Genomic DNA, 69794 nt, shown 5'->3' on the forward strand with positions numbered 1-69794 from the left:
AGTTTGGCCTGCTGGAATTCAGTGATGTTTGTTTTAAGAAGATCAGAAGAAGAAAATTTAGAGTGAGAATAATGGAAATAAGGGCAGGCTGAGCTGTGGGATGATTTCAAAGGAAGAGTCCTGTCCCTTGGCTCGTGGTTACACAGATTGGAGCACTGGAAATGGGTTTCTCCAGCTCTCCTCTGCACTTCACAGCCAGGCATGAAAACTCCAATACCTTTCCCCTAATTTTCCCTAAACACTTCATCCTACTCCACTCTTAACAGCCTTTTCTATTACTTCTTAGACCTGGGAAAATGTAGAAGTCTATTTAAAACACGGGCAAGTTTCCAAGCAGCAGCAGCAGCTGTGCTCAGATCGGCTCTCCCTGGTGGAAATGTTCTCTTGTACCCAAACAGCATCACACCACGATCACATCAATATATTTCCTTCAAGTGTTCCAGCCAGAAGCAGAAAAGCAGCACTCATGTGAATGGGATAGAAAATGAGATTCTATCATGATTGAAATAGGGATCCTTGTGAAATAGAAGTTATGTCCTAGTACTGCCATGATTTTCCTTTCCACACCTGCAAATATTTTTCCACACTGCAAATATTTTAACAGTCCTGATGAGTGCTTCTTACAGGGGTTAATAGGAACTGAGGAAGGGGAGGAGGTTTATAAAACTCAGTGAAATTTTCTGTATTTAATATGCAATAAATAGTGATTTTAGACATGGGTTTAATTGACTTACCATAAAAATAGACATTTTGGTCTTAGTAGCAGGTTCTTGAGATAAACATCAGTCACTATTAGCATCTGATTTCAGTCTTAAAAGTCAAAAGTCCTTGACTTTTCTACCCAGATCCACCAACAGTTAAACACCTTTATGAGTTGCCAAATATGTCTGAATTAGTCTGAGTACATTTGCTCTGGAAGGACATTTTGTACCTCTCTAACATGCAGTTACAGATGCAAAGGCTTTGTATAAATAGCACAAGAATAGCTTTGGATACATAATTTTTTAAAGTTCCTCCTCTCCTCAGTTGCCCTGCTTTCTAGCAAATTTCCATGGAAAATGGAAAACTCAGCAGCATTTCTGTTTATTTGAGAAGAAACCATTCACACAACAAAGCTCATTTTGGACCTTTCCCTTCTGGCTTGTCCTTGCAAAGGAGTAACTTGGGGTAGAATTCAGAAAAGCTCTTTGGACTCCTCAGTCATTGACTGGGATTCTGTCCTCAGCAGCTCAGCCTGCAGGGATAATTTACATTTAATCAGTGCTGAGGCTCTGAACCCCAAAGTTCCCCCAACACTGATGGTGCATGTGAAGGAGCTGAATTAAAACCATTGAATTCAAGGTGCAGCCAAGCAAAGAAATTGACTCCTGGAGTGAGAAGGAGGAGCAGGAGAAAGGCACTGCTGCTGCCAGTTCAACTCGAGTGGAACCCTTGCCATCCTGTGGCCTGCACGACAGATTAAATAGCAGAGAAATCTTCCCAAAAAATTAACAAAATCATTTCTTGTAAACACGTTGGACTGCTGATTTCTTTGAACAGAAACCAAAATTTCCCTCAGATAACTGAATGCTGTGTCCAAATATTCTTCTGATACAATACAGGCAGAGTTTTCCTGTGCCAAGAGAAAATCACATTTCATAGTAAGGGTAGAGCAGGCAGCATGGTGGTGCCCCAGATATAACAGCAACCAAATGTTAATAATGATGAAGCTTTTACACTCCACAGTTCTGTCTGTTTGTTTTAAAAGCTGCCTTTTTTGATGGAAAGCCATCAGGATTCAGAGAAATAGGAAGATAAATGGGCTTTCTAGGCTTTTTCAGTTCTCTTGTTTTCTTCTGTTTAAACAACAAACAAATTTACCTCTTTAGAGTCCATAAACATGCTCAGATTTCCCTTTGCCTTGGGTTTCAGGGAGTATTTCTCTGTGATACAGAGCACCTGCTACAGTTCATACATCATCTGCTGTTGCTGTCCTTATACTGAAACTTGAAAAAATGCCTAAACCTCCATCAATTCCCAGCTTAAAGTGGTTTTGTGGAAGCAGACGCTTCTCTTCAAGGATTTCTGCTGTCTGCCGGGTACCCCCTCCACCACCACAACGGGATGCAAACCCTGCAAGTGCCACTCAGCCCCTGCTGTCAGTGAAATCTTCTCCTGCCAGCTGGAGGCAGCTCTGAACTGCAGCCAGGCTCTGCTGGAGGAAGCACACCCAGCAATGCCTCCCTCCCTCCCGGAGCTGACCCGGCTCCCAGACCTCACTGGTGGAACTGGTATTTCTCATGGTGTTGCAAATCAGCCCAGTCCCCCATGGCAGTCAAGTGAAAGCAGAGAGGACGTGGCACGTTTCACCACTCACTTCTCTGATTTCACATTCCAGCCGTGATGCATTTTTGAAGTACCACAGAAATGTGCAGTTTAAAACCTGTCTAGTAAACTTCCTTGATCCTGAGGCATAAGCTTTGAATTTGAGTAACTTTCTTTTTTTGCATTGCCCTTTGGAGCAGTTTCCTTTTCCTACTTGGCTCAAACAATTTTCAAGTCAAGACAGCAGCAACAGCTTGTTCCCTCCTGTGATGCAGATTGTGAGTCAGGGCCTTTGGGACCTCGGTGCTGACTGCATGAAATTCCACGTGCCCCCAGGGGATTGCCCCAGGGGTATTCCTGGAATGGCTGGCAATGTTTGGAGCTCTGTACAGCACCCTGGGTTTCTGCTGTTGCTGCTTTCCAGGCTAAGGGCAGAGCTGCACACCCTTCTCTAGCTACTAGAATCATTAAGGTTGGAAAAGATGATGGAATACAGCTCAGAGATTAGCCGAGCTTTTTAATAGGCTTTCTGTAATAAACAGTCCCAGAGCACTATGAAATAAGTCACTCTTAGACCCTTTTATATGTATTAGATTTTAATTCCCTAAAGAGAACAACAGATTATATGGGAGTAAACCACAGGGCTGAGCTAGGACCAGACTCAAGAACTTACAGTTTTGGGATCACTCCAGTGGCCCAATCTCTGCAGAAAATCTCCCCTCCACACTGGTTGTGTTACATGTCCCCTGGACCTGTGGAAGGAACACACAAAAGTTCTGGAAAAACAGCCTTTTCTCTGTCACTGGGCATTGAGAGCAGGCAGTGTCTCAGGTATTTGTCTGTAAGAATGAGGATAAAAGTGTCAGTCCTTCTCCCTGGGAAGGCTGTAAATAAAGGAGAAATATCCACGTGCAGGCAGGGACCTCCTTCTCCTGGGAACTGCTCCCACTGTAATCCACAGCAGAGACTCTTTGGCCTGGGTAAAATGAATTAATCCCTGTCCAGATGTCCCAGACCCCTAGTGACTCACCATGGAATCAGTTCCATACCTCATTTTCCATGCTGACCCAAACAGCCAGATTAACTCAAAAATACCTCAGCCATCACACGTAACAGAATTCCTTCTAATTAAACTTGAGCAACACTTCTGATAACCTGTTTTTCCTTAGTGTTTTTCACAGTTTGACAGATCATGTTATTTTCCAGGCCAGGTTTCCTGGGAAACAAAGCATCTTCTTACTTTTCTAATCCTTCCAGGGAAATGATGCCAAATTAAAACATTTCATGAGCGTTTATTACATTTTGTCAGAGATGGTTCATGGATAAATCAACGTCAACTGCCCAGAATGTGCTACTGATTAATGGGGAGCAGAAACAACTAAGCTTGCTTTTTCAAAGTCTACTTCGTGTCCAGAGGCAACATTAACCAGAGACAAAAGTTCCTCCCTGGCAGTTCTGTGTTTTGGTCAAGGAAACTCCACTGCTGAGAATGGGATATTGCTATGGCAAAGATGTGTGAAAGGGGCTCTTCTCATGGACAGCAACTCCAGCTCTTGCCACATCACAGAATCCCAGAATGGTTTGGGCAGGAAGGGACCTTAATGCTAACCTTGTTCAACCCCATGCCATGGGCAGAGACACCTTCCACTGTCCCAGGTTGCTCCAAGCCCCATCCAGCCTGGCCTTGGACACTGCCAGGGATCCAGGAGCAGCCACAGCTGCTCTGAGCACCTGTGCCAGGGCCTGCCCATCCTCACAGGGAAGAATTCCCTCCCAATATACCATCTATCCCTGCCCTCTGGCAGTGGGAAGCCATTCCCCCTTGTCCTGTTCCTCCAGGACTTTGTCTCTCTCCATCTTTCTTGTCCAGCCCTCCAGCTCCTGGAAGGCCACAAAATGGTCACCCCAAAGCTTCTCTTCCCCAGGCTGAACAACCCCAAACCTCAGCCTTTCCTCCCAGCAGAGCTGCTCCAGCCCTCTGATCATCCTGGAGCCTCCTCTGGACTGGCTCCAGCAGCTTCAGGTCCCTCCTGTGCTGGGCCCCCAGGGCTGGAGGCAGCTCTGCAGGTGGGGTCTCACCTGAGCAGGGCAGAGATGCTGAACTGTGATATGGAAGCTCCTTTCCCTTGGCAAGGGAAGATTTAGGGGGAATGTTTCTTTGGAACACTCACACCTTAGACGCTGTGCAGGCTGTGCCTGTTGCAAGAGCTGCAAACCAGGTCATCCTGTGTTCCTGCCCACCAAAATCACAGACACAATGATCATCTGGGTAAGTGTCAGGCACCACTCACCTGCACCTTGCAGAGGGACTCAGCAGGAAGAGCTGCTGAATCCAAGTGGGATTGTGCAGCTCACATCTACCTGAGGAGAGAGAAACCAGGCCCAAGAGCAGAAGGAATATAACTGGTAATTGGATGGACCCCTCTCATTTGTTTAGTGGAGAGCTGGGAGGGGACTCAAAACACCAAGCTGGGACTGGGAAAGGCTTGTTGGAATACAACAGAAAAGAAAACTTTGTGTTCTATCTTCCTTTCCACTTTGGCCTTTAAGGGGTGATGGTAGAAATAATACCCAGATCATGCTTGCTGTAGAAATGACAGGATTCTGGGATTTTACACCCTTGCAATGCATTTTCTGAGAAGCAGCTTTCAGAGACAGACCTGGATTTGAAGCACAGCATATTCTGAACACTCCTGAAAAAAGAAAACAAGGCCAGTGCATTTGCCAAGGCATCCAAGCAGTTCTCAGCAACCCTGTGTGAGCTTTGCAGACTGACCCAGCATGAAAGTGCCTGATGCAAAGCAAGTAAATATATTGAAAAAAAATTTAAAAGCATGGAAGGAAACAAAGGAGCAGACAATTTGCCCAGACACTTGGAGAAATACACTCCCTTCTGACCTTCTTTGTATTCCAGGGAGCAATTCCTGAGCTGTATTCAGAGACAGAGACAGAGTTGCCAGGCCCAGAATTCCGGCAATTACTCAGTGGAAATGGAAACAGCACCACAGATGCCAAAGGTATGATGCAAGTTTCATTGTCCCTGGAAGAATGGGAGTCCAGTATGGGTTTGGGGCTGTTTGCTTGGAATTTAAAATCAGTTGTAGTTCCACGTAATTAAATATTTAAGTCAGGGAATAAGATTATTTTTATTAAGGGAGCTTCTCCTCACTCCCTGGCTGATGTTAGTCTGAAGGGCTATTTTGGACCCTGAACAAGGAATTTGAGTTTATCATGCATAGAAGCAGCTGAGAAACAGGAAGCACATAGGACAAGGGGGAATGGCTTTAAACTGCCAGAGGGCAGGGTTAGGTGGGATACTGGGGATAAATCCTTTCCTGTGAGGGTAGGCAGGCCCTGGCACAGAGTGCCCAGAGAAGCTGTGCCTGCCCCTGGATCCCTGGAATTGTCCCAGGCCAGGCTGGACAGGGCTTGGAGCAACCTGGGACAGTGGGAGATGTCTCTGCCATGGCAGGGGGTGACACTGAATGAGTCTTAAGGTCCCTTTCAACCCAAACCAATCTGTAATTTTATTCTTTAATTCTGTAAAATCTGAACAATCCTCTGCAGAGCTAAGGAACACTCATAGGAGTTTTGATGTTCATAAAGCATAAAACTGGAATTGTAAACCACTCAGGAAACAGTCAAACACCGGAAAGGAAAAATAATATTGTGCTCTCCTGATATCTGAAAGGTTAATAGTTACCAGAGAACCATTTGGAAGACTGGAAAACAGAGGAAGGGTAGGTCAGATCTGGAAGGAAAATGGTAACATTCACCCCCTCCCTTTACCCAAATACATTTTTAAATATTTTAATTCTCAAGTCAGAATGATATTTGTGGGAATAATAACTCAGGCTTTCTTTTAGTAATTGAAATGAAACAGCATTTGCTCTAGCAAGGACAGTTTCTTATCCACCTGTCACTACATTCCATGTGTTTAGCAGCATCTGAACACCTAGTGCTACAGTTGGATTACACTTGGCTGAAAAGTTTCCTAGCATGGTCTGCAACCAGAAAATAACCAAAACCAAATAGTCTTTGCCTCAGGATCTATATAATTTAAATCTAACTGCAAAGAAATTGCCAGACTTGAGGCCTATTACAAATATCCACATGCTTGTTTCATCTACCTCAGGGGGAAAGGACACTTTGATAACAGAAGGGTCTTTAATATAAAAAGCAATAAAATCCATGGATTTTGAAGCTGGACATGTTCCAGATGGAAATGTCACTCTTCCCAGCAAACAGGACTAACTACAGCAGCTCATGGAATAATACTGAATTGTCTAATAAGCAAATGCCTCCTTCACAACCTGTTAATCCTACTGATAAAAATTCAATGCCTCTCTTCTTCCCTTAACGATATTGATTTGTTCCAAATAGGCTGCGAAATGAGAACACTGGCCACCTTTGTGCTTCTCCCAGAGATGCCTTGATGAGCCGGGAGCCTCGCAATTAGAGCTGCTGTGCTAATGAGCCCTGAGCGCGGGGATGAGGGACGCGCCGGCACGGCCGAGCCGCCAGGGGGCGCTGCCGCCCGCGGCACGGCCCGGCCGTGAGGGCCCGAGCGGGACCCGCGGAGCCGTCATGGAGCCGGGGAATGGCCTGGGAGCCGCAGGGATCATCAACCCCTGCCCTGCACAGACAGCCCCAAATCCCACCCTGTGCATGCCTGGAAGCGCTGTCCGAACGCCCCTGGAGCTCTGGCAGCCTCGGGGCCGTGCCCATTCCCTGGGGAGCCTGGGCAGTGCCCAGCACCCTCTGGGGGAAGAACCTTTCCCTGATCTCCACCCTGACCTGCCCTCACACCAGGGCAGGTATGAAGGCAGGTCAGGGTGGAGATCAGGGAAAGGTCCAGCCCTTCCTCGAGTCCTGTCCCTACTCACAGAGGTCGGAGCTGTCCCTCCGCTGCCCCTCGGGAGGAGCTGCAGCCCCCGATGAGCTCTGGCCTCAGACTCTTCATGTTGAACAAACCAAGCGCCCTCAGCCGCTCCTCGTGTGGCCCCTCAAGACCCTTCGCCACCCTCGTGTCCCTCCTTTGGACAGCTCCAACAACTTTCTATCCCTCTCATTTTGTGACACCCAAAAGTGACCCCAGCATTGGAGGAGAGGCTGCTCCATCCCAGAGCAGAGCAGGGCAATCCCTCCCTCACGCAGCCTGGATGTGTGCCGGGTGCCCACAGGACAGGAATGTCCCTCCTGGTTCAGGGCACACGGACTCAGATCCAGCTTGCCATCACCCGCTGCCTCTCCATGGCACTGCTTTCCAGAGCCTCATTCCCCAGTCTGCCCTTACATCCAGGGCTACCAGCTCCTGCAGCTCTTCAGGCGCAGCATTCAGCACTTGCCCTTGTTAAACTCCACATGGTTGGTGATTGCCCAGCCCTCACATTTATCAAGATCTTTCTGCCTCCGAGGGAGTCAACAGCTCTTCCCAGTTTTGTGTTGTCAGCAAAATTTCTCAGTATCGCTTTGAGTCCTGATCCGAGTAATTTATGAAGACACTGCAGCGTACTGGCCCTAAAACCAAGCCCAGCAGAGCCCCACCAGTGACTTTTTGCCAACCCTGTGCCCCTGGGCACCCAACCCTGCCTGAACCCCCCTGGGCACCCAAACCTGTGTTTTTTCCCCTGGGCAGTGCTGGAGGAAGATGTGAGGTGCCTCCGTGAGATGCTGAGAACCACGTGCTGAAAAGCAGCACCTTGGGATTAATTCATTGCAAGATTTATGTGGGAAGGAGACCTACTACTTATGAGGGCTGAATGCTCCATTCCTACACTTTGAGAGAAAATTAACATGAAAATCACTAGAGAAATAGAGAAACCTAATAAAAGACTTTTTAAAAAACTATTTATTTTTGTTGCCATCACAATCCAAGGCAAAACTGCTCCCTCATTTTTCCTCTGCTTCAAATGTATCAGAGGATAATGAAGACTTTTGCTACTGTTTGATGCATGTCATTGTCTTGAAGTTATTTTGATTATTGAAATGCATTCATGCTTTTGTTATTTTAGAAGGAATACATTGGACCTGGTCGGTCAACACCATCCAGAAGAGCATCATGGAAGCAAAAAAAAAAAAATTACTCTGAGTTAAGGTCAACACCATCCAGAAGAGCATCATAAAAGGGAAATTCTGGGTTTTACTCTGAGTTATAATGTAGATTCAATGTTTCTTTTAAAAAACCAAAGAACTAAACCAATAAAGTGTATTGCATTGCAATTCATTGCAAATGGAATAAGATATTCTTAATTAAACTCTGTCATTGCAATTCAAATAAACTGTTTGGGATTATTTTTCCAAAATAGGGACAGACTTTAATGCAACTGAAAATGCAGAGCAAAGTGAGTGAAAAAGGAAACCACCTCCAACATCCTTTGGTATTATTGCGTCATTAGAGGAGTGTAATTTGAAATAACAACACCAAACATCTTTCCCCACACATTTTTGCATGGTTTCCATACACACCTCAGGGAAAATTTATTCAAAACTTGAAAATAATCTGAAAAGGTAGAACTCTACAGTTATGACTAGAGCACAAACTAAAATAAATAGGAAATAAGTAGGTAATTCGTTAAATAAGGAGAGGAAATGTTTAAGGTAGAAACCCCTTTTCCAGAGACATAACCTTACCTCATGCTCCCCTGTCAAAACCCCACAGGCAACTTTGGACTCAAGAGTTCCTGGAGACCTCGAAGGAGCAGCTGAAAAAAATCATAAGATGAGAAAGCTTTAAGATTTTGACAGAGTCAGCAGAGTCAGCATTTTGGGTCAAATTAGAGAACAAATAAATGATTGGAAATGAACTTGAGGGGCTCTTTAGCTACGGCTATGAACCAAGACAAGTTTAACAACATCACATTCTTGATCCTGCCTGTAATTTTGTGGGCAGCATCTGCAAGACGTGAGCGTCTTTCAGAGACACCCGGGACGCCCAGAGGGATTTCACCGAGCGCTCGGGGTGCCCGGCGCCGCCCGTGCCCCGCCCGGGCAGCCGCGGCCGCGGGAACCCCCGGGCACAGCGCCGGGCACAAAGTCCGCCCCGGGGCGGGCCCAGGTCGGCCCCGGATCCGCCCGGGCAGCGCCGGCCCCGCCCGGCCCCGCACCTGCCCCCGGGGCCGCCCCGCCGGAGTCGGGCCGAGCCGCCGCGGGAGCTGCTGCCGGAGCGCCCGCCATGGGCGTGGGCTATGGGGGGATGCGCTGCGTCAAGATCCTGCTCTTCATCTTCAACCTGACCTTCTGGGTGAGCGCCGGGCGGAGCGGGGCCGGGCGGGGCCGGGCACCTGCTGCGGGTGCCGGGGGTGCCGGGGGGTGGCACGGCGCGGCTCCCTCCGGGCAGCGCTGCGGGATCGGCTGCCCGAGCTGAGGCTGCGGGAGCGCCCGGGCAGCGCTCCCGGCTTCTGCTCGCTCCCGCAGCCTGGGAAAGCACCGGCTCGGTGTAAGATGACATTGCTGAGCAGAGACAGCATGTGTCTAAACTGATCATTTAAAGTGGCGATCATTTCGCCGGCAACCACGCGGCTGCAGGAGGAGGCTGGCAGAGGTTCCACCAGTACAGTGCAGTTAGCAGAACATTTCACAGCATCACGGTGCTTTTTACTAATGTCATTTCTAATAGGGAGCCAACAGCTGCTACAAGATCATCCTAAGACAAAGTCCTCGCATCACCCCAAGAGATTTAGGGAATGCTGTGTCCATTCTCCTCAATTGCACCTTTTCAATAGTCTCACAGTTCCATGCTGTGAATTCACGCTTTCTCTTCTCTCACTTTCCCTCATGCACTGTTCTCCCTTCAGCTTTCCAGAAGACAATCAGCAATGTCATCTTCTTAAATGTCTTTTTCTTTCCCTCTGATTCACTGGGGTCTTTTTAAAAGAAGCCACAAAGTCATCCTGTTCAGCCTCTCTGGACCAAGCAGTTTTGGGCTTTTGTCTCCTTTATGCTTGAAGCACAGTTAAACCAAAGGCTGTTCCCTCGTGGTGACAGCACTGCGTGCTCCGGGGACACAGTGCTGCTGTGCTCGAGCTGGAGGGGCAGTGTGATGCTGCCCAGCTGCAGCTGCAAGGCAGCAGAAGGACAAAGCTTTGTGTTATTTGTTTCTCAAAAGTGACAAGTACTGTGTTTTGTTATCTGCCTTTTCGCTGAGATGGAAGGAACCATCTCCTCAGCTGGCTGGGATATTCATCCCGAACTGCCAGGGGCACTCCACAGCCTGGAGAGGCCCTGGCAACCCAAGGCTGCCAGCAGGGAGGTCCCCGTGCTGTGACAGGGTGGCAGGGGACCCTCACCCTCTGGTAGGACACATCTGTGAGGAAAGCCATGGTCCCGAGGTCTCCAGCTGTACAACTGCCTGCTCTCTTGGCTTGTGGAGCTGTGCCAATGGAGCAAGTGCCAGAGAATGCAGGACAGGTTAGGGGAGCACTGTGCCAGGCTGGCACCCACATGGGAAGCAGCACGTGTTTGTGAGCCTTGTCCAGGTTGTGCAGGTGCCACAGGCTGAGGCTCTGGGCCTGGACAGCAGCAGGACACTGTGCCTATTCCTGAGGGATGCTGGAGCTGCCTGCAGGACACACAGCTCAGCTCCTGAGGAGGGATGCTGGAGTTCTCTGCCAGGTCACACAGCACTGCCTGGCAGGTTGATGATCTGTCTGGCATGTGGTGAAGCTGAGACCTCTGACTGTAGATCTTTCCCCTTAAACAACATGCTGTGACACTTCTTTGTGACCTGGGTTTGTTCACATTAAAGGGAATTTTTCCTTGCACTTGACAGCATCTATCACTGGTTTGTAATTTCTGTGATCCAAGATATCTACCCAGTAACAACCCTTGTACCTCCTAGTTTTGGTGGGGGTCCCCTGCCCCACTCCATTTCTCATGAGAATTCAGGCCCAATTTTGATGATTAAATGACTGACAAGGTTTGAGAGTCTGTAGTAAGTTCAGATGCACCACTACACTGAAGAGTGAAAGAAAGAAGAACATTGCACTGTAATAGGAATTTGTTGTTATCAGACCCTGGCAAGTGCTGCATGAATTTTCTGACAGTGCAATTCTGAGCTGTGGGATTTCAAGAAAGCACAAGGTGCCAAGACACTGCTGTGATTCTTTCCAGCTGTTTGTCACTGCAGCCCTGACTGCTCTGTTTGTGTTGCAGCTGGCAGGACTGGCTGTCATTGCCTTCGGGCTGTGGCTGCGCTTTGGTGGGCCCATGGCAGAGTTTGCTACAGACAAAAAGTCCCCGGAACTTTTCTTCATGGGTAAGTGACAGTGCTGGGAGGGCAGCAGCCTCCAGCCCGGGTTGCATCCTGGGGCAGGTGACACGCCTTGGTCAACAGTTTCTGGGCTGATCTACACAAAACTGGACATTCTGGTGCTGTGTGCCATGTGTGTGATGGCTTTTGACCTTTCTCTGCTTGACAGCCACTTCCTTAGACCTAACTAATCTCTTCTCCTGGATTTGATCCAGTCCCCAGATATGCTAAGTGAATTGTGCTAATACTCTCAGAATAGAAGGTGAGACAGGTTGGAGACTTGTGGGGCTCACCAATATATCCCTCCAGAGTTTTCTGTGCAGCTGCCAGGCAACAAAACAAGTGTGCTTTCAGAATGTTCCCAGAACCAGGACAGCAGCAAAATTCTGCTCAGCAGTTCTCCCTGTGGAGGCCTCAGTGGGACCAAAGTGCCAAAGCAAATCCTTCCACAGCTGAAAAGTGGTACTGCCTGGTGTTCAGTCATCTCAGGAGCTGTTTGTCCAACCCGGGCAGGATCAGCTAGTTCTTGTGCCTACAAAACTGGTATTAGTCACATCTAATTTTAGCATTTAAGATAACTTTTGTCTCCCTGGGATTTCCAGGTGGGTTTGTGGGACCTGTGCTTCATAGTTATAGACACCCTTAAATAGCTGCTGTCTGGGACTGCCAGCAACTGCAGTTCTCTGTCCCTGGCAACTGCAACATACCTTTACACCAGAAAGGTTGGATTTTTTTCTGTTTAATACATCACCCCTAGAGATGGACCCAATAAAATCCCATTGGTGCAAACATTTTTGTCATCTAGAAATGCCAAGTGTGAGTGAATACCCAGTCCTGCCCTGGCCATCAGGCCACTCTGACAGGGTGGAAGGACTGGGAGCTGACCAGAGGTGCCTCCAGCAGTTACCTGTCGCTCCAAGATTGTGCAGTTACCTTAAATACCCCAATGCTCTCAGTGGAGGCTTTGACTCAGATCCACCACAGCCCCAGGCCCAGGTTTCTTTAACATCTGCAGCCAGGCTAGAGGCACAGAACTGGCTGTGCAGCAGTGGGAATGGATGGTGAGAATGTTATGTCCAGCAGTGTTTCCCTGGGATTTTGTGAGGCTGAATAAAAGAGTAAAACCATTCAGATGAAAATGTTGTTTGGGACCTGAGGGTAATTGTAAAACACGTTGCAGCACCTCCACTGACACAGAGAGCCAGGAAGTATGATTTACTTTTTCTCTTACATCTGAGCTGCTGTGACAGCAGCATATTAGATCACCAACTTCATTTCCAGCTCCACTTTGTACCTGCTGAATTCCCTGTGCTGTAGGTTGGAATGCTTCCCAGCCTGATCCACTTATGTTTGTCCCAGGAGAGCAAACAAGACAAAAGGATGTTCTGGCCTTCAAAATCAAGTGCTGCTGGAAGGCAGAAAGTGCTACATCCTGTGCTGTGACTAAGCACCACAGCTCCAGTGCAGCTTGGAACACACGGTGTAAACAAGATATTCTTTGGTGCATGTGTATTTAAATCTCAAAAGATGTAGTCTGCTTCTGCCCTGAATAGAAATTACAAAAGTTGTTCAAAGTTGTTAATTTTGGGAAGTCCTGAGGAATGTTCTTGTAAAAGTTTCATCAGACACCATGACATTCAGCTTTTGGGCTGCCACACGTATTTATAGAGCTGCCTGTTGAAATATGTAACTGTGAGAGGAAGTGCTGAGGAACAGGGCACAGAGATTTCAGAATTCTTTTAAACTTGCACTTTGGACTGAATTCTAAAGCAAAGTTTTGCCCTTTTTTTGTAATAGAGACTGAACAGAGCATTCTTGTGAAAGAAGACCAAAGAGTTTGCTGCTGCCCTCCCTCCCTCATTACAAAACCTGCTAAATGCTGTGACTCCTGAGCATCTGATGGCACAGCTGAGGCTGTGCTGAGGCTGTCAACAGTCTGGGACCAAGGCTGTGGTAAAAGGACAGGGAGAAGTTCAGTTACAGTGGGTTTGCAGCAGACAAAGCTGCATTTGAAGGTCATGCTGAAGAGCTTTCCCTCTCGAGATTTCAGCTCGGAGTCCCCCTTGGCAGTTGTGTATTGGGCCTTTCTCAGCGTCTCTGGGACTGTTGTTTATTTGGCTCCGTGTGTTTGCTCTCTAACATGCTTTCTGGGTGGCAGCCAGGGTTTTGCATAGGAATTCTTAATATGGAACACTGTGCAGCACAGCAGGAGCAGCTGCCCTGAGGGCTGAAAGAGAAAGCAGATCAGCAATATAACTTAAAATATCAGCATATAGCTATACATCCAAAAATAATTTCTTTATCTCAGTTCCACTGATGGCTTTTGTGGCTCTTTGTGATAACCCAAGGCCCTGGGATCACATCAACTTTGTGTCAGCACTTGGAACAACAGTGCAGGTGCATTTGGAGTTTGCTTTGTAGGCTGAAACACTCCAGAATCACCATCTTCTGAAAAACAGTTAATTTTCTTTCTTCTAAAGGGCAGCACATTCTGCTCTTTCTATACCTGGATTGAGCTGCCAGCCGAATCTAACCAGCTTCTCTCTTCTGCTTCCTTGTGATTGTTTTTTTCCTGGATCTGAAATGTTGGGTTAGTGTAAAATAATTGATAATTCTATCCTTGCATTTTCCATTAGGCCAGAGTGAGTCTCCTTAAATAGCCCTGTTCTTTACCAGCAGCCCAGCTGTCTTTTCTGCCCCTGGAATAGTTCGGGCCATGACTTGGCAACCAGGCCTGTTCATCTTTTCCAGCCACTGAGATGTTTTTGTTGGTTGGAGAACAGCTTACAGGCAGCAGTGCTGTGGGCAAGCACATATGTGTTCCTAGCTTTCTGTTGCTTGTGGTTTTGTGTTTGATGATCCATATTCCCCACTGCAGTTTGCAGTGAAAAACCTACAACAGAAAAGGTTGGAATTGGAACACTTTGACCCACGCAGCCTCCAAACATTTCACCAGACGTCTTCCACTGGAGGCCCCTTAAAATTGCACATCCTCTCCCTGAAGCTCCCCAGCTTTTGGAGTTCCCTCTACAGTGAGATATATTTTTATGTTACTCCATCTCACAGTACAGTTTTTGTGCCTGTGCTTCAAATGATGCAGCAAAACTGTGGCTATCCTGTTCAGCTCTGGTAGAGTTCATAGATCCCTCTCTTAGCTGCACTTGAGAGAGAAAAAATGAAAGAAAAAAGGATAATTTCATCAAAGGACAATAGCTGGCAAATAGCTTTTTATCTTTTTGTCTGTGACACTGCACTGATCAAATGGAGAAAAGATCTGTGGAATTAAGGGAATTCCCTTGGATTGCTCATCCTTATGGAGTCTCCTGTACCAAGACTGGGAAATTTTTTACTGGGCAGGAAGGTCTGCAAGAGTCAGAAGGAAGTAAGATGCTTGTGGGAACCCAGGGTGTCAGCATTGCTGTCTCACAATTAATTGGTCCTTTCTAATTCCTTGTAGTATTTCTGGTCTTAATTTTAAGAATAACTGAAGCACAGCAGTACAGACCGAGTGCTGCAGAGTGCAAGCAGAGCATTTGTGAAGCAAAAACTGACGTGGGGACTTTTTAAGGATCAGTTCCAGATCCCCATTCTTCCATCTCTGCTTTTGGTGGACAAAGGGCAACAAACAGGACGAACTCTGTATTCCTCAGAAATGAAGTGCAGAGGGTCCCATCCCTGCCAGCACCAATAAAAGTGAAGTGTGTGTACTCAACAAAACCCCTCAGGAATGGTAACAAAACCTGATGAATGCAAACAAATCAGTCTGGGTGGCTCTTTCTCAGCCCTGAAATGTTGCTTCTCCTGCACAGCCAGAGCTCGCACCCCTCCTATGCGCAATTCTATTCTCTTTGTTTCAGTCTCATGATCCAGTCTATGGTCCAGGCATCCATTAGGGCCAAAATAGCTGTGGACAAAAGTTCTAGGGTGATAGTGGCTTTTTCTTGGGGTCAGTGAGAGCAGGAGTGATGCTGCTGGCTTTGAAAGGTACGTGGATGGAGCGTGCCTTAGGATATGAAGTCATGTCTGGAGCTGAAGGATATTAGTAGCTTTTCTCCATAGCAGTGGATGCCCATACAAACAGGAGCTGGCTGGAGTTCCATCCATGTGAACTGCAGTTCTCTGCTCCTGCCTCTCTTCATTCAAGTTCTATTCATGTCTTCTGGAGTCAACAGGATTTTCTCTGCTATATCCACCACCTCTCAGACTCTACCAGCCTTCAAAATGAGAGCTGTTGGCAACGCAGCCCCTGTGTAGAGCAACCACAAGACCATTAAATGATCCTGCCATCATGTATTGGATAGGCTTTTAGTCTGTACTTAAGACTTAAGCAATGAAATTTCCTTTCTTCCTATCATCTATGTGCAGCTCTCTTTTTCTGTCGCTCAGGAAGAGTGGTTTAGAAAAGGCTGATAAGTGGCCCTGAGTGGAAAACGGAAGCTGCTGCCCTGGAAATTCACTTTAAAAATATGACACCACCCCTACCACCCCCTGAGAAAACCTTACTAAAAATGAAAGTTGTTCCAAAGTCTTCGGTCTCTGTTGTGCATCACAAAACCTTGCAGCAGTTCCTAAGAGTTAGCATTCCCCCTGACAGAGTAAAGGCAAGAATAAAGGCGATTCTGACCAAACGAGTGAATTTAGCCTAATGTGACAATCTCTCCATCTGCCTCAGGGTGATTGCTGCATATTTGCAAGATGCTGAGGTTCAGGAGGCTTTTTTTCTTTAATCACTTAAACATGATAATGCACTTTTTGCCCATTAAATTGTCCTCTTGGGTGGCTTCTCCCACCCTCCTCTCCCTGCTGTAGCTGTGTAAAAGTCAGCCAGTCCCACCCCACAGCCGAGCCCACAGTTACCCCATTTCCTTCTCCTCCCTCGAGGCAGCTGGAAGCCACCCTGGTTCCTGCTCCCTGCTGGCACAGCTGTGACTGCTGAGCCCTGCCAGCCCCGAGTGCCCGGGATACCCTGAGCCCCCTCGGGGAGCATCCAGGCTCCAGGAGTCCTGTTCTGGTCAGGCTGCCCAGGCCCAGCCCAGAGCTCACACAGCAACACCGGGAGCTCTCTGCAAAGAGGCGACCGGGGATAAACCTGCCACTGGTCCCGCAGGAAGGAAAAGGGCGTCAAGGTGCTTCCCATCCCTGGATGCCCCCAGAACGTGGCTGGTTACATTAATGTGTAATCAGAGGGTGCTGAGGCCCTGGCACAGGTGCCCAGAGCAGCTGTGGCTGCCCCTGGATCCCTGGAAGTGTCCAAGGCCAGGTTGGGCAGGGCTTGGAGCAGCCTGGGACAGTGAAAGGTGTCCCGTGGCAGGGGGCTGGAACTACATCATCTTTAAGGACCCTTCCAACCCAAACCATTCCATGATTCCTCTCATTGGAGCAGCACCCCACACGCCAGGGTTGCTGAGGCTCCTTTTTCACACAATCTCTTTAAGAGACCTCTACATGCTCTGAAGCAGTTTCTACATAACAAGCAGACCAGTATAACCCATCATAACTCCTGTAAGGGAAACGTCCTGTGCTGTGTTTCGCTCTGACAGAGCTGTAAATACATTTGGACCATCCACTTTGAAGCCGTTAAGAGGAAAGTGTTTTGTCCACTGGAAATAAAAACAAACCAGCAACCAAAAAGCCCTCAGCCTCCTTTTTGGGGCTTGTCAGTTCCAAAACATCTTCAGGAGGGTTTGGATTGAGCTGGTTTATGCACACACAGGATTAGCCAGAGTGTCCTAATCTAGAGAGGATTGCAGAGAATCACGAGAGGATTTCAGAATACCAAATGCCTGAGTATTACAAAGGCAGAAGAAATACGGTATCAACAAAGTGATGCAAGTGGTAACAGATAATGTAAGCAGTACAAACACTGACAGACTTGAAATTAGCTACAACCACACATCAACATGATCTTAAACTCACTATCAGTTGCTCTTGACAACAAAGTGCTTTGCTTACTGCAGCCAAACAGGCATCTAAATGTCAGGAAATATGAAGAAAGGAAATGGGAATCCAGCTGAAGAATCTTAATGTCATTGTGTACATTTGCAGTGCACTCCTGAATGCTCTGTGGTTCTAGTCAAAAAGGGTGCAGTGAAACTAGAAAAAGTACCAAGACATTTGTGCTTCTGTCACTCTGACCAGCTCCCATGTGAGGAAGTTTTCCCACACTATTCACATCATTAAATGGTAGAATCCATTGCCATGGGGGTCTGTGAGTTCAGCCAGGGTAGGACAGCTCCAGCTGGCACAGGTGTGCTGGTGACACTGAGTTCAGAGCAGCCTGTGGGGGTGGCAGACACTGACAGAGCCTTTGGGAACAGCTTTGGGAACACACTGCCTCGAGTGAATCTGGGCCATAATTATTTAGGGTTCTGGGATGCATGTGAGCAAGGTATGTAACAAGGGCTGGTGTTCTATGGGAAAGAGAGGAACTGGACTGGGATGTTACATTATAGTGAGGCTGATTTTAAATTGAAATTCAGGATTTATGCATCAGCAGTAGCCTCCAAACTGGCTGGTGCCTGTAATGCTTTTGTGCTTCCAGGAAGATTAACCACGAAATCTCTGCTGAATTCACGCCAGACACTTAATCAGGTATATCCATTATGCTCAAATTAAGGGTATGTTCCACTTCTCCAGAAATTCATGTCACTTTAGAGGCCTCTGCAGCTTTTCTCCAGTTCTGTGAATGTATTTTATAAATAAATATACAATGGAAATTTCTAGTAACAAGCCTGTTTCAGGAGCTGAGTTTGGTGCCACACACACAACCGTCCCTGTCTGGACTTTTTTTTTTCCAACTCCTACGTGTGTTTCTCATATTTTCCAGGAGTGTGTCTGTGCTAGAAGTTCCTTGGTGCTCTCCTAAGGGCTGGAAAGCCTCAGTCCTTCCGTGGAGGAGGACATCTGCCTCTGGGGCTTCAAGGAACACACAGCCTGAGGAAAATCCCTTCAAGCCCTGTCTGGGCTCTGCTGTTGCTGCTGCTGGGTCCCTCACCCCCAGAACAGAGCTGCTTGTTCTCTCCGTGGAGTAGGAACAGTTGGGGATTTGTTCAGTGTTATTTACTCAGCCCAAAAGAGAGGAAAAAAAAAAGGAGAATTATTTCAAATGGAAAGTGCCCATAGCAGCCAGGTAAACAAGAAAGCCATGTGAAATAAAGCCAGACAGAGACAGGGTGTGTTTGTCTGTTCCTGCTCTTTGGCAGGGATTTGTGCTTCAAACCTTCAGTAAGAGGGAAAAACAAACAAACAAACAATCAAAAGTAGCTGTGGGAGTGGGGTATCTTCCAGAGTCTGAAATTACATCTCTTCCAACCCAGGCTGATCCTTCCTCCACTCTTGATATACATAAACATACATTGCAGCCAGTAGCTATAAAATTCCATCCTTCTCTTCTATCTGGTCTAAAGAGATGGAATTCTGTATCCTTGCTCATCACAGAGGGTTTGTACACTCAGAAACAACACACTGAATCCCTTAATCATTTCAAGATGCTTTTTCAGACTTGCAGCTCTCCTGTCTCCAAGTGCAGCCCAAGAAGGGATGTGTCCTTATCTCCAGAGGAGACAGTGTCTGAGGGAAGAGCTGTGTGCCACGAGCACTGAGGCTGATCCAGAGATCTGCTGACTTGTGGATTTGCCATTCTTCACTACTGGGAGCCACAGGATGCTCTGAGACTGCCAGATAACATTTTCATTCCCCTTGTAATTGCAAAGCAGAGTCTGCTAGAAAATGGGAATCCCTCCTGTTGGAATTTTCATGGGGAATGCCCCCATTTGACAATTTCCTTTCAGGAAAGAATGAGTTTCCCCATGGGATGAATCAAAAAAAAATCAAATACACATAAAAGCTGCTGCTTTATGGCTTTCCTAATTTGTCTTTGCAAAATAAAACAATGGCAGAAGGGGGTTCCCCTCTTTCACTCACTACATTACAGCCAGAAGGGAAATCAGTTTGTTATCAGGTGTCCTCTCACTTGACTTACTGCTAAAAGGAGAAGTCTTCATTCCTCTTCACATCTATTAAAAAGCTTTTTTTTTTTTTTTTTTTTTTTTTTTTTGGGGGGGGGGGCGTGTTAGCACAGCAGAACAAACAAACCACACCCCAAAACCTCAATATTTCCTTACCCCCCCAAAAATAATTAAGTGAATAGATTCTGTTCAAAAACCCCCAGTCCTGTGACACGTTGTTTTTCATCCTCTTGTGGTTATAAAGAAGCCCCTCTTTCCTCCAGAACTCCCTCAGTAATCAGTGCCCTGGCTGTGTCTGCCTAAATCAACCAATCTTCTGTCAGATTTGCACGTGGATTTTTATCTCTGGAATGTGCCTCTTCATCCCCTTGCATTCAGGGGCTGGGAGTGACCTGTTTGTGAGTCCTAAATGCAGGTGGAGTAAATATTCCAAGTGTGGGCAATCACAGGTGGCAGAGCTCTCTCTGGGGCCAGCTTGGCCCTCCTCGATGCCACAGCAGCGTTCCTGCTCTCTGCACCCCCTGCTCTCAGTTTAGGTGCCAACCCTCTCTCCTCTCCATGAGCACACACAGACCAAAGAGCAGAATTGCAGGAAATGAACAGAGGCAACAAGAGGTGAGAGGAAAAAATTCACAAAGGCCACAAACCTTTGCTTCCTTTCCACCTTGTACTTTTTTTCCTTCTGCTGCACAAAAAGCTGCAGCTGGAGAGTCTTCTCATCATTTTCCACTCACCTAAACAAGCTCTCTACCCTGACCTGACTCACACACTTCTTTTCGCCATGTTGAGCTTTGTGGTGAATTGTTTGTGTCAGTTTGTAGCTCTCAAACCTGTTCCATTCTGTGGCTATAAACTGACTTTTTTTTTGTTTCCCTGCTGTGCTGTAGATGCCAAGTTGGAGGCCATGCCAAGGCTTTGTACTTTACAATGGAAGTGCTGATGAATAGAAGCTGATTAAGGCTTTCCATCCTGCTTTTTAGGAAGGGATGGGTTTTAGTGAACCTTAGTTATCCTGACACTGGATACTATTGCAAGGAAAGGTGTGATGTTAATCACCAAAAGTCTGGATTTGCACTGCTGGCCCTGACAGCTCTCAGTGCTTGATGCTTTAGGTAAGGCTGGGATTCCAAGGGCTGTGTGCCAGACGTTGCCACCCTTTGCTTTTTTTTTCTCTCTGTGGAGAGTCTCACTTTAAATTTAGGTCTGTTCTTATCAAGAATTTGAGGTGAACATGCCTACATTGCCGTGTACAGCCCTCTAGGAAAAGAAATACCAGATCCTTCTTACATACTTACACCATCCAGGATATTTCTGCATCTACAGGTTTGATATTGGTAAAAACCGGTTTAAACACAGAAGAGCAAAGAAAATGAAATCTGTGAATAAAACTGATTGAACACAGAAATGTTCAAAATCTACCCAAAAAACATTATTAAAACCAAACAATGTTAGGTGTTGGTGCCAAAAAATTGATATATTTTATTTAAAAGAGGCAAAGAGAAAGAAAGAGAAAAGAAAGAAATATAAAAAGAAAAAGCAGGGGAGGCATGGACAGGGAGAGAGTGGCAGGGGTTAGGTGGAAGCACATCACCCACCCCAGGGTCCCAAGGATGTCTCATTGCTCCCCTCCATCTGCTCCTCTGGGTGGTGAGCGTCCTCTGCCGAAGCAAAGTCTAGAATCCAGTGGATTAATAAGGTTTGGGGCAGGTGGGAACGCCCCCGTGCCTCCTGAGGGGGGCTGGGTTTGCCACTGTCCCTTGCGAGGCTCTGGATCTGTCACATCAAGTGCAGTGCAGGGTCTGGGACCCCTCTGGGGGCCTGGGACGGGCCGTGACTCCGCTGTCCGCCAGGGATGCGGCTTTTCCCGGGGTGCAGGGCACACAGCTGGGCTCCTGTGCCCAGCAGGGGATGGTGGTTCACTGCCTCTGACCACAGGGGTTTTCTCACCACACGCCCAAACCTCTCTTCCTCCCAGCCTTTGGTTCGAGGCTCTGTGTGAGCCTGGCCACTGACAGCCCTGGGCTGCAGTCTCCACCACGAAGGTGCTGAGCTGGACCCCTGCGAGTGCACCCCCAGAGCTGAGCTGAGCCACTCTGTCTTATCTCGAGTAGTGAGCAGGGCCTCGGTCAGGACGTGGTGGTCGTGTTTTGCTACAATAGGCAAAAATCCTTCCTGAAGATGTTTAAGCCATAAATTACAACACTTCCATCTCTGACAGACATTCTTCCTGGAAGTCATCTTCCACTGAGCATCCCTGGGTGCTGGGAAAACTCTCAGTGCAAGCTGAGGAGTAACTTGGCCCCTTTGACTTTTTTCAAGCTACTCTTCATAGGTCTCATGGAATATTCAGAATTGGAAGGGATCCACAAGGCCAAGTCCTGGCCTCAGGACAACCCCAAAATCACAAGTTTCATTCCTGTGTGAAAGATTACATGTGTGTATATATAGTAGAAAAGTAAAAATATAATTATTTTTGTGGAAATTTTAAGTGTCAACATTATTTTCCATCTAGAAATAGCTGGGTATCAGCAAGTGGTAGTCCCAGGCTCAGAAAGGACAAAGTGGGATGAACTCTCCTGAGCAGAAGATGGAAGAAGGTGGATTTTAACTCCTGGCTGGCTTGCTGTGGGGCTCAGCTTTGTTTAGTGAGTGGTGTGAGTTCTTCCTGTAACACGCCTTAAAAGGGAAGTTCTCACTGAGGTAGTGGTTTAGCTCTGAGTCATTCGAGTGAAATGCTCAGGCTGTTTCTCTGACAAATGCAAATCCAAATTCCTGAAAGTGGTCTCACCCCAGACTCGAAGAGCTTTGTCTTTCCTAGCTGCAAATAACAAAAATAAATGGGAAGACTCCTTTCCTGTCTCCTTACTCAAATTTATCTTTGCTAAGTGGCCTGATAAGTACAGGGACAGGAGTAGGGAGTGACACACTGAATACGTCCAGGAAACATCTTTGTAATTACACTGTGTTTGTTACCATGGAGATCCCAGGAAATGGCAGTGTTGGTGTTTGGCTGGTGAGCACCAGGTTCTGCACCTGAGGGAGGGTTTTTTGTCTTTTCCAATTCATCTAACACCAGGGCTGGCTGACCTTTCTCCCCTGAGCCATAAATATCTTTGTACAGCAGTAAAAACCAGTGCTGTGCATATGTGTACAAGTACCAGGCTGAAGAATGCTCAGTCCCAGCAAGTCACAGGTGGCTGAGTGTAAAAAATCCAGAAAACATGGAATAAGAACTGCCAACACAGACAGCAAACAGCATCCCCCCAGCACCGTGTATGTTACAATTAGTAGGCAAAGCCATATTACTTGTTTTATTGCTATTTATCAGAATGTATCTCTCAGCAGGAACTGGGCCAGAAGGAGGGAGGGAGGGGAGGACAAGGATCACAGTAACTGGGATAGACACAGAGACTGAAGTGTGGCAGTGAATGGGCAGCAGGCAGGAGTTGGCCTTCCCCGAGCAGGCTGCACCAGTGAGGCAGAGCAGCTGGATGGAAGCTCTGCACTCAAACATTGACTGGTTTTACATTTTCCTAGCAATTGCAAACTGTCATCTGTAGGATTTTCTAGTCCGGGTTACACAAGGCCTGCTAACAGCAAATGCCAGCAGCTCTGCTAACCCTGTGTCGGATGTGATAATAATGTTTACACTGGTAACTGAGCACACTAAAGGCTCTCAGTGGGAGCTTGGGTAGTCCCGGCTGGGAGCAAGGCTCGCTGTGCCCTCTAGTGCGCTCTGCCTGCAGCTCCACTGTCCCTCACCAGAAGGACACGAGGAGAAGGAAGATGAAGCTCTTTTCCCCAGCAGTGGCTCAGCACGGCAGATTTCTGTGCTTCCTGCACAGGGCTAGAATTGCACCAGCACGGTACCAGAGCCGAGGCACAGCCCCGTGGTTGTGGTCTGGTGGGAGCTGACCCGCACAGGAACCCGAGTGTTGCCTAAGCACAGATCAAAAAATGTACATTCACAAGTGAGGAAAGAAAAACTCTGTACTCTGATTTCCTTTTGTCCTAGATAAAGCCCATACAAAAAAAAAAAAAAAACAAAAAAAAAAAAAAAAAAAAAAATCAAAACACCTGTTGAATAAGTGTTTCTAGGTGTCAGCTTACAGCTGGGGTCCTAGATCTGGATGGGGCTATGCTGCCATCTCCCATATTCCTTTCAGTTCCCCCCCCTGCAGAGCATACAGAACATTTCCAGCCCCAGGTTTCCCAGGAATAAGCTCTCTAGCAAAGCTGGGCTTTTTTTGCCTTACATTGCTTATTGCAGAGGTGTAAGGGGGTTCCGGGTGGTATGGGGCTTGTTCTTTCTGCACTGAGCTGAACCTGGGACAGCAAACTAGGAAGGTGGAAGTCACAGATTCTTATCACATTTGGAAGGGATGGACCAACAAGGATCATCAGGTCCAACTCCTAAGTGAATGGCCCATCCAGGAATCAAACCTGCAAAGCTGGTGTTTTTAGCACCATGCTCTAACCAACTCAGCTAATCTCAAATTATCTTATTTAATTCTCCAAGAATTCTGAAGAAAGTATTGCTCTCCTGTGGTCAGAGAACCTTTTCTGTGTAACCAGTTTTGTGAGAGCCAGAGACCTCTTTATGCCTGCAAATGGGTGGGGCTGATGAAACAGGTAGCAGGCTTTGGGGAGAGAAACCTTCTGAAATTGTTGCCTGGCTCTGATTTCCACAGGACTCTATGTACTGGTGGGAGCAGGGGCCATCATGTCAGCAGTTGGATTTTTCGGGTGCTGTGGAGCAGCACGGGAGTCCCAGTGCTTAATTGGAACAGTGAGTAAAAGGTTTCCAGGGCCTGGGCTGTGCAGGGAAACCATCCAAAGCATTCAGGGCTTGGTGTCATTAATGTGAAGATCTTTACAGTCCTGACCTGAAAGGTCTTATGTCCTTTTCTTGGCTAATCCGGTTTCTCTGGATTCAGCAGCCACCGTGCTATTGCAGAGCTGGCATACATGCAGAGGTGCCCTTGCTTGTCCCTTGTGATGTATTCCCTGGAATTATTCTCTGATTTTCCTGAAGCTCCCTCTGAGCCACATCTTTGCCATTTCCCCTTGGTTTGAATGTGACAAGGAATCTGCCTTGGCAGCCCTGTGCAGAGCCCCCTCAGGAGTTTTGCTTCAGGGTGGGCTTTGGGGCCTGGGGAGGACGAGGGGCTGGTGGCAGCCCCCATGAACAAGCTACTCTGATGTGAGATTCTCTCCTTCCTCTGCAGTTCTTTGCTTGCCTGTTGGTGATATTTGCAGGTGAGGTCACTGCTGGAGTATTTGCCTTCATAGGCAAGAAAGTGGTAAGTAGCAAACAGCTTCTGATGTAATGATGGGGTAGTTGTGGATTGCAGTGCCCACTGACCTGGCTCTTCCATAGGAAAACTTTCCAGGAAACTTTTCCCTGCAAGACTCTCTGACATTCTTATCTGGAGCCAATGACAGCTTGTGTTATCACAAGTTTGGAATAGGATGAAGTTTTTGCCTCCTCTCTTCAAGAAAAAGTGGAGGTGTGGTTCAGCCTTGAAGGAACATCAAGGAGAGCTGTAAGAAAAAGAGGGTATTGCCTGGGAGAAGCGCAAACAAATTCAGGCACTGAACTTCCCCAACTCAGAGTGTTTAACCAAAGCACAGAGCCTATGAACACTCTGACCCTCTGAATGCCACCAGGCCACAAAATCTCCTGGCTTTTGAGTCACCATACACGTTTACCAGGCACAACTTTTTGCCCTGGAGGTTGAGGACACAAGGTGAAGGTCTTGGATCAGGGGTAAGACTGATCTGCAACTCACTTAGTGTGATTTCTGCAGGCAATACAGGAAGCCCAGAAAATCTACGAAGATGCTTATGAGGACTACATGAAAAACCCAGTGGGGAAGATGAACAGTACCATCTATCGCTACCACGTGGCTGTGAGTACTCCTCCACCTTAACACCTCCCTCCACTGCTCCACTGTCACACTGCCCATTGAATCCAGAATTCCTCTGAGGTATGGCAAAATAGAACTGAATGTACTTAAAATCCCATCAGAGGCTCACACCCTGAGGGTTTCCTGTGGGCTTGGTCAGAATTCTCGTTGTTGGATCTCGACATTTGAAAGTGCAATTAGCCAGGCTTTGAAATTTCTGATGCTTCTGGTCTTTGTGTGCAGAAGAAATTACTGTTATGGCTCTTCTGGATATTGAAATCCACAGATAAATACTTGCTAGTGCAGAGAGGGGGAAATATCTGCATCCCTCTGCATCTGTCAGAGAAAACATGACCTGTGTCCCAGGACCTACAGTGTGGCTGAACCAAGTCACTGAAAGACCAAAAGCACATATGTGACACAGTTCAGGCCACCCAAAAAGTGAATGTCTGAATGAGAGTTACAACCTGTGACTTCTTTAATCCTGTTTGTGTCCATCTTGGATCTGCACTGCCTCCCATGGAGAGCAAGCCCAAGCTTTGTTGCTCCTTACAGCAATTCCCACGTTCTTTAGAACAAACATTTCACAACCTCAGACCCTTTTGTCCTTCTCCCATAGCTCTTATTTCTGACCCAAAGAGGAATTCCAAGCATTTTGTGGGAGATAGGCAAACAGGAAAAACAAACCCTCTGAAACTCTGATTTATTACTGTCTCCAAACCCAGCACGATGTTGTGTCAGAAATAAAATTCCAGCATTCTCTGCTGTACTTTTTGTGCATTGCCCATAATTCTGTATGTGATATTTGAACTTCCTGCATTCTCCCTTTAACAACTCCTGTTTTCTTGTAAGCCAAGGATCTGCTTTTCCCAAATCCACTTGTTTGCTTTGTTATGAAATACGGTAATAAAAATCCCTTCTGGTCATTGTTGTTAATACAAATGTGGCTGTTTGCTGTGGCCTCAGACAATTGAAAGTAATTTTTGAAAATTTTGTCCCACACAGTTGGAACTCTACCAGAAGTAGCAGTTTAAATATAGAGAATATGGTTATTATTTGATCTGTACAAATTCTTTTTTTTTTTAGTTATTTATTGTCTCACTTTCAGTATGAAAGTATGTCCCTAAATCAGGACAAAATAATAACTGACTGTCATTATGAAACAGTCTGTGGTTTCCCCTCTTTGATCCTCCATCTCTCTCTGTCATTCAGCTCCAGTGCTGTGGTAAAGGTAATGTGGAGCAACAAACAGGATTACCCTGTCCAGAGAACATCCAGCTGCCAAAGGCAAGTGTCCTCTGTCCTGCTTCTTCTGATCACTTCTTCGTGTCAGTTCTTTAGTAAAATTTGAGACATTCTGTAAGTAAAAGAAAGGAAGAAGTTCTTTTTGCCTTGCAAATTCCAGCATGAAATTCCTTATGGAATGGAGCAGAGTGGAGGCAGAATTAAGCTGGAGGTCATAATGCCCTCAGTCATGACACCTGTTTGTGGCATCCCATGGTTGCTGAGACAATATTGCACCATCTGAAAGGAAAAGGGAGAAGGAGGGAACAGGACCCCAAATTCCCCATGAAGGCTGGATTTTGGCAAGTGTCCACCTTAGTCATGCATGGAGCCTTCTGACTGGAAACTTCATTGGTGTTAAGAAATATATTTCTGTACTTTCTATCTTTTCTGGAATCTGCTTGTGAGTTCAGTGTCAAAATGAAGCACCAAACCTCTTGATTTAGCATGGCCTGTTATATAAAGGAGTTTAAATTTAGGGAGAAAACTGAGTGTAAGAAAATTACTTGCATGTGTCAGCCTCTCCAGGCAAGAGGTACAGATGCCTCACCAGGAAAGGGAAGATGCTGGGAAAATTATCCAGCAAAACCCAAGGTTTAGATGCAGGAATTAGGATGGTGACTGCACTAATATTTTTGTGTTTATCTCTTGCTCAGTGAGAACAGCTGATAGAATTGATTGAAATATAGATTTCCAGGCATAAAAAAATATTTTAATTTTGTTTTTAACAGAACTGCCTGGCTGAAATTCAGAATGTAATTGATACTCAGCTGCGCTTAGTTGGAATTGTGGGAATTGCAATTGCTAGCATCACAGTGAGTAAATCCATGTTCTCCAATCTCTCCTTGAGCCCAGTACCCTGTCCCTTACTCAAAGCTTTGTGGAAGGTCTTTTGCAGCAACTGTTGAGATTCCTCAATTCTTCTTGCTTCCAGTGTGTCTTCTCCCTGGGAATTGCCCCCATCAGTGCAAGCAGAGCTGTGTGACTGTGCTTTTCAAGTTCATTTTGTGTCCTTATACAGGATCCAAAATAATGGTAATCTTTTGTTGTAAGAGTAGGAGAGCAGAGGTCACGTGAACCAAACTGAAAAGCAAAAGGCTGTAGCAGCATTTACTGTATTCCAAAACAACTGCACCCTGATGCTTTCAATCCTTTAGGATACATTCCTGAGTTTTCATGAGGAATAGAGAATACCCACTAGAGCTGTGGCCAATAGATGTCACCCTGTCCCAAGGACACAGCAGGACCGGCAGGCTGGGGCTCACCAGGCTTTAGCACAAAGCTTTTCCCAGCACGTCTGGGCCATGAATTCATTCAGACTCGGACACCAGCAGCATGAGGAGCCACAGTATTAGTAAAGAAACACTCCTTTAGCTGCTGGGAAGAGCAGGACCTTCACAGATTTATGTGGACACTGAAAAGCAGCTGGAGGGTTTCTGCAGGTAACAGAAACCATGATGTGCAAATTAAACAACCCTGGGGTTTGTATGAAACATGAAGGAACTCAAAAACACAGTGGGGGTGGGACAGAGATCAATAACATCAAGGACACACCAGAACTGGGATTGGGTCCCTTGGATCCCCACCTCAGACACAGCAAAGGTCCTGAAGTGACCACAACCTCTTCAGCAGCAGAAATGCACCTGCACCTTTTCCTGCCCTTGTTTCTGCCACTTGCTGGGCTGTGAGAGCTCAGCTGTGCCCAGCCTTAGGGACATGTGTGGGGAGGGAACATCAACCCAGTGCTTAAACTGCCCATCTCCCAGCCTTAGCAGTGCAGCCTCAGGAGGCAGCTGCTTTGCAGAACTGACCTGTGGCAAGAAAGCAGAGCCTCTGGAACACCCACTGTTCTCTGCTTTTGTCATTCCCTCTGGTGACCAAGTTCCCTGACACGAGTGGGGGTTTAGATTTCATGTACAGTCTTGCTCTTGAGCACAGGAACTATTCAGAGCTCAGCAGCAGCTCCGGGGGCTCTGCAGTCACCCTCTGCTCTGACTCTAATGTGTGTCATATTCCATGCAGAACATTCTGGAACTCAGAACACTCCAGTGCAATACCAGGATACCACCAATAGTCACAGTTATTATGTCACTTAAGTTGATGTTAGTAACATTAATATTTGGGGTAGTTGTGCTTGGATGGACATTTAGGACAAAGAAGAGTGAAACCAGTGTGAGCTGATAAAATCAGTGAAACCTCCTCCATGTTTATTGTCTGATGTTTTGGGGTTTGTAGATGGAAGCAGTCACTACTCTGCCATAGGGACCTTCAGATTGTCTGATATGCAAATTGTTTTATAACTGTTTTGTAAGTGGATCCCTAAATCACATCCCTTCTCTTCTAGATCTTTGGCATGATATTCAGCATGGTTCTGTGCTGTACGATCCGTAACATGAGAGAAATGATCTAAAACTGTCACTGCACAACTATGCCCCAGGAGTTCCAGACTAAGCTTACAAGAAGTGCTCTTCTACCCAATTTAATAACTGTAATGCATTTTAATCAGTGTTTTAACATACTGAGAGGAAAATATCCTGTTAGGTGATGAGGTAAATTGTATTAGTTACAGTAAAACTGAAGTGGACAAAAAAAGGAGTTTAAAATGTCCTTTTTAATGAAAAAAGAGCAAAGGTGCATCTAAGACTAATTTGATTTTTAATGTTTATATATGTGCAATTAAGAGTTTACACATGTATAGACTTTGTGAAAGCATATGCTTGTGTCTCCTTACAAACACCTCTGGATGTGAGCAGGTCCCTGGAGGTGCAGTACCTGTCCAGGTAAATGTCTGCAGATGGAACACGTTGTGTCTGCACATCCCCCAGGGACACAGTGCTCAGAACCCTCTCACACCGAGCCCCTGTTTCCCAAGAATTAGCAGAGGGACAAATGCCAAAAGTAAGACCTGTGATCCATTTTGTGACTTTATTTTCCAAAGCCCAAACAGAGCAGAACTAATAAAATTGTACTTTATTTAAAAAAACAATTAATGCCTTAGGGCCTGCTCCAGCAAACTTGAAGAGTAGACCCACTGACTTCACTGTCATGCAGAGACTGGGTATTTGTTTTTTGTAAGACTGGACCCTTCATGCAAATGCAGAAAGCTCTGGGGGAGAAAACACGTCCAAGGAGATCCAGGTTAAAGGAAGAGGGGGAAAGAGGTGGGAAGCTGGCAAGACCAGGCAGTCATTTGGGACCAACTGCAGTGCAAAGTGTGCTTAAGCTTCCCAAGCTAGGCTGAGATACACCTAAAAACCCAGCTGTGAGTTCAAGGGGCCACTAGAATCCACGTTCAGCAGCCTCTTTATCCCAAAAGCCTCACTGTGGCTACAAACTGGTGCAGGAGTGGAGCTAGGTCCAGAAAAGCAGCCCCTTTGTCAGATCTGTAGAGAATCTAACTGGCCTGTGGAAGCCAAACAAAGAGCAAAAGCGGTCAGAAAAAGACACACAGCACTTTAATATCCTCAGTTTCTGCTTCTGTGACTATCACAGCTTCCACGGGGCTCTTACCTCAACCTCTCGCCCCTTCCTGGGGCCAGAAGGCAGGAAAGAAAGATGGGACATTTTTACAGAGCCATGAAGTAAGTTTTCTTACTGGCACCTTTAGATTGCTTGTCAGGTATAAAAATTACACTGTGTGCTTGAAATACCTCAGGGTTTGCGTTTACATAATTTTTTTCTATATTTTAATTTTTCTATTTGTCATATTTATTCATAAGAGAATGTTCCTTTTGAACCAGCCTAGAAGGGAGAAAGTTGTCCCCAGAAAAATGTTACATCAAAGGCTCAGGATCTCTTAATATTTGGCTTACTCAAGATAATTCACCATTTCAGAGAACAACTTTTTGCTAACTATACCCCCATAGCAGCAGACCTGGTGATCACCAGTTCAGATTCCTGATGCAGTTGTTCCAGACATGCTGGGGAGAAGTTCAGTTAAACTACACATTCCAATAGACCATTGTCTAAGAGGCCTTGGAATTTACAAGTCATGGGCTCCTTGTTCCACTGAAACACAGGGGATCAACATGGGATCTCAGGAAATATGTTATGTGTGGGATACACCACCCTCTAGCTATTATTTATTTTTTATCTCGTATTCCACAAAGAAACTCAAACTCCCATCAGTTTTCTGTCACTTCAGGACTTGGGGTAGTGCTGCTGCTCCAAGTCTCTGGTTTAGTTGACACATCTTGCTGTCTCTTCCATGGATTTCTCTTTTCCAGTCATCCAACCACGAGCTGTGGCACTGCACTAAGAGCTGGGCACGGCTGGCACTGACTGAGCCATGTCTAGGCTGAGCTTTAGGCTGGCAGGGACACGTGAAATCACACACCAGAAAAGAGTGAGGCTTGTGTCACTCTGTCACAGCATCCATTAGCAATGGATGTTAATTAAAAACAGGGCCTGGGACCTCATTCTGCAAGAACCAGCACAGGAAACAGGGCCCTGATCTGCTGCTTGCTCCTAACACAGGCTCAGCTGGGAGAACAGCAGGGGCAGCAAATCCATGAGGGTCTCAAGCTGAACCTTAGAAATCAGTTTAACACAGCAGCCAGCAAAGCAATTTCCTGGCTCCCAGGTGTACCTGAGACTGTCCCTACAATGCTTGTGTCTGGAGAGATGGTGGGGTAGTGCCCAGCTGGGGTGTGCTGTCCCAAGGTAGTACTGGCAGAAAGAAGAAACTCTTGTAGAGTGTCATTTTTGCCACTCAGGACAAGCCAGCTTCCAGGAAAATCAGTAAAAATAGCACCAGAGCCAGTGGTTCAGGTTCCAAGACTCTTGTCCTACAGGGATAGAAACTGCCTGCAAATAAAGCAATTTCCTTGTGTTACATTCCCCCTCATAATGACAGTGTTCTGTTCATTTTAAACACATCTACACATTCCTCACATTCATAGCACCAGAATGTAATGACAGGACCAGAGTTTATCTTTTTATTTATTATTTCTTGAGTAAGTTGGAAGATGCCCACTCCTGCTTGGAGATGCACTGAATGCCAAGGCAGCTTGCAGAACCTGCTGTTGCTTCCCCAGCCCTCCACTCCCCCAGAAGTACAAAACCACCCCAGTGCCTCAGGAAAACGGGGAAAAGTGGTAGGAAAAAACCTTCTATAAATTCAGACTTGAGCCACCAAACTTTCTGCTGAAAGTTTTGGGTTTTGGATTTGTGATTTGTTTTTTTCTTCCTCTAAAGACAGCATTACTTTTCTGAGCATTCCTGCATAAGCTTTAGGGTTGCAGTTACTTAGGTCTAGGGGATACTTGCACTGCATACCAGAAACAGGACAGTACCTGTTACTGCTTTAGTTCTCTAAGTTATTGCTATAAATTAAGCTGGAAATCAACATGTTATTCATATACTAGTGCCTTTAACAGAATCCAGGGATAAAGGTCTTTTGTAGTTTCCTGCTGTTGTGAGGTGCTTGATATAATTGCAGTTTTCTCTGCATCTTAGTAACTGAAGGTATTTTTTCAGAGTTACTGCCACATAAGACAGCAAAAATACCCATTTATCCTGTCCCTTGCACCTGTGTCAGAGGAAAGTGACAAAAGATCAGATCCCTCCAGGTGGTATAATTTTCAAAGCACATCACACACGTTTTCTTGTTCTCCTGTCAGTTTGTTCTAAAGCATAAAGATGTAAGTTGTTGATGCCCTTACTGTGTCTCTAAACACCCTTATTCACATTTCCCTTGTCTAATTTTTCTAAGTTACTGATCTCAGTGGGAGCTTCCTTTGTCACAGGGAAACCTCAGCCAGTTTTGGTACCTCTCAGAAATCACACAGCAGCTGATGAAGCTCAGCCCTGTGACATCCCTACAACGAAGAGTAGTATTTCACTTGTCTTGATACTGATAGTTTTATAACAAAACACCGTTTCATGTGTCTTGAAACAGAAATTGAGTTGTCTTAAGCCCTCAAATGCTGTATTGCACAGCCTTTGCAGGCTATGGATTAACAGCATTGGATGCTGTCCATAGAAAATGTACATAAATAAAGCTTTTCAATCTTTTTCCTCTCTATTGGTGCTCCAGCCACAAGGTTCTCCAAAACACTAACCACTTCCTGGATAATGTGTATGGCACAGCATAAATTTTGATTTTGGACAGAACTGGCATTTCAGTTCATGCTGCCAAGTCTGTGGCAGAATTACCTCTTGCTTTGAAAGAAAACAAACTTAACTCTGTGGCTGAAATTAGCTTTCACTTCCCTATGATGTGTTCCGAAGTGGCGTTTTATCAGCTTTGTGTCTTGAATTTGAAACAACTTCCTAATAAAAATAACCTGGAACAAACGACTCTCGGAGAGAACTCGATCCGCGCGGCCAGAGCCCCCCCAGGCCCTGAGGGCACCGCGGGGCTGCCTCCGCCTCCCCTGCTGCATCCAGGGCACCGGGTGGGCTCCAGCTGACGGAGCAGGACTGGGATCGGGACCGGGACCGGGACCGGGACTGGGATCGGGACCGGGACTGGGATCACGATCCGGCTCAGGACCCGCCGGGATCCAAACCCGGCACCGCCGGAATTCCCCTCAGGGACCCGCGTGCCGGCGAGGCCCCGCCCACAGCGGGCGGTGCTCGCCCCCCATTGGCTGCTCGCACTGCGGGCGGGGCGGTGCCACAATCCCAGAATGGTTTGGGCGGGAAGGAACCCCCTAAAGCTCTTCCCATTGTCCCAGGCCGCTTCAAGCCCCAATGTCCAACTGGCCTTGGACACTTCCAGGGATCCAGGGGCAGCGACAGCTGCTCTGGGCACCCTGTGCCAGGGCCTCAGCACCCTCACAGGGAACAATTTCTTCCTAATATCCAGTCTAAACCTACTGTCTGTGCGAAGCCATTCCCCCTTGTAGTCTCCCTTCTGGTGCTGGAAGGCCTCAGTAAGGTCACCCCGAAGATTCTCTCCTCCAGGTTGGACAATTCCAATTTCCCAACAGAGCTGCTCCATCCCTCTAATCATCCTGGTACGTCCTCTGGACTGGCTCCTGCTCCTTCCTGTGCTGGGCGCGCAGGGCTGGAGGCGGCTCTGCAGGTGAGGGTCTCACCTGAGCAGGGCACAGGGGCAGAATCCCCCCCTCGAGTGCTGCCCACGCCGCTTTACACACCGGGGAGCGGCGGCGGCGGCCCCGGCGGGCACAGGGCCGGTACAGGCGGCGCCGCCCCTCAGAGCCCTCGCCACAGCGCCCCCTGGGGGCCGGGGGTGCCGCCGCAGCCCCGCGGGTGCGGAGCGCGGGCCGCTCCTTCCACCGGGGGTAGCGCGGGCTGCTTCTGCTTCTCCTTCTGTTGCTTCTCCTTCCCCTGCTTCTCCTTGTCCTTCTCCGTGCTCCACATGTGAACGCGTCCGGGTTTGTGCCTCTCTGAGCCCCTGCCGCGGGCGCGGAGCGCCGGGAGCAGCCGCGGCTCCAGCCCCGGGCCCCCCCAGCCCGCGCTGTGCCCTCCCCACCCGGGCTGAGGGACGGACACAAGGTGAGGGTGTTTGGATTGCCTGCAAATCCATGGCTGAGTTATGTGGAAACCGTCTTGGGATAAATGGAAGGTAACAAACACATGTCTGGAAGGAATCATCACCTGAACAGGGATTTATCACTGGGCCTGGGGGTCTTAAACTTGAGCACGAAAACTGCTTAACACAGTCCTCGGAGGGCATGGAAACGTATGGTTAAATAGACACGTTACCACAATGCAAACGTCTCACTTTGGGTTTTTCTGAAGTGTAAAAGAAGGCACATTAGTTATTTTTCTCTCAATGATTTTCCATAAGCATTAACTATAAAAGTAGACTTGGTTTTTGTTTGTACTGAAGACAAATCTGTCAGGCCATAAGGGACATTACAATAACTTAGCGGTGCTGCTGATACTGTGAATAGGACAAGTACCCTCTTTTTGTTTTGCTAAGTACAAGTGCTGCTTAATAGTAAACAGAATTATACTTTCCTGTGCTAAATAACATTTTTAACAGTCCAGACACCTTGAGAAAGCTCTGGCTTATCTTAAAGCTGAACACTTTGTTTCTTTGGCATTTACCAGATACCATAAGGGCTGCTTTGTTCAATAAATACCTATTTCCTATTTCCCAAGGTTTTCTACCATTCCTGTGCTCTTCACCAACAAGAGAGCAGCAGTTCATGTTGCAGCTCTTCCTTGCAGAGCTTGGGAGACCACAGCTCGTCTGTGTGATACACAGAAGGGGCTGGGAATATCACACTCTCACCACCAGACAGCATTTGTAACGTAATTGTAACTAACCTCTGCTCCGAAGAGATTTAGAAATAGTCTTGTACAATATTAGCTATAACTGGGTTGTTTAAACCACAGGTGTAAGGGATCCTTTTGTACAGAAGCAGGGCTGCTCCTGCAGATGCTCTGGATTTTCTGTAAATTTCAAACTTGTTTTTGGAGTATTTAAATTTTCAAACCTTGCCTGTGAAGGTATTTCTTTATCACCAGATAATGCACATGATAATTGCAGTTCATACCTTGTTTAGAATCCGTGACACATATTCAAACTGCCATGGGTTGGTTGAGGTTGGAAGGAACCTCTGGAGCTCATCCAGTCCGAATCCCTGCTCCAGGGAGGCACCAGCAGTTTCCCTTGGGCTTTCTCACAGGTTTTGCTGCAGATTAAATAAAACAAAGGTGTTTGGAACAGAGAATCAGATTCTAGGAACAGTCATGAAAACTGCAATCCTGCAGGCAGGATTTTTCTAAGAATGTTACATTTCATATTTGTATCCTGTGAATTCTGGTTCCTTTACTATTTCAAGCAATGTGTGCATGGAAAATCTGTAATTTCTTGGGAGCTACAATCTCAGTGGAAAGGAAACAGTTGTTAGTTTACATTAATTACATGCATTACTTTTCTTTATTCCTGGCACTGCACTCTCACCTGTGCATGTTCAGCACACAGCTCAGCTCTCCTTCCACTCCCAGGGAGGTTGTTCACCTGTGGGGAAAAATGGGATTTTTTGAGTTTTGCTTTCCATTTGATGGCAGCACACTCCCCTTGTGAGAACAGAGCAGCCAGCGTTGAAGCTGCAGTGATTCCTCAGTGCTCACAGAGACAGGTGTAGTTCAAACTGTATTTCTGCAGGGAAGGGGGGGTTATGCCATTCATGTAGAGACATTAATGTAGAGAAGCATTCCCAGTAAACACAGGTCTGGACAACAGTGGGGAGGACACAGATCTACAGTATCTAAATTAATAATACATAGATGGAAAAATACTGCTGCTAATTTGAAGGCTGTAAGTATGTGTCAAAATCTATTTTAAAAGTTCAATACCAAGAGAGTGTATGGCCTCTTTTAAAACTCTGAAATATATCAAGTGAAATAGGTGAACTCTGAAATAAATCAATATCAAATTCTCTAATATGTCAGTATAACAAATCTCTGAGTATCTCTTCAGAAAATATCTGGGATTTGTGAGCAAAGGCTGATACATCCACACAGTCCTGTCTCCTCCTTCTCCAAAGTAAATTCATGTGAGTTCCCAATACAAACATACAGCTTTTATCATCATTCTTTTCTGCCTGTCTCAGAACACCCAATTAATTGAAGCAACTAACGATACACCTTCAGAACAAATCTTTGTGCACAGCAGTTTGCAAACCAAATATGAAACAGTTTTATTTCTGTTGAGGTGTGAGCAGAGCAGTACATTTCACCCACATCCCACTGAAAGCTTTACAGGTTACAGAGCTTCTGTGGCTTAGTGCAGTAGTTTGTCCTGACCCTCTCACGGACACAGTCACTGTAGTCAGTGTTGCACTTGCCACACTTGCAGCTCACAGCCACGGGGTAGGAGTAGTAGGGGATGGTGTGGTGAGGGCAGCCCGGGATCAGCGCTGTCCGGTACAGCATCTCTTTGTACGTGCACACGTTCTGGGACAGAGCACTCTTGAGGAGCAGCTTCTTGCCATTGCTGTCCTGCAAAGAGAAGAGAAATTTGTTGTTTCACTGAGGCACACGTGTGTCAGAAATGTCCTGTGAGGTGCAGAGACCAAAACTCATACCTGAGCCCAGCTTTGGTAGTACTGAGCATTTCAGTATGCTCATGTACATGAGTGTGACTGTATTGTCTAATTGTGACTGGGGCTCCCTCCCCACACAGGCACATTCCCCTTGTTTTTCTGGTTTGACTAATCCACGTGGCTCAGAGTGTGTCCTGTGCTTTGTGATCTCTTCTGGCTCCCTGCTGCCCAAGCTGGAACTCAGAATGCTGTGTTGAACAGTGAAGTTGTGTGGAGTGGTATGGCTGCTGCAGAGCTGTCCCCACATCCAGCTGGGATAGCAGCAGTGGGAGCAGAAGTTATTTACATTAATTAAGTTATTTACATTAATTAAGAGTTACCCAATGTAATCTGCTCCTTACCTGTTCCATCCTGCCCTTACAAACTGCCCACAGACGGTCTCTGTTGTGCCACTGGTCTTATCAACCAGTGTCCCAGAGGCTTGGCATTTTTCATCCCCACGTTTTCAAAAAGCTAACTTGAAAACATGGTGACAGTGCAGTTTTTCTGCCTGTGATAAACTCTACTACAATTTGCTCATTTGCACACTATTTTATGGGAGAACAGAGCCCTGGTTTGCAGTGGTGGCTGTTACAGAAACATCTCGTACCCGAGTCATGCAGAATCCAGCGCAGATGGTGGTGTTGATGGCCAGGCAATAGGCACATTCCCGCTTCTCCACGTGGATTGTGTACTCAGCAGGAGCACAGAGTGATGCTGTTTGTCCAAAAATCAGGCCAAAGAGGAGAGACATCACAAAGAAGGGACTCATGCTGGATGGGGAAGAACAAACAAACAGAGCAAACCACAGGTAAAATGGGATGTGCCTTCCAGCCATGTCCTGGCATGAGACAGGAACAGCCAGGACAGTCACAGACTTGGAATAATCAACATTTCTAGCTACAGCCTGACAATTGCTTTCCAATCTCAGTCCTTATTGAAATAATACTCACCATTAAACAGAGAACAAAGGCAAAGAGGCCATTAACAACATAGAACAAATTCACTTTCCCCCCACTAAAGCGTATTACATGGAATTTCTCACTAGTGAGTGATAAAATCCTGAGACAGAGCAAATAAGAGGAGCTGAAAGATTTGAAAGTGTGACATGTAAGAGAACATAAGCTCTAGAATTAAGCAGAGATAATAAAATAATCTCACTGCTTTAAAACAATTTTCTAAAGAAGCATCTTATAAAATGCTAGAGACAAAAAGACAAGGGTGTGCATATCAGGCATAAAACTGGATTTTTCAATTTCCAGCGGCTTAGAGGCATGATAGATGGGAACACGGCCAAGAAATAAATAATAGATTCAAGCAAATTACAATAAAGAACATCAGCAAAGAGTTCAACTCAATGAATCCTGCTTTATCTGTCTGTTGTGCTGACCTCATTCTCAGACCGCGGGGTGGATCCTGAGAACAAAGCCTTGATTAGCTCCCAAGACAATTTCAGGAACTACTCTAGAGCCTCTAAATGATAAACTTTAAATGACAGTGTCTACCAACATCTGGACATCACCCTCTAGTCTCTTCCAGCTGCCAATTTCCCATAGCAAAGCCATCCATTACTCAGGCTGGTTTACCCTGTAGCTGCAACACCAGCCTGGAAAGACCAACCTCTTGTCAGTAGAATTCTTCCCTATTACAGGAACCTGATTCTGCCTTGAGCTGGGAGAGGCAGTGACCCAGCACAAGCTCTGTGTGTGCTTTATACTCTCCAGGCTAATTCCAGGCTGATCTTACTGTTTATATAATTGCATGTGAACTGCTGCTTTCTTATCACAAAGTCATCTATTGAAAATTCATACTGAACCACAAAGCAAATGTGATAGGAACAAACGTGTCCATAATATCCTAACCTGGAAACTGGAGCTGAAAATCTAATTATATTAACAGTCATTCTGTCTTGAGGCTGTTAAACTAACCAGTGCTTTTAAAAAGTTGTTATTATTGATTAATTTAATTGCTCCATAGGACAGCGAGACCATGGCAGGAAGGCTGGCGTGGATATGGAGTCCTCCAGGATCACAGCTGATGAGTTTTACACCTGTGTTTTGCTAAGGTTTAACGAGGTCTGGTTCATTCTGCTTGCTCCTTACCAGGCACAGCTGGGACATGCTGGCACAGGGTGCCCAGGGGACCTGGAAGTGCTCCAGGCTGGAGCAGCCTGGGAAAGTAAAGGTGTCCCTGCCCATGGCAGGGGGTGGGATGGGATGAGCTTTAATGTTCCTTCCAACCCAAACCATTCTGGGGTTCTCTGAGTCTGTGCAGTGCCCATGAAGCAACAAATCTGAAATCAAAGCCACTGCTCTCAGCCTGCTCAGGCACAGCCTGACTTACCTGCTCAAGCAAAGCACACTCAGAAATTGGCTGGCCTGGAACCTGCTCAGCAAATATTGAAGCAACAAGCAATTCACTGAACACTGATTGACAGGGAAAAAACTTACAAAACCACTCCTCAGAGCACAGTGAGAAACAAAATATTGCATCAATACCAATGAAACAATTGTCCCCAGATGAGGGAAAGCACTCACATTTGGGGGAGCAAGAGGGAGAAGAGGTTGACAAAGCCACGATTCTGTGTCAGCCCCTCCCTGAGCTCCCTGCCTGCAGCTCTGGGAACACGTGCCCTTCCTGGCCATCACCTCACTCCCATTTGGAATCTGATCTGATGGATGTCTTATGCAGGTCAGCCACATTCCTGATTTACATAGCCATCAGAAACATGGAAAACATGAGTTTGGGGTGGTAAATATGGTTACTTTGAGCTGTTGGAGGAGTGATCCAGTTGGTCCCAATTGGTGTTCAGCTAATTCCTGCACAATAGTGTCTCCTTTTCCTGTGGTTTCAGACTGCTGCACGCAGGTCTGTGTCTTGGGCTAATTTTTCAGGCATTTTTAGGATAATATAATAGAGGTCTTGTTCAATTAAGACTAGCCAAATGCTTTCTGTTTTCATGGAGTCTTTAATTCTGGGTCAATTTCTACCCTATAATTTCTCAGGAATTAAATATAATTTAATTCTGTTTAAACCTCTTTCTGGCTTAGGGACATCAGCAGAGTCTTAATTGTACTCTTTGTAACATCTGTCCATCTCACTTAGCAACAGGAGAGTAACATTCACTTTGCTACTACTGCAGTATGTTATTAACTCTGTATTTTTCTGATATATTTGGAATACAAACACTCAGGTTCTCTCAGTATACACCACACAACCCCACACAGACAATGTAAATGTGTATATATACACTGTACACACACACACACAACATAAACGTGTATGGGCTTGGTCGTTTGAAGCTTTAACCACAGAAAAGAATGTTTGTTCTTGGGAAATACAGAGAGTATTTCAAAGGACAAAAAGAACCTGAAAAAATACATAAACTAAAACATGGAGAGGACAAATAAATGCTCAAAGTAAGAATTAATACCCAGAATTCTTAAACCAAAAATATCACGTGGCTCTTGCATGCACAGCTGATTCTTTCCTCTAAAGATTCACAGCTTTAGGCAGTTGGAGCTGCATTTGTGCACCCTGGAGACCACCACAGCCACAGCCAGGTTTAAAGTGTCTCAACACCCCCTGTAAGAGCATGGGCAGAGAACAGGTCAGAGTGTGAGGACATGTACTCTTTGCTCCCTCAAAGTGCCAGTTTCTCTGAGCTGAGAAAACTGGGTGTGAGGTGGAGGGAGAAGTTAGGGTAAAAAAAAAAAAAAAACGTTTAAGAATTTGCCTTAACAAGATTTAGGGACATGTCTGCAAACATCAATAGCAAATTGTAACAAGGCTTGAAAGTCATAATAAAGATGAAAAAGAGAGTGCAACAATAAAAACTATAGCAACAAAATTAGAGGAAAACCAACAACAATATCTGTTAGAGGTGAGAAAATGCAGAAAACTTGCACAGGAAACTGAAGAGTAGGAAATAAACTTCTGGAGGCCAGAGGCCAATAATAAAGTCAGGGAACATAACAAGATGAAGACAAGCTGTTGATGCAGAGTAAGTGCAAAGACTTCAGCAAGTAGTGCCTTTGAAAACATAGTGACTAAACAATCACACACAGATCTGCAACAAAAATTATTAAATAAATCATATAAGGAATAAATACTTAGCTAGCTAATGCTCATTACAAGGAGACTGGAATACTGAGGAAATTTCAAAACATTAAAAGAAAGTGTTAATGTAATGGCAATATTTATGGAAAAAGTGTTGACCCAGGTAACTCTCCACCAGCCAGGTAAAATAACAGAAAATTGATACAGGATTTGAGCAATAAAGAATTAACGGATGAACACGTAATTACTGACGTTACATAAAATAGGTCATGCCACACAAACCCAATTTCATTGTTTGCAGTGATTACAAATTTGGTTGTTAAGAAAATTGCACAGATGCAATGTCTTTGGTTCCATGTGTGCAGAGCCCCCCTGTCAGGAAGGATCAGAGCTGTCATCCCGCTGTGGGGATCCTGAATGCTGGCAGTTATCAGCCACTGGAGCCGTTGCTTTCATCTCAGTGGTGCCTTTATTCACTGCAATGTTTTTACCCAGCCTCTGAACACTCTGCAGTGCACTAGGGAAATACCTGACCAGGTATTAAGAATGAAAATTCATTTATCTGGAAGGGCAATAAATGACTGAGTGGAGCCTGGGACCAATGTGAGTGCTGCTTATCAGCTCAGCCCCATGCTGATGGTCACAGAAGCTCCTGGCTGCTGCTTTCCCCTTGCTGGCACCATCATCCTGCCCATCAAAAGGGTGGCATTCAGGTATCTTCAGTCATTTGCACAAACTGTCAAGCTGGTAAAAAACCTCCTGGATTGTCCTTATGGCTGTGACCATGGAACATTCACTGCTGACCTCTCTGATGGGAGTGAGATCCCACGAGCTACGGGGAGCAGCAAGAAAAAAGACTGTGGTAGGACAACAAAGTCCAGTGTCACAATTTGTGAGTGCCTGAGGCTTCTCCCATACAGTTTCCTAAAATCCATCATCCCCAGTCTGGTGCTTATGGATCTGTTTCTTTGGTTGCCCTCCTGCTGACCTGCAGAGACTCAGTGATAGAAATTTTTAATGTGCTTTTATAGCCCAGCTTTGCAGCCCTGTTCTGGAACAGCCAGTTACACTGTTAATTATTTATCTTTAACCTTTCTGTTAACCAAACCAATCCATTCCCTGACATCAGTGATTTTACTCTTTCATTAAGTGAATGATGGTGTGCTGATGTTCTACAGGAAGTGCTTCAAGTGATATCTGTAAATAGAATTTAGTAATTATAAAAACCTTGGGTTCATTCCCCAGGAGTCTCTGTAATAGGCTACAGAAATTCAGTGCATACCAGAAGCTCATATGTAACAGTAATTTAATAGGATTCTCTGTCACTGACCAGTGCCAAAAACAAAAGGAGGAACAATGAGAAGTTATCAGACATTATTCCTACTCACTCTGCCCCTGGTAGTGGTACAACACAAAGAAAACTTTGTGATCTCATGAGCAGGTTACTTACAGAGCAGGACCACTCTTATTTCCACGAAATATGCAACTGTAGGTAGTAAAGTAAAAACATGTCCACACTTGCAAACAACCAATAATTTGAAGCTCTGCTGCTGAAAAACAGACAAAACCAATCAGATTCTGAAAGATGAGTATTCTGGTAGAGGAATTATTTCCAACTCTATCCAGTTGCAGCCCTCCACTGATAAAAGGAAATAAGATCTTCATATGCTGCCATAGAAACAAGTGGTTTTGCCAGGTTTTGCATTTAAACAGCCTGTGTCTGCTGAATTTTTAAAGCTAATCTGCCTATTGCCAGTCTCTGTAACAGCCCAAAACACAGTTCTCATCTCTCAAATTTATAGATTCACAGTCTGCTCTTCTCTTTCTTTCCTAGGATTAGCTGCAGCATTTCCTATCAACCACAGATTAAAACAGCAAATCTCTTTGTTGCATATCATATGCCAGCAATCTCCATTTATGGTCTGAAAATACTTCATAATCCTATTTGCTGTTTGGCTCAGACAATAGAGCCCTTTGGATTTGGTTTCATTTCTTTGGAAAGTGCTGGATATTTCTGTTAGTCTGAGATACACAATCACTGTGCTGAGGGCAAAGCTAAACAAAAAAAAAACAACAAATCAGCAGCAAAGACAATCCAGAACCTCCTGCAGTATTGTCAAGGATGAACAGTACCAGCCCAGCATCGCAATAATGCTAAAGGTAAAACTCTGCCCCAGGTGTGACAGAATAGAAGAGGTAAATGCTCAGGATTTGTCTTTTCTGAACTGGATTTTCAATTCAACTTTATATTTAAGAAAAATAGGATGTTTACTAAAAAATGTAGTATTACATATATTTATAGATTTTTAACAAAGATCAAACGTACTTGCATTATATTCTATAAATATTTTTAGTATAAATTACTTAAAATATTGAAAATCAGGTTCTGAAAAGTAAATTTCCTCAGTGGAACCTAACTGTAAGTGTGCAAAACTCAAGTAATATCTTTTCCTCACGTAATCTTCAAAAGTTCTCACTGCTTGAGTTGTCCTAAAAGCTCCCCTGCCAGTTCTGATCCCACAACATTTTGTCTGTTCCAGACAAAAATAGAGCCTGCAAAGCCCCAAAATTCTCCTGCTGACTAGTAACAGAGTAAAGTCATCATGATCCTGTTTTCTATACCTCTGTAAGCAAATACTTTTTACTATAGCAAAGTGAACTCTTAATTTTGATTAAGTCAGCAAACTGATTTTGTGAGTCCTGCAGCTGAGCCTTGATGTCTCGTGTTAAATAATCTTTTTCATCACTCTGTATGGTCAGAGCTGAAATGTAACAGAATGAGAATAATATGATATTATTCATTATGAGAATAATGAAGGAGAAAGGACAGATTCTACTTTCATTTGTGCCTGTGTCTGATAAGCAGACATTCAAGTGAAATAAGGTGGTTGGTCCTAGCCAAATATTGATCAAGTCTTGGGAAAGTTCTCCAAAATCAAAACACAAATTCCAACAGCATTAAAAGCAGAATTGAAGAGCATTTATATTTGCTGGACTTCTCTGTGAAGTGACTACAGGTTTCCTTGAAATCTCAAAGTAGTGCTCCTAAAAAGAGAGAAAACCCCCATAATATATGTCACAGGAATGCACAAACTTCGTGGGCCTGAGGATTAACAACGTAATGACCTTTACAATTTAACAGTAAAACGTGCCTGTTACACCAGCACTGTATCTGGACTATGAAGTGATTTTGGTCAACATATTTAAAAAAATAACTAACAGTGAAACTATATTTAACATTTACAGCTACTAAACTGTTAGACTACTCATGAATATTAAAACTCGACAATATTTAAAAATGTTAAAGAATGTGTAAGGTAAAATTTATTTTAGTTTTACCTGAATCAGTGATTTTGCCACAGTACAGGAACTGAACGACAAATTACAATTGTTACCTGGGCATTTGTTAAAACACTGCACAAACTTAAGAGTTATTTTTCTATGGGTAGATTTGTATAGGATTATAAAATCCAGAAAAAAAAATACAGCTAATGTGAAAATACGATTTTTAATTAATCAACTGCCTGTGATTTTTGAAATTACCAGAATTGGTAATGGCTTTGGAACTCGCTTGCTTCATACTTCACAATGGCTTTTCAAACCACTGGTGTTTTGCAGTTTGCTTTATAGGCTGTGGCCAGAGGGAAGGTTTTGGTGAGGAGAACTCATCAGCTGCTGTCTGTCTGTGCACAGGTGCATGCCAAAGGATTCACAAAGCAAAATGATTTCTTTAAAGTCCAGTAGTTGATATTTATTTTTTTCTTTACTTCCATGGGTAGTTTTAAACACCACTGACTGTGGTGTTTAAAACACATCTGACTATGTTTTAGTATGAAAATGCCATTTTACAAGGTTTTCAAGTCACAAAAAAATAGGATAAATAGTGTAACTCATCTCCTGTTAGAATATCACATTTGAATCTAAACATATTCCGTAAGGAACCTCAACATGAAACAATAATTTGTTTATTTCACATAACTCAGTGTGGTGACAGAACGTTTTCACGGCACATTTGGTCTGGTGTAAGCAGGACTTCAAAGCCAGTGCAAGCATCCAAGCGGGCCACTGCTCACTGTGGATCCACCACATCAAATGTGGATTTATCATCGGTGATGTGCAGTTACAACACAGAGCAGATGATTGAGAAGATAATTTCCTTCAGTCTTGACAGAGAATAACAGCAGAAGTCTTTGAAATAAAGTCAAAGGTGTTCCTTCCAGCACCAGTCTTGGCAGTCTGCAGAGAAATGACTTCAGCGAATTTCACACACACACAGAACCATGGAATGGGTTGGGTTGGAAGGGACCTTGAAGCTCATCCAGTGCCACCCCTGCCATGGACATAGACACTTTCCATTATCCCAGCTTGCTCCAAGTCCGGTCCAACCTGGCCTTGAACACTGCCAGGACAGGCCAGGATGTGTGTGCTCGGGTCAGGACTCTGCCCGGGGGCTCCCAGCAGTGTCCCCGTGTCCCTGTCGGTGTCCCCGTCCCCACTGCAGCCAAGCCGGGGCGGCCGGTGGCACCGCTGACCTGACACAGCCCCTTGGCCCGAGGGCTCACCGGGCTTTGGCCACGGGCCCTGCCTGGTGCTCAGGCATGGCTGCACGAGCAGTTTGAACAGGCTTTTTCTTGGTGGGTCCGGAGAAAAGTGGTGACACCAGCACTTGATACCGGCACTGACATCGCCACTGGTACTGATACCAGCACCGGCACCAGCACTGGTACCAACACCGACACCGACATCAGCAGCGACAACCAGCACCGGCCCTGGCAGCAACATCAGCACCAGCACTGACACCGGCACTGAGCACTGCACCCAAACCGATACCGGCACTGGTACCAACACCAACACTTGTACTGACACCGACATCACCGCCACCACCTACACCAACAGCAACACCGGCACCAACACCGACACCAGCACTGTCACCGGCACTGAGCGTGGCACCCAAACCGATGCCAGCACCGGCACTGGTACCAACACTAACACTTGTACCGACAGCGACATCGCCGCCACCACCTACACCGGCAGCGACACCGGCAGCCACACCGACACCGGCACCTCACGGCGGCCGCTGAGGGAGCGCGAAAAGGGCGGGAAAGGACGGCGCGCACCCGAGGCGGGAAGGGGCGCGCGGGCCGGAGGCGTTGGCTCCGCCTAGTGGAGGTCCCAGAGGTCGCGCAGCGGCGCGGCCAGGCGCGGGTCCCGCGCGCGCAGCGCCCCCGCGTGGGCGTGGCGGAGCGAGCGCAGCTCCGTGAGGCGCCCCAGCAGCCGCGCGAAGCGCTGCGGGTCCCGCGGGTGCTGCAGCTTCGAGTGCTTGTACAGGATCCCCAGCAGCGGCTCCTGCAGCTCCTCCACATGGCGCTTGTCCCTCAGCAGCGGGCGGTCTGCGGGAGAGCGGCGGCACGGAGTGAGCGGTGAGCGGGATGTCCCCTCCGGGTCCGGGCGGCGCCGCCGCCCCTGAGGGGACAAATGGGAGCTTCCCCGGGGCAAGTGACAGCTCGTTGTTGTCACCTTCCCAGCTTACCTGAAAAGAACACTGTTGTTGCTACGAGCAGAGCGTATTCGGTCTCGGTCACTTTGAGTTCCCCCATGGTTCTGTAGAAGTAGAACAGGGCGGTGATGAACTCCTCAGTTATGCCTTGAAAATGGAAAAAACCCCAACATTTTTTGGTTAAAAAAACCCAAACCAAGCCAAAATATAAACAAACAAACAACAACATCAACAACAAAACCACAAAAAAAAAAAAAAAAACCAAAAAAAAAAAAAAAAAAAAACAAAAAAAACCAAAACCGTGCAGAATAATGAAGATGTTATTTCAGTGCAGAAACAGTTTCAAATCTTTGCCTGAAGGGTGGGATGTGACCCTCCTGGATCCATCTGGATCGCAGTGTCTGGCTCTGCGCTCCCCAGGACAAGGGACACGGAGCTCCGGGAGCAGGTCCTGCCGAGGCTGTGGAGCTCGTGAGGGGACTGGGCCATCTCTCTTACGAGGAAATGGTGAATGGTTGGACTCTGTGATCTTAGAGGTCTTTTCCAAGCTAAACGGCTCCATGATTCTGTGAAAGGCTGAGGGAGCTGGGGCTGTTCAGCCTCGAGAGGAGCCCCAGCTGAGAGGGGCCCTCAGCCCTGGGTGTCCCTGTCTGCAGGGAGAGCAGGGACCGGCAATGACACCAGAGGAATGGGCAGGAACTGATGCTCAGCAAGTTCCACCTGAACATGAGGATAAACTTTCCTGTGGGGGAACAGATTGCCCAGAAAGGGTGTGGAGCCTCCCTAACTGGAGATATTCCAGGCTCATCTGGAGATGAGCCGGTGCCATGTGCTCTGGGATGACCCTGCCAGAGCAGGTAGGTGGCACCAGGTGACTGTGATCCCTTCCAACCTCACCATGATTCTGTGATTCTGTGAATCTTTTAAGGCTTGGGGCTGTCCCATTGCATGAAATAGTTAACTAACTTTGTGAAAACAATGTTAATTGCTAAAATAATAACAAAAGCTGTATGGCAGTTGTACTGTGTAGCTTTAAATGTGTATATTACTCAAGAGATATAAGCAAGCATGAAGACACTTCTTCCTGCCATGAGGATGTAATGCCAGTGTGTAATACCAGAGCAGCTCAAGGGAGAGGGAGAGGAGAAGGAAAAGGAGAGGAGAGGAAGGAGAGAAGCAAGGAGCTGGAACAGTGGCCATAGGGACAGTGTAGCTCAGTGGAAGAAAAGTAGGGCCAGTAAAGCAAAAAATTCACAATGTTTAGATTCTGAGACCTCCATTACCTGTGGTAGTAGTAGAAGTTGGCCTCTCTTTATTATGACACATTTCCATGGAATAAATATTGTTTTTATCAAGGCTTTGAACATGACAACATGTCCCGTGATCAGAAAGTCTTACATGACCTGGAACAAGGCAGATGACAGTTCCCAGTCAAGCTTAAAGTGATCTTAAATATTTGTCTGTATCATTGCTGAAAATGTGTGAATTTTTACCAGACCCACAAAGGTATAAAATCCAAGTTCTTTTGTTGCATTTTTATTGGTTAAGGTCTCTTGTGTTAAATTTGACACAATGTATAATATGTAATTATACAGCTGATATCATCCACTCACCCCACAATGATGCAAGTCAAGTATTTCAGACCTACTTTCACTGGTTGATGGCTGGCACTCGCTCATTCTTTGGTTGTAAATTTGGGCTGATCTCAAGAACATTGCCTCCACTGTGGACCCTTTCAGCAGAGCAATCTGGTCCTCACTGGCTAAACTCTCAAACCCTGCAGAGAAAGGTGCATGTTCAGGATCAGGGAAGACTGGGGCTGCCTTTAAGCCCCCAACATGATGTGAATTTTAATTTTTTTAAAATAAATATCTTTACTGGAAAGGGGGAACCACAGTTAAATGATGCATGTGCAAAAGACTTGGGATCTTTCTTGCTAGTTTGCAGATTAGACAATAAAAAAAAAAAAAAAAACAAAAAGAGGGCAGTTTTCAGTGTTAAAAGATTCACAGGAAGATACAATTAAAAATTTGGGACTAAGCAAGAGGTTATCAAAGCATTCTTCCTAATATCTGATAAATATAGGCCTAACCTGATAAATTTGCTGCATTGTTTAGTGACTGTGGATACTCCATTGTTACATTATTTTATTTTAAGAAATTGTGTTCATCTTTTGACAAGCTCATTGTCTGCACTTGTAATTCAAGAGCAGAGGAACTTTGGTGATTTTTTTGTTAAACCTGATCAAAGCAGGATGTGTAACACAAGCAAAAAGACAGCTCACCCCTTCCTTCAGCTCTGCCGCACAGAGATGCTAAATTACATCAAATACCTGCTTTAGATATGGTGATTGACCTTTGTCAGTGCGTTTTACAAAGAAAAGTTATCACCCTCCCTGTCAAATGTTACTTTGTCAACTCTGCACTGAAACAGAGTGAATTTAATTGCATGTTCCCTTGTTCTTTATGAAAGGAAAATATGAATAAGAACACCTGGTTAGTCCCTTCTGTGCTGCCTTTTCCTTTGAAGGAACATCTGTTTTTTCCTTTGGTGATTATGATAAATTGAAGACTCAACTGGATTTTAGAGAATGTGGTGAGATAGTAATTCCCTCAAGGTGTTATTTTGAGGTCCATGTGCTTCCAGAAAATGTCTCTACTCCATGTCAGAAATGGAAAAAAAATCTAATCATAGCAAAGTTTTGAACTGAAAGCGTCTAAGTTGTCCTCATGACACATAAATGGCAAGTTAGAAGTACAAATAATCAGTTTAAAGCCTTTTCTTAAAGCCTGTATTTTTCTCTGGTTCATGCCATCAGTTTGATTTGGTTCCTCTAATGTTCCCCAAAGGAAGGAACTCACCTGGCAGTCTTTTTGTGAAATCCACCAACACCTGGACATGGACAACGGCTGTCTCAGACAGGTGGAGGAAACTTTCCTCAGGACTTGCAGTTTCCTGTAGCTGCAAAAAGAGCATTTGCACACTGGATATAGCCAAGAGACAGGACAACAGCGACTGAGCAATGCAGGCTGGGGGTGCTGGATACCTACAAACTTCTTGGCTTCCTCAAGGGGAATTGTGTATTTTTGGTGTGCTGCTACAATGTGGTCAAGAAGCTGATGTTCTCCTGGAGTAAGTTCCATCTTCTCTGGGATCTGCTAAAAAAATAAACCAATCAAATCACAATGACTTGGAGTAAGAATAAGTGATAAAAAGAGATATTTTAAATAGAAAAATATCCCACTTTTCCAGATCTTGTTGTAGATGATACTTGCTTACTATTCAGTCCCTCATCTTCCAGCTTTATGTTGCAAAGGAAGCTGCTCTTCTGCTTGAAATTCTTCCTGAGTCGCTTTGACTTGCACTGGACTTCAGTCAGCAAACCTGTGAGGTGTGAAGTGACCATCAGTGCTTGCATTTTCAATTAATTACAGTCTGAGGTCATCACTTTTATTGGAGATAACTCCAGTCTTGCATCACAGAAGCTGTCACCTGTCATGAGCCATGTTTCCTAGAGAATGTGCCTGTGTGTCACTTACCAGGTGAGCTGGTGTTCAGTAGCCACCAAAGGCCTGAGGGTCTGCAGGCAACTTTGTCCTTGTGGCGCTGTGACACACAGGCATCAGAATTTTTTATCAAAGCCCATCATGCCATTTTTATTTAATTTTTTTCCCTCAAATCCTAAAGCTCATCTGATCTGCTCACTGCTGTCCTGACAAGTCGGGGGATATTTAGCTTATCTTGCTAGTACTTCCTTTTTTTTTTTTCTTGTCCTGTTTTTGAACAACAGTTCTCTTAAGATCAGGGGATACACCAAGATGCTACAGGTGCCACCATCCCCAAAGTTAATTTTTACAGAATCACCGAATCACAAGGTTGGAAGAGACCTTCAACGTCATTGAGTCCAACCCAGCCCCAACACCTCAACTAAACCCTGGCACTGAGTGCCACATCCAGGCTTTGTTAAACACACCAGGGATGGGGACTGCACCACCTCCCCAGCAGCCGTTCCAGAACTTTATCACCCTTTGCGTGAAAAACTTTTTCCTAATATCCAACCTAAATTTCCCTTGACACAGCTTGAGACTGTGACCTCTCTGTCAGTGCTGCCTGGAGAACGAGCCCAGCCTGAGCACAGCCACCTTTCAGGAAGCTGTAGAGAGTTATAAGGTCGCCTCTGAGTCTCCTTTTCTCCAGGCTAAACAACCCCAGCCTTTTCTACATTTTCCTACAGCCAAATGAAGCTTAGACCATTATCCTCGGGACGAGATTGACTTTGGAGAAGGTTTCATCTGCGGTGATTAGTCAAGAATCCAGCAGGAAGGAGCACTCACATTCTGCCAGCATTCCCACAGCTCTGCACTTCTTGAGGCGGCACTCCTGGCACTTCCTCCTCATGTACATGTCCATCTCGCAGTGCCCCCCGCTCTTGCAGCGGTACACCGCGTTCTTGGTGATGCTGCGCCGGAAGAAGCCTGCGAACGAGCACCAGCTGGTGAAAAACATGTTTACTTGTGAAAATTTAAAAAGTTTAATAAAGGACAGTAGGAGACAAGGACCATAGAGCAAAGGTTATTACAGCCTGGTGCATCTTGGCACTCAGTTAAGACTACACTGCTACTTTTGGGGATACACCTTAAATGTTTTTTCTCTTACATCAGCCTGTTGCATACTTATAGACTTATGTATATCTATAAACTAGTTTACATTTTTCAGGAACTATTTTACATGCCTTCTCTTTGGTCTGCTTTTTTAGAGCATGTGTGTTTCTTGGCTGTGGTTTTGGCTCCTTCTCTTTATCACTTCCAGTTTGGGCCTTGGTCCACACTGTCTTCAGATGGTGAGTGCTGATAGTTGGCAGATCTGTAGCAGGTGTCTTTGTTTTATGTTCACTGGATGTTATCTTATTCAAATAGGCATTTTAACACAAGTATACTTATATTAGCTATTTCACTACTATGTCTAAGTGTAATTAACAACAGAAATAAAAACTATATCTTTATAGCAAAGTTACTTTAACATCACACATATAAAATCCATTTTAATATTTGCGAATAGTCAATATTATAATATGTATCTATAACAAGGTGATGGCTGGAGCAATCAAAGGAGCTTTATCTCACAAGGATTTAAAAGTGTCCTCTGGGTTTGAATGGGTTTTTTAAATGGAAACGTTACCTTGATTTTAAATCTGCTTTTTAAAAACATAGTTATGTCTGATTCTTTCCGACTGATATTAATTGACATTTTCCATACATGGAATCATAGAATATGCTGATTTGGAAGGGACCCACAAAGATCACCAAGTCCCTCCCCTGGCTCTGCACAGACACCCCCAAATCTGTTTTATGTTCACTGGATGTTATCTTATTCAAATAGGCATTTTAACACAAGTATACTTATATTAGCTATTTCACTACTATGTCTAAGTGTAATTAACAACAGAAATAAAAACTATATCTTTATAGCAAAGTTACTTTAACATCACACATATAAAATCCATTTTAATATTTGCGAATAGTCAATATTATAATATGTATCTATAACAAGGTGATGGCTGGAGCAATCAAAGGAGCTTTATCTCACAAGGATTTAAAAGTGTCCTCTGGGTTTGAATGGGTTTTTTAAATGGAAACGTTACCTTGATTTTAAATCTGCTTTTTAAAAACATAGTTATGTCTGATTCTTTCCGACTGATATTAATTGACATTTTCCATACATGGAATCATAGAATATGCTGATTTGGAAGGGACCCACAAAGATCACCAAGTCCCTCCCCTGGCTCTGCACAGACACCCCCAAATCCCAGCCTGTGCATCACTGAGAGCAGTGTTCAAATGCTCCTGGAGCTCTCGGGGCTGTGCCCATTCCCTGGGCAGCCTGAGCAGTGCCCAGCACCCTCTGAGGGAAGAACTTTTCCCTTAATCCACCCCTGACACAGCTCCAGCCCTTCCCTCAAGTCCTGTGCCTGGTCACAGGGAGCAGAGATCAGAGCTGCCCCTCATGAGACAGCTCCCATACCAACAAGTTAAAATATGATTAGTAAGTAATTACTACTTGCTTTTATTCAATTATAATAATAAGTGTAATTAATAACACTGAAATAAATCTCTAAGAAATGTTCATGAGAAAACCAGCACCTGCTTACACTGACACTATTCTAGCGAGTCATCAATGCAAAAATGAGATGCTTAAAGTCCTCGTATTGAATACAGACTGTGCAAATATTTCTTCAAAGAACGTTATAAAAACATGAATTTGGAGTGAGCTTGTTAGATAGGTGGTTCATTAGCTCAATTAGAAGCCAGTGTAGTAACAGGAGCTGAAATGTGCGTGGAAGGTTGCACGGAGGGCCCGTGTCCCCGCTCACCTTTGCAGCCCTCGCAGGTCAGTGCGTTGTAGTGATACCCCGAGGCCTTGTCCCCACACACCACGCACAGCTCCTCCTGCCCCTTCAGCCTCACCGAGTGGCTCAGCCGGGGCCTCTTGAGCCCCTGGTACCCGCCGTCCTCCCCGTGGGGAGGCAGGAAGGGGCCCTTGCTGAGCTCGCAGCTGCTGCCCACGCAGGGCCCGTCGCTGTACGGGGGGTCCAGGCTGTAGGAGCCGTAGGGGCCCGGGGCAGGCTGGGGCTGCAGGGCTGGCACGGGCACTGGCACTGGCACTGCTGAGTACTGGCAGTACGGCGCAGCCTGGAAATCCGGGTCCTGCAGCTGGTAGTTGATGTGCTCCGGTAAAACATCTGTTTCGGGGGAAATCGAAAGTGGAGTGAAAAAACCTGGGGAATATCTCGACATCAGCTGCTCCAAAGTTTGAAAATGTTTTCTAGATTTAGAAGCGTGAATATTAGAGGAACACATTTTCAGAGGGGCAATCTGACACATTCTATTTAAATTTAAACCTGTAATGTTCTTAAGTGAAATGTTAAATGTAGCAAAAATGGCTCAGTAACAGTTTGGGCAATATCACGTGGATGCCACTGGATTAGTGTTAGTAGATAATTGAATATCACTTGCCAACTGATGGCACAGTTGCCTTCAGATCTTACACATAAATGTTGTTTTTATTAGTTGTCCACACTACAGTCAAATATGTTCTACAAGTGAATTTCTTAATGAACAAAATGTTTGTTATTGATACATATCTCAGGCATCATTTTGAAAATGTTGCACAAGGGTCTGAGAAAAATTGTGTAGAAATCAGAGAGTACTAAAAATCACTGTGACAGGGGTCTTAAAGTTGAACTTCAGAGGAATAAAAGGCAGACACTTGTTTTATTTAGTATTTTCCTACACGTCTTTACAGTTAAGAGATTTTAGTTTAGTAAAATGTAGATACAGAATTACAAAGAAAGGTTCTTCCTGCCTTTCTGTCTATTGAGTTTTGATTTTATCCAGCCTCCCTTAAATACACGCAGCTATACCAAAGAAAGCCCGTGCAACATGCATCATGTTTCATTCTTCCTTTGGGATTATTAAAATCTCTATAAAAACAAATTGGAAAGATTTTTTAAAACAGATTTTTTCCTTTTAGTGGGCTTTGGGTCCTGCCTTTAGTCTTCCAGAATCAAATTAGTTATTGCAATTATAGTTACATAAGATATAGAACAGGCATTATCTATTTATAATGTATCTGGAATACTGTAATAAAACCTGTGTCTTCTCCATGCAGGTCAAAGGGAGACAGCACTGGGGATGTTTATATGGAAAGCTCAGTCAGAACAATCCCATGGTGCTCAAAAATCTGTATGAGCACACAGCAGTAGATTTCTATACACTTTCAGTAGGAGCTTTCAAGTGCCTTAAAGCTAAATTAAAATTAAGGAAAAAACATTCCCTCAGTAATAGATTTCCATGCATTTTCAGTACGAGCTTGGTGAGAGCTTTCAAGTGCATTAAAGATAAATTAAAATGAAGGGGGAAAAAAAAATTAAATTCTCCCAGGAGTTCATTTTGCTGCATTTCCAGAGTACACAACTTGCTTCACTCACCGTAGTACTGGAGGGGCTCGGGAAGGCCGTACCCATCAGGGACGGTGACAAACGTGTTGGCCATGCTCTGCTCCCAGCTGCACTGCTTCATCCACTCTGCTCTGAGACCAGCCTTTAAACAGCAACCTGGGGAAAGGGGAAAGGAAGGGAAACGTCCCGTGGGAAGGAATTGCTGGGTAGGTTAGACAGAAAACTCCAGAATATGGCAGAGTTTTCAGACCATAAGAAAATCAGATGTCTGTGTGAAGTCACATAACACCCTCAACAAGACTACAAAATGTTTGAGTGTCCTGCCATTACAGATTCAGGGTAAAATTCTTTCAGGGTAAAAGTTTCCAAGTTATAGCTAGAAATGTTTTGCTCTGAGTTTTACACAAAACCAAGTGGGGGAATTGGACTGGTAAATTCTCTAATTCAGAGAAGGTTAAAAGGAGCTTAACTGGATAGAATAAACTTGCTTTGGGCATGAATTGGAGCATTTGCTCTGGTGTGTATGTGGGGCTGTCCTGTTTGTGCACAAAGATGGGCTTTTAATGAGTTTATTTCATTCACTTTTTATGCAGAGTTGAAGCAAGGAAAATAGCATGGAAAGGCCAGCGTGGAATATCTGTTCTTCATCATGTAAGTACAGTAAAACTCAGTAAAACTCAACTTTGCCTTGCTTAAGCACTGCCTGAATTACACTTCCTGTGTTCCTTTAACAGTGTGGAGTTTTCAGTGAAGACCAAAATATTGGTTTCCTATAGGATGTGCTGCCTCTAAAGAGCTTTCCACTGCCCCTTGGTCATTAAAGGAGCCTGGGCTCCTGGCCGGATTCACTGACATTCCTAATAAAGTGCACTGAGAGCTCACAGTGACATGGGAAGAGCTGCTATGCTTGGAGTTCAAAACTTACCTCATTTTTCAGTAATTTGACTTACAAATTCAAATTTAGAGAAGTTCTGAAAATGTGTGCTTTAAAAACTCTTTAAAAAAAGTCTGTATGGACAGTGGCCCTAGCTGGGTTTGAGTTTACACACCTACAGCAAACCTCTGGTGTTGCTTAGAATTGAGAGCTAACAGGGCAGCCATTAGAGGAGGAAGTAGGAATATTTTCCTTGCCTCCTTGTCCCTCTGCATGAGTGGGATGTGGCCACAGGTTAAACCTTTGCTGAGCCTCATGCCCCCTGAGCGAAGGCTGTAAGAGACAATTTGCCCAAAAACCACTCACAGGCTTTCCCTGAGCAGACAGGAAGGATGGAAAAGATGAAAAAGGCACGAAAGGATTTAGAAAATACAGCAAATCCAACTCCTTCAACAGGATTCTCTGCAGAATTTACAGCAAGTTGGGTTTAAAGACCCTCCCTGAAGGAAGGGGTTTGTGCTATACCTGTACCTTGCTGCAGCTGAGACAATGAATGAATCACCCCGGGGAATCTGAAGTCCTGACTGGTAAAACACACAGCCCTTCCCCCAGACTGCACAGAGCTTGGGGCTGACCACTTTCACTTCGTGTTGTCAGCAGAAGGTGAAAGGATGCAGTGAGGCTGGAATGCTGGGGGTTTGTTATCTCTGCTAGTAAATATTTGTTTGAGAGCAAAATAAGTCACTGAATCATGAGGTCTTATCAGTTAGATCAATTTGGCCTGGGCAAAGTCTACATTTTTTCCCAAAAATGTGTGTTTACTGAAGAAACGTGTTTCTGAATTCCAGTGGTTTCTTTAAATAAAAGTCATAATTGAATAGTAGATAAAAAAACTACACTGATCCAGTCTAATAAAAGCAGTATATTGGGAGTATGAAGTACCAAATGTAAGGTGGTCGTTGGCTTAAACATTCTAAAACTTAGAAGCATCTTAGTTATTGTATGAGAAAGGATTCAGCCCTTCTTACTGATTTTTATGGCTAATAACAGTAACCAGTTGCACCTACGAAATTCCAGCTTAGATTGAGACTTTGTAAACTGAAATCTTAAATTAAGAGAATTAAGAGGATGTTAGAACAGTGGGAATAGTAAATCAGATGGTTGTCTGAGGAATGCTCTACTGTCTTAGAATGAGACGTGTGTAAGCATTAAGAGTTTCATTTTCTGACATTTGAGAATTTAGTGCTGACAAGCTTGTTCTGATCAAACAAAGCACTGGGATTTTAAAACAAAAAAGAAAAACAAAAAAAAAGATGAGAATAAGATCTGTAAGGAAGGAACTTCATTTCCAAGGCCAGGCAAGTTTTGATTATTTATGAGTGACTGTGAGAGTCGTGAGGTGAGCGAGGCAGCAGCAGGGAGGCCTTCTCCAAACCGCAGCAGTCCCTGGGATTCCATGACCCATGTGCTGCTCTCCCCAAGGCTCTGTGGCCATCCCAAACCCCTCACACCTCATGGGACACTTCCCCAGCCCACACAGACACTCAGTGACTTTATCCAGGCAGGAGAATTCTGCACGTGCCCAGCATGGTGGAGCCCCTGACACAAGGCAGCAGACATGCCCAGGTGTAATGTCCAAAGCAGTAACTGGAACACAGCTGAAGTAAGAATGGAGCAACGGGTTGGGATGCTTGGGGCAGTTGAAGCCATCTCAAGCCCAAAGCAAAAGGTTTTGTGCCCCTTTTTCTCTTCTCTGTGTATTCCAAATATAAATACATATTTGTACATGAGCGCTTTAAAAGGAAGCAAAAATCTAAATACATTCCCAGAGAGGATGCATAAAGGCCTTTAGCCTAAAAAGTGGAAATATCTGGGAAGAAAAGATGACTTTTTTAATGACTTATTTTGTAGCATCCCAAGCAGTAACACACTTAGGGTGGGAGCCTTGAGCCCTGAGTCACACAGACTGAGCTGACAGAAAATGTCACCTGTGTAAAGCACACGCTGTTCCTGCTTCTTCTGCTACTGGGCATTTTCACATGTGAAGTCCTGAGCAGGTGAGGGGAATGGTGACCTACACTCAAGGTGGCTTAAGCATGTTTGAAAATGTTGTGCTTTTACAGGCTTAGTTTTGTCAGGGCCAATCTTCTGAACTGCAAACGTTCAGTATAAACCAGAATGTGTTGATTCAAGGGCTTGGTTATCCATCTCATGCAGAAATTTAGTTCTTAGTCCCAGCTGAAAGACTTGACAATTTATCAAAAGTGGGATCCACTAAAGAAAAAAAAAATTGATTGATAAAAGTAAAGTAGAACCATAAATAGAATGCACGTGTCCAGACTAGAATCTGAACTTTACATCTATTTATTTCTATTTATGGTGAAAGATGTGGGGTTTATCATTTTTATTGCTATAAAACCCCATATCATAAAACAACATATCATCAACTTATCAAATTTATTGGGATACAAAACATCCTTCATGGAGCAGGGCTACAGGGAGCCCTTTCAGAGGTCGGTACTGACAGTGCTTTAGCTGCTATCATAAATATTTTGACAGTTGAGTCATGGGGAAATTTCTTGTTTACAGGGAATTTTAGGAACTCGAGCTGAAGGTCTTCACCATCTATTTAGCACACCTTGGGGCACGTTAGTGGTCACGTAGTGGAACCCAGAGCACGTTTCAGGCTCAGGTTTAATCACTGTACTTTGCTTGCAGCTGGAAGGCAAAGCTTATTTTTTCTTTTTTAATTTGTAAAAATTTAAACCAAAAACTGAAAAAAAAAGTAACTGAGCATAATCAGTGCCAAGTAGGTGTGATACCAGCTAATCTATTCAATTTCACTCAAGTATTTCAGTAATCACTGCTTAATTACAGAATGATTTGACAGGGGAACTTGTAGGATTACTTTATTGATCCTGTATGCAGCTTACACACATTATTAAAGGTTTTTCTGTTCCTCCTGGTTTTAATGTGCCAAGAAGCTCCCCAAAGCTGCTCTTTGAAGAAATTCCACTTTTCTTCTTATTAAATGTGTTCCTTCCTGGTTATTATATTCCATATATTCCATATAATAACCATAATAGGAACTGGCTTATTTCACTGATGGACTGCATTGCAATTATCTTGAAATTTTCCTTTGAAGTTGTTATTCCATTAATAATTATTTCAAAAGCATAATTTTTATACATTCTAAAATAAGAGATTAGAGGTTGTTTGAAACTCAGTTTTCTGGGTACTTTTGGGAAGGGAAATAAATAACTGAATTTAAAAGTCATTTTTCTTCACTCTGTGTGTCAAATGAAGAACTGTTGGAACAAATCCTTGGCAGCAGAATATCATATTTAAAAGTGCACGTTTGCTGTTTTCTTTTAGTCAGATGTTTAAAAAGAAAGAAAAAAATGAGGAAAAGAAGAAAAAAGGAATATTTTCACATGGCAAACTGATGTAGGGCTGGAGCAGCAATTTCTAACTCAGAGCATGCAGAGAAGGGAATGGAATACTCACGGTGGTTGCAGGGAGCTGCTCTCGCGGCGCGGGCTCCGTGGGGCTGCAGCGCCGGTCCCAGCTCTGCTGCAGCTGGAGCCCAGCAGGCCTTTCCCTATTTATCAGTTTGTGTGCACAGCCCGGGCTCCAGACACTCGGCAGAGCCACGCCGCGGCTCCGAGACACCAACTTCCCACACAGCTCCTCTGGGGTCGGAGCAAGGGCAGCTGCGAGCCCACATAAATCACTGCAGAACTGGGTCATCAGGGACAGAGGCCATGGGGACCCTCACGTCACTGCTTCCCAGAGTCCTGCCTGCCCAGCACGAAGATTCTGCTTTCCTGCTAGAATTCAAAATTCTCCCATTTTGGTTGCTTCACGTTGACATGTCAGGGTGGTGATGGAAAATGTTCAATTCCCAAGAGAGGAAACTATTGCAGTAGTATTATTTGGAGATTTTTACATGACATAATAATTTAATTTGGAAAGGCTGGATCAGGCCAGGACCTCCAAATACCAACCACTTACCTTGTCCTCCGTGTTCTGATCCAGACACTCCTCTGGCTCACTCTCAGTTCATTGGCAACCTCAGTGAACTTGAGTTCATGTTGCCATTAACTCAGCAAAATTTCATTCTTAAACCCCAAGTATTTCCATTATTAGTAACTTCTAATAAATTAATATTACAATTTGGTGTTTTCATTGTTTCCTAGGTAGATGTGACCTTTTGGGTAGGGCATTTTCTTGTTAGGTATCCTGCTGTTCCAGTGCTCCCAGCAGGTTGCAAATCTCCTTGCTCCAGGAGGAGCTCACCTGCCTTCTGTGTAAGATCAGTGCTCCATTCACCTCAGGAAAAACTGCTTCTGTTGGATACTGCATGGAATTAGATGGGAAAAGGAAAATATAATTTCCTGTGGGGTAACTTACAGCAAAGTCACTGAAAATACTCTTTTGGGACAGTAGCTTTTCGTGGATAAACAGCCATCACCTTTGAAAGGAGGGACATATTTCTGTTCCATGGGCTCCAGAGAAGAGCTGCCCTAAGGCTGCTTATTTCCAGGTGCCATTTACAACTCTCTCTGTGGAGTGGAATGGTTGAGTCTTTCAAGAACAAACAGCATGGACTAATAAATGTTATTTGAGCATATTATGGGGTTTTCTAAGTTTTCAGATGTCCTGCATTGATCATGTGTGGTGATGGGGGGCTGCAACACAGTGATTATGCAGCAGAAATGAAGATAATTATATTCTAAGCTTAATTATGCTCAGCACTTGTCTTTCTGGTAAAAGCAGACTCATACAGAAACTTGCCAAGTTGCCAAAAAAACTTCAATAGTAAAACTGAAGGTTTTACAATTGATATAACAAATATTTTTTTTCACAGAAGTATCTCTTTCACAATATCCCATTGACTTTTTCATCCAGCCTTTCTCATGAAAGTTGGAAAAACAAGCAGAGGTTTTTGAAGAATTGTGGTTAGCTTTTAAATGCTACTGACTTTTATTTTTAGCATTTTTTGCTGATAGAAGGCACCTTACTGATAAGCTGTTCAAATTACCTGTAGGATGTGGGTATTTGGAGCTTGTTGACTCTAGGGGACTTAAGCCTGAAGCCCAGGTTTTTAAAAGGCATCAAATCCCCATTCTACTCAGTTTATAAAGCCTACTGGTTTCAGGGTAAATTCAGTTTCTAAAGTCAGTATATAAATAAGTTTATGTAATAACTATATAGAAGTTGTAGTAGAAATGAATTGCTGTAATTAAGTATTAGCCCAAGGTTAATTAACTCCCACACTGTAGTAAAGAAACTATTTTGCATAATCATGAAGTGATTCAGACCAGGTGACTGGCTAAATACATATATTTATGTAAATATAGATATTTACATTATTTTAATAAATCACTGCTCCTATTCAAAGCTTAGCATGACAAAAATGGGAGACTTGAGGGCACACTTGAGTCACCTAAAATACTGCTGCAAAGAAGAGGAAAATAAACTCTTTTCCATGCTTGTAAATAATCAAAAACCAGAAAGGTTATTTAGGAGTAAGGGAGATTTAAATTACAAACTAGAGAAAGCAATTACTGGGGTAAAAATAGCACTGGAACAAGTTCCTTGTACAATCTTCTCCACTGGCTGTTTTGAAGATCAGTTTGGGCAACCAGATTGAACTCAAGAATTGTTTTCTCTGAGTTGCTTTGGTTTGGAAAGAGGACGTTTTGCAAAGGACTTTGGAAAGCTCTCTTCCAGCTCTGTTTTCTGTTATTTTTCTATACCTACATCAATTCTGTAAAACAGTGCTGAAGTCTCTGGTCAGTAACATGCCCAGAGCCACTTCAGTGGCAAAGGAAATCATATCAGACTCCAAGCTTGCTTTACTAGCAGTAAGTAAACAAAGTGTCACTCACAGATACGGCCTGAAAATAGGAGCTGAAGGAGTTCCTGCCACGAGCCAACATCCAGAAGTGGCACTGAAGTGGGGAATAAGGGACACACATGTTTTCCATAGAAAAGGAGCAGATCTGGTGACAGCAGCCTGACCTGGACACTGCTGCAGCACTTGTGCAGCCTCACTGCCACCGCTGCAAACTGGGAGCTCTGGGCAGCCAAATCCCTGTGGAGATTGGGCAGCTGGCTCCAAGGCTCTGATGGGGAGATGAAGAAAGAGCTTCCCTGGGTCCATACCTGCTGAGAGAATCCGTTTTCAAGGTCAGCACAATTCTTTGTTCATCTGGACTGGAGATTCCAGATGTCTGTGACTCATTTGGTAACCGAATAGTTAAAGGAAATCACATCTACTCCAGCTGGATCTTCTCTACATAAATGACCCGTTTGGCTTGATCTGCTATTGGATTGTTTACGTAACTTCAGTAATTAACCACTATCAGCCTCATTAATGAAACATAAACCACCTCTTCTGCTCATTTATAAAGCATTTGTCAAACAAAACTCAAACAAAGGGCAGAATCTCAGCAAAGTAACAGCCCTCCAAGAGCTACTGAGCCCTGACTGCAAGGCACAGCAGTCACTCTGTTGTTGTTTTTCAGTAGAACTGAAGCAGAAGTGATGGCATTGTCTATTGCTCTTGGCTAACTTCTCCCCAAGCCATCTGAGATCTGTCACATGAGGGCAAGGATGCCTGGACAACTATTTTGGCCATTTCAGTACAAAATACTGATGTTCCAGCTCATTACTGTAAATCATTAAATGATGAAAGCAAGAGTCAAATACTAAATGATTAAAGCCCTCAGAAAACTAATTGCTAATTACAGTAATTGTTGTTCTATGTGAGTTAAAGGTTATATTAAGACAATGATTATTTCATTACCAGATTAAATCTTTCCTGTTTGTAAACTGTTCTGAGCAATATTACAGAAAAAAATACAGATAATGTATCAAAATGATCCAACCTAATCTTTACCTATTTTTGTGTCAGAGAAATAAAATGGTTCAGAGGCATAAAATACACAGGCAGACACATCCATGCCAAAAGTTTTGTGATCTGAGACCTTGGATTTCCTTTCCAATTTGTTGAGGAACTCATAAAAACACAAATTTTCTGTTCCCCCTCTCTTCTATTATTTATAGATCTTCCAAAGGTTCAGGAATGCTGACACTGTTGGGATTGCTCCTCATGGGTGTGGATGAACCTCTCAGTCCTGGGTGAGAAGCAGCCCAGAGCCATGTGAGCACTGATCGTGCCTGTTGGTGTTACCTTGCACAGTGAGCAGCTCCCATTTAGCACTGCAGAGGTGTTCTTTGGTGTGAGAAATAGAAATACTCTTTGTTTTGCATCAAATGTATCAGACAAATCCTCACGATCAAATTGGATGAGAAGATGGAAGTTCTTGTTAAATTCTGAAATGCTTTCATGGGATTAAATGATGAAATATCAGACCAGAGAGGAAGAACAATTTTGGTCTTTTTAAGACTGATTTTTTTCTTAATCATAAAGCTGTTGGATGGTTTCAACTTCCATTTTCTTACAGGCTTGTAAGGCCAATCTTGAAGAACTAAATATTATGTCAAGTTTCAGTCAAAGAGCCAGACTGCCTTAAACTCACTGGAAAATCTCAGCCCACAAAATGTTACTGTTTCTCCTGTTTATTCTCTTAAACTTAATCTGCAGGGCCTGAAGGCAGATTAGGTGCAATAAACCCATCCATTCAACCTTCACAAAGTTCCTGGGTACCCTGACACCTCCCCCTTTCAGTACCCTCTGCCAAATCTGTTTCCCCTTGGCTGGAAGACCAAGATTTGTTAATAAAATGCTCCAGCGAGGCACAAGGTGGAAGAAAGCAAAGCTATCAATTAAACTGGATTACAATCCCAAGAGCTGGTAGTTCACAGAGAATACTCATAACTACAGGCACTGCAGTACTTTGTAGGTACAGCAAAGGGAAGCCAAGACCTCATTTCCATACAGCAGATCTTGACACTGTGTTAAGCATTACAAAATAATTATTGTGGAATGTCTTGCTCAGCATTTTATCAGCAGTGGTCTTGCTGCTGAGACTGAATTAACTGGATGTGTCCATTTATCAATGATAATGTTTTTCCTTTTTTCCAGCCTGGATTCCATCTTGAGGACATTTGTTTTAACAGTAGAAAGAATATTAGACTCATAAGTGTGAGTGCTGTGGTGCAGTGAGTGACTCCTCAAGATTTATCAATGCAAGATAATTAGGATGAACAATAAGACTGAGTTCCTTGGTAATAACTTTTGTCACAGGACAACTCTGCATTATGCCACGTTAATCTACCTTGAAGTGTGGGTTGGGAAGTGCAAGAGGAGATTCCTTTGGGCTCCTGGCCCATGAGTCTCTGTGCTACACTTTTGTGGAAAGCAATACCAGTGAAATTGTGACAGGAGCTGAGAGCAGTGGTCTTACTACCACTTCATTTGAAAAGAACACAGTCAGAAAGTGTTGGGGTGTGTGGTGTGAGAGGGGGCTGGTTTGCTCTTTAAACAGCTGTAGCTGCTGAAATAGTTGGGGTTTGAAGGAAGGACTTGTAATGGAAATGAGAATTGTCACATTCATTTTTAAAAAGCTTGTGCCCAGCTGCATCACCATGGGAGACTTGTGCTTTTAGACGCCTAGCCACAATGTTTCTACCTGCTCTTACAATTAATATAATTTTACTGAAAATCCAAGAAGTATCCTAGAAATTTGCCCTTTATTAGTTTCTCTACTTTCAATATCTAGATGTCACTACATCTGTCACAGACATTGCCATTTGATGCATCTGTTCACAGAATCCAGAATGGTTTGGGTGTGAAGGGACCTTAAATCCCATCTTGTTCCACCCCCTGCCATGGGCAAGGTCACCTTCAACTGTTCCAGGCTGCTCCAAGCCCTGTCCAGCCTGGCCTTGGACACTTCCAGGGATCCAGGGGCAGCCACAGCTGCTCTGAGCACCTGTGCCAGTGCCTGCCCACCCTGCAAGAATTTATTCCATATATATCACTTGAATTTCTGCTCTTTCAGCCTGATCCCATTTTCCCTTGTCCTGTCCCTGCAGTTCCTGATGAGGGGTCCCTCTCCAGCTTCCCTGTAGCCCCTTCAGACCCTGGAAAGGGTCATGGGGTCTCCACAAAACTTTCTCTTCTCCAGGCTGAACAGCCTCAGCTCTCTCAGCCTGTGTCCATGGGGGAGGTGCTCCTGGGCCCTGAGCAATTTTGTTCTCTTTTTGTCCATCTAGATTTCTTTTCTTTGTGATTTTCCTACTGCTAGCAAGAGCCTCCTCAGCTGCACTCAGAACTGTTATGTATTTATCCCACCAGAGAAATACTATTTCTGATTTTCCAAAGAAGGCCTGGAAGCAGTTTGGGCTCTGCAGCAGCACTGTTGTTCTGAGTGTCCCAGTACTCTGCTATCCAGCCTTCACTTCTGCTACAACAACCCCATGTTCTGTTTGACAAAATACAGCCATGTGGTTAAGAGTTATTAAAAGCATTAAAACATTAACCTCTTGTAACCCCATTTTTCACTTTGTACACACACATAAGTGTTTAATCGAATTGAAGTTAAACACTAAAAAGTTTGAGAGGCCAAATTTATACATTCTATTTAGTTTACACAGAATTGCTGTGATAAGCCAAAGGAATTACAAGGCACCCCTACTCAGAAATGCTCATCTGTTGATTTGTTTAAGCTCTGTTGCTACACACTCGAAGTTTTGGTGACAAGCATTCCCAGCATTTAAACCAAGGAGCTTTGTCCTACTGGGATCCTCTCTGTGTCCTGGCGCCACAGGAACTCACTCTGCTGTCCCTTGGAGCTGGACAAATGATTCTGTGTCCAGATCTGCTGGAGAGGGGCTGAGCCCCAGCCCCCAGTGGGAGCATGGGCTCAGGGCAGTGTGGAAGTGGTGTTGTAGATTCTCATCTCCCTTATCCTGGAATTTTATTCCTCAAAGCCAGAATGCCCCAGAGGAAATGAACTGCTCCTGAAATGACAGTCTGGTACAGCAGTGCTGCCCTCACCTACCCCTGCTTGTCCCTATGGGCAGGGAAGGCCAGGATGGCACCAGGGGGAAGTGAGTGTTAAATCAGAATTATAAACTCAAGAGCAGAAGAGGGAGCTCAGACCCATCCTGGTGCAGCTCCTGTGGGGATGAAATGATCCTTCACACTGCCCACACCATGGGCTCCTTCAGCTGATTTCCTACGGATGTGAACTGGAATTCCCAGTGCCCATCTCTAAATGGCTCTGAGTGCCTGAACTCTGTGGAACCTCAGGGACTGCAAGTTTGGTTTCACAGAAATCCCTGTGTTGGATAAAGCGAAAAAGGGAAAGATGGCTCTGGCACACAGAGCTGTGTCAGGGCTGCTCTGTGGAAATGGGGCTCTGGGAGAGGCTTTGGAGGCAGGCACGGAGCTGGGAGCAGGAGCAGAGGGAGGCAGCAGCAGGTGCTGAACTGCACACGAGGGGTCACGTCAGGAGGGGGAAACCAGCGCTGGCCATGGCTCAGGGGTGATGTGTCCATTTTGGGACAGGTCAATCTTTACCCAGCTTGTTCCATAGCCAGGATGGTCCACACAGCAATATTTGTCAGTTTCCCAAGTGTTCATGACTTGCTGATTAGGAAAAAGCAATTCTGATAAACTGTCCAAATTTCTAGTATTCTGTAATAGGATGAAAAATAGGGAAGGACCAGAAGGTGAAATATGCTATAACCACGGTCTGGACTTTTATTTCCAAACTAGCGGAAGAATTACATTTCCCAAATTTGCAGAATAGCTCTCATACTTTACTAATTAATCTGATTCTGATGAAATATTCCAACTGCAGCTGCTTACCCTGTTCTCTTTTGCATTGTGTGCATGTTTTGAGATTGTTGCTTTTATAAAATTATCTCGTTCAGCACTTCTGCACCAGGCTTGATTATCTCTGGGATCATAAAGAACCTTCATCTGATAAAGCATCCTGGAGTTTTCTCATGTGTCTGTGTGAATAGGGATTTAAATCAGAAAGATGATTCAAATCCAAGGCAGTCCTGCTAAAATATTATTGTTGAAAACATTGTTAATGAAGTCGGTGCTATTGAACAAAACTTTGTGGCACAAAGCCTCAAGGACACCCCGGATCACCAACAGTAGCTTCAGTTAGCAAATAAGAATCAAAGCAGCGAGTCAGCATTGCACAGCTTGTTATTTTGAGTGGCGGATGTTTACTGTTGGCAGGGACAAACAGCAGGATCAGATAAGATGGGAGCCCCGCAGATCCAGCCGGGATTGATCGCGCTGGGAGGGAGCAGCCGCAGAGATAAGCGGGACCCGGGGTCAGGGCCGCCGGCCCTCCGCAAACAGCCGGTGTCGAGCAGCGGCCGCTCGGAGCCGGCCTTGTCCCGGGCTCCCCCGCCCGCGCTGGGGCCGGGCCGCTGCGGCGAGCCCGGGGCTCTCGGGGCACGGGGGGCTCGGACACGCGGGACCGCGGCGTGGGCGGCTCGTGGGAGGGGGGCACGTCCACCCGGGGCAGGCGGCTTTGGGACGCCGTGTGCCGGGGAGCGCGGTGTCCGCTCGCCCCAAAACGCGCCCAAACACCCCAAAATCAGCCAAAGCTCCGGGGCTCCGAGCATCCCCGGGAACGGCGGGGACAGCCCTGGCCCCGCCCCCGGCTCTTGGCCCCGCCCCCAGACCGACTAACCGGCGCTTGGCCACGCCCCAGACCGGCCAACGGGCGCTCTGGCCCCGCCCCCCGGCCCGGCCGTGGCGCTCTGGCGCCGCCCGGCGAGCCCCTAGCGGATCGGCGGGCTCGCGCCGGTCCGCGCCTGCGCACTGGCGGCGCCGTGGCCGCGGGCGGAAGCGCCGTCCCGGCCCCGGGGGTTCGCGTCCGCACGCGCCCTGCGGCGGGGCCGGAGCGGGGCCGAGAGCGGCTGAGGGGGGAGAGCGGCGGCGGGGCCGCGAGGGACATGGGCCCGCCGCGGGTGTGAGCAGCGCCGCTCGCCATGAGCTGCACCATCGATAAGATCCTGACGGACGCGCGGACGCTGCTGGAGCGGCTGAAGGAGCACGACACGGCGGCCGAGTCGCTCATCGACCAGTCGGCCGTGCTGCACCGGCGCGTGGCCGCCATGCGGGAGGCGGGCGCGGGCTGCGCCGACCAGGTGAGCGCGGCCGGGGCGACCCCCGCGTCCCGGCAGGGCCCGGGCGGGGCAGCCCGACCGACCCCCGCGTCGGTAGGCCCGAGGCGGCCGGACCGACCCCCGTGTCTCCTCGGCAGGGCCCGGGCCCCGCGGCGGAGCCACCCGACCCGTCCCGGCTGCGGCCGCACGTGGTGCTGGCGCAGGAGAACACGCAGATCCGCGACCTGCAGCAGGAGAACCGGGGTGAGCGGGGCCGGGGGCCGACCCTGGCGGGTGATGTGCAGAGGGGCCCCGAGCGATGCTGGGCGGTGTGCGGGGCTGTCCCGCCGGGGATGCGGCCCTGTGGGCCCGGCGGGAAGGTCTTGTGGAGGAGAGCAGAGGCGCTGGGTGCTCCGGTGGGTCGCAGGTCAGGGAGTCTCCTCGGCCGAGGGGATCCGGGCAGCCTCACCGCAGGGCCGGGAGCGGCGGGGCAGCGCCGGTCCCGCCCGCAGCTGGCACCCAGCGAGCGCCTCGGGGCTCCTGCTGCGGCTGCCGCTCCTGGCCCTGACGTGCTGTGTTCTGCAGAGCTGTGGGTCTCACTGGAGGAGCACCAGGACGCGCTGGAGCTCATAATGAGCAAGTACAGGAAGCAGATGTTACAGCTGCTGGAAGGGAGAAAACGTGAAGAGGCAGAACCAGTCTTGAAAGTCCATCAAGCTAATTCTGGGGTAAGGTGAGATGGGAACAAGAGAGTGCTCAAGATCCCTGTCCCCTGCTCGCTGTCACACAATCTTTGTTTCCATTCCTGCAATGTCTGTGCTCCAAAATACATTTTCTCTTGACTCTCTTTGCTGGTATTTCCCCCTCTGTTCCTTTCAGAGCACACAGGTTGTAACAGCTGTCCCAGAGGACACTGAGAGGCACAACCCCTTCAAGCCCAGGTGGAGGCTTTTTCTTTCAACCAGGTGGTGAATTCCCTGGCTTAAGCTTTATGTGCCTGATCCTCTATAGTAAAATCAAAGATGTCCAAGTTGTTATAATTCCTGATCATTAGCTGTAAGAAAGGGGAACAAACCTTCTAAATTCTGTGAGCTGTATATGTTTAGTTCTTAAGAGATTTCATTCCCTAGTGTTTTTAAATCCAGATACTCTGTAGTGGCCTAAAGCATCCTTTTGTGCACATTGGGCTCAGTGACTTCAGAACGCTGAGATGTGGCTGCTGATAACTGCTGCCTGTTTCATATTTACGTAGATAGTAACAATGGAATTACGTTCAATTTCCATTTTAAACTTAGGAATTGTGTTAGGCATTTTTAAAATGCATTTTTATCTGATTAGAGAACAGGAGGTTGATTCAACACGGTGACATCTCATATCTTGTAGTTTTTTCCTAGGAACTGGAGACAGCCTAACTCTTCTCATGTGTTTCTGTGCACTGATATGTGGCAATTCACTGGTTCTCTTTTCTGAGTTGCTTAACTCATCTGAAGGTGTAGCTATGTTTGGTTTCCAGTGCCTCCCTGAGTGCACAAATTGCTGTTTGTCAAGGTTTTACATTAAAAATAACTTGACAATGCAAAGCTGAAAGGGCTCTGCAGGAACCCTTGAAGGGATATCCCTTGACTATCTCAATGTCTAGGCAAAGCCTTCTGTACTTCAGGTGAGCTCCTTGAGTTTTTTCTCCCCACCATTTGGAGAACAATAACAAACTTCTAATGTCTTTAAAAGAACTATGTTCTTAGTATAACCATCTTCCTGTTTAGAAAAATAGTAATCTTTCTTCCCAGAAGTCTCTCGTGTTCTCCAGCTGTCTTCTGGATGCTCTAATTTGTTTACATACTTTCTGAATAATGGAGTTCAAAACTGAATGCTCTCCTCTGTGATAAATTTATCTTCCAGAGGCAGTAGAAAAGCTATGGGCACTTAAAGAAACTCCACCCTGTCACCTGTCATGTTAAGTGATGTATTGCTCTTCAAGCAGGAACTGTTGCTTCATACTGGAATTTGTCAGTGTTTGTTCCATGTGCATTTCTGAGCTTCAGCAAAATGCATCTTCCAGAGGATTACTGCTGTATCTAGACAGATTCTGTAAAATCTGCCTCAGGAGACTCTGGTCTTACTTGCTTTAATTTTGTTGCTGGATGTCCTTCTGAGGTAAAGTTGTTTACTCCACACCTGAAATCATGTTCACGTTTATTTTTGGGGTCTTAATAAATTCAGTCAAGCGTTTCTAATAAAGCTAAATAAAATTTGCTGCCTAGTAATCATGTTCACATAAACCTGAATCTGCTGTTTCAGACCGTGGCACACTTGAAATTATTTCCCTTTAAATCAGGGTGCCTTATCTTGCTGGCTGCTATGTCTCTCTTCACTGTTTTCACTGATAAAGGACTGCTGATAAAGGACAATAAGGTACAAGTTCTTATCCTTAAGTATACAAGGCAGGAAGGCTTTCAAGTGCATGGGAGGAAATGATTAAAATTCAAAAGAGAAAGAGAATCCAAAATTAGGAGAATGGAACTAAGTGATTTAGAAGGGATGCATTATGATTGTTTCTTTTGCCTGAACTTACTGAATGTATTAATTTTATGTCTTTCAGGAAATTGAAAGTCAAATAGACAGAATATGTGAG

At 45.4% G+C, this 69794-nt stretch overlaps 4 protein-coding genes across 6 annotated transcripts in view; 2 read left to right on the forward strand and 2 right to left on the reverse strand.

Annotated features, from left to right (window-relative positions):
• Positions 1–9377: 9377 nt before the first annotated feature.
• On the forward strand, positions 9378–33007 carry TSPAN2 (tetraspanin 2). Of its 3 annotated transcripts, XR_005954598.1 has the most exons (9): positions 9379–9547; positions 11458–11560; positions 24213–24310; positions 24750–24824; positions 25332–25433; positions 26643–26717; positions 27446–27529; positions 27649–27749; positions 29059–33007. XR_005954598.1 is itself a non-coding variant. In XM_041460528.1 (8 exons), exons 1-8 carry the CDS (start codon positions 9479–9481, stop codon positions 32343–32345), a joined length of 759 nt encoding a protein of 252 aa, XP_041316462.1. In that variant the 5' UTR covers positions 9378–9478; the 3' UTR covers positions 32346–33007. The 3 variants fall into 3 exon arrangements, 2 of the variants coding, with proteins under 2 accessions (XP_041316462.1, XP_041316463.1); XM_041460528.1 differs by lacking the exon at positions 27649–27749 and having other exon boundaries at positions 9378–9547; positions 32193–33007; XM_041460529.1 differs by lacking the exon at positions 27649–27749 and having other exon boundaries at positions 9381–9547.
• A 3305-nt stretch (positions 33008–36312) lies between these two features.
• Positions 36313–38430, reverse strand: TSHB (thyroid stimulating hormone subunit beta). The gene is made up of 3 exons (XM_041460522.1): positions 38342–38430; positions 37332–37494; positions 36313–36638 (listed from the first exon to the last, which is right to left on the reverse strand). The coding sequence occupies exons 2-3, from the start codon at positions 37491–37493 to the stop codon at positions 36396–36398; spliced, it is 405 nt and encodes a 134-aa protein (XP_041316456.1). The 5' UTR covers position 37494; positions 38342–38430; the 3' UTR covers positions 36313–36395.
• Positions 38431–45893: 7463 nt separating this feature from the next.
• LOC121349777 (bile acid receptor-like) lies at positions 45894–58663 on the reverse strand. The gene is made up of 11 exons (XM_041460520.1): positions 58616–58663; positions 54265–54390; positions 52648–53016; positions 50612–50752; positions 49522–49661; positions 49328–49435; positions 49139–49238; positions 47926–48054; positions 47561–47680; positions 46311–46424; positions 45894–46170 (listed from the first exon to the last, which is right to left on the reverse strand). Exons 2-11 carry the CDS (start codon positions 54353–54355, stop codon positions 45941–45943), a joined length of 1542 nt encoding a protein of 513 aa, XP_041316454.1. The 5' UTR covers positions 54356–54390; positions 58616–58663; the 3' UTR covers positions 45894–45940.
• An 8212-nt stretch (positions 58664–66875) lies between these two features.
• The window catches only part of SIKE1 (suppressor of IKBKE 1), a 6481-nt gene continuing 3562 nt past the window's right edge, over positions 66876–69794 (forward strand). The window contains exons 1-4 of the mRNA XM_041460491.1: positions 66876–67204; positions 67321–67426; positions 67748–67890; positions 69762–69794. The exon at positions 69762–69794 is cut by the window's right edge and continues 81 nt beyond it. Of these exons, the coding sequence (XP_041316425.1) occupies positions 67046–67204; positions 67321–67426; positions 67748–67890; positions 69762–69794 (441 nt within the window). The 5' untranslated portion in view covers positions 66876–67045. The remainder of the gene's footprint in view (positions 67205–67320; positions 67427–67747; positions 67891–69761) is intronic.

This window comes from Pyrgilauda ruficollis, unplaced genomic scaffold (assembly GCF_017590135.1).
Source record: "Pyrgilauda ruficollis isolate IOZ18807 unplaced genomic scaffold, ASM1759013v1 scaffold144, whole genome shotgun sequence".
In the NCBI taxonomy this organism is placed as follows: domain Eukaryota; kingdom Metazoa; phylum Chordata; class Aves; order Passeriformes; family Passeridae; genus Pyrgilauda; species Pyrgilauda ruficollis.

Excerpts from the sequence above, each read along its gene's own strand:
- LOC121349777 (XM_041460520.1), bottom strand. The coding sequence starts at position 54,355 with ATGAAGCAGTGCAGCTGGGAGCAGAGCATGGCCAACACGTTTGTCACC. Across the intron at positions 49,436-49,521 it reads CTACAACAAGATCTGGAAAA|CAGATCCCAGAGAAGATGGA; the intron begins GTGGGATATTTT and ends TTATTTTTTTAG. Across the intron at positions 48,055-49,138 it reads TTTCACAAAAAGACTGCCAG|GGTTTGAGAGTTTAGCCAGT; the intron begins GTGAGTTCCTTC and ends CTTTCTCTGCAG.
- TSHB (XM_041460522.1), bottom strand. The coding sequence starts at position 37,493 with ATGAGTCCCTTCTTTGTGATGTCTCTCCTCTTTGGCCTGATTTTTGGA. Across the intron at positions 36,639-37,331 it reads CTGGATTCTGCATGACTCGG|GACAGCAATGGCAAGAAGCT; the intron begins GTACGAGATGTT and ends TTCTCTTTGCAG.
- TSPAN2 (XM_041460528.1), top strand. The coding sequence starts at position 9,479 with ATGGGCGTGGGCTATGGGGGGATGCGCTGCGTCAAGATCCTGCTCTTC. Across the intron at positions 9,548-11,457 it reads TCTTCAACCTGACCTTCTGG|CTGGCAGGACTGGCTGTCAT; the intron begins GTGAGCGCCGGG and ends TTTGTGTTGCAG. Across the intron at positions 24,311-24,749 it reads CCCAGTGCTTAATTGGAACA|TTCTTTGCTTGCCTGTTGGT; the intron begins GTGAGTAAAAGG and ends CTTCCTCTGCAG.